Source organism: Bos javanicus, chromosome 2 (genome assembly GCF_032452875.1).
Source record: "Bos javanicus breed banteng chromosome 2, ARS-OSU_banteng_1.0, whole genome shotgun sequence".
NCBI lineage: Eukaryota > Metazoa > Chordata > Mammalia > Artiodactyla > Bovidae > Bos > Bos javanicus.
The window spans coordinates 70,678,792-70,750,510 of NC_083869.1; the positions used below are offsets into that span (position 1 = coordinate 70,678,792).

The 71,719-nt window shown below is 47.1% G+C and overlaps 1 protein-coding gene and 1 long non-coding RNA gene across 2 annotated transcripts; one reads left to right on the top strand and one right to left on the bottom strand.

Annotated features, from left to right (window-relative positions):
* Positions 1-15,157: 15,157 nt before the first annotated feature.
* On the bottom strand, positions 15,158-21,082 carry EN1 (engrailed homeobox 1). The gene is made up of 2 exons (XM_061439701.1): positions 19,350-21,082; positions 15,158-16,255 (listed from the first exon to the last, which is right to left on the bottom strand). The coding sequence occupies exons 1-2, from the start codon at positions 20,233-20,235 to the stop codon at positions 15,939-15,941; spliced, it is 1,203 nt and encodes a 400-aa protein (XP_061295685.1). The 5' UTR covers positions 20,236-21,082; the 3' UTR covers positions 15,158-15,938.
* On the top strand, positions 17,388-51,619 carry LOC133261185 (uncharacterized). Its single transcript, XR_009741042.1, has 3 exons — positions 17,388-18,449; positions 32,881-32,953; positions 49,359-51,619. It is a non-coding gene; the product is annotated as an uncharacterized LOC133261185 (long non-coding RNA).
* Positions 51,620-71,719: the final 20,100 nt, after the last annotated feature.

The window sequence follows — 71,719 nt, forward strand, 5'->3', positions numbered from 1 at the left end:
AGCCCCTCTGCATGCCTCCACATTTTTAAGCACTGGCCTAGATTAAGGCAGCTCCAAGCCATTAGAATGGGCCTTTCCTGAATGGAAAAGACGTTACTGAAGTTTTGCCTGTGTTTCTGGTAGAAAATGGCCCTACCCCAGGAGCACCGTGCTGGTGGCTCCTCAGCAAAGTAGAGAATGTCACTTACGCATGAGCCGTGACAACAGCATGTACAGGCCCGCACGTACGCTTTCCTCTGCCGAGCAGCTGCTACAGCTGCAAACTGCAGGGCAAGATCAAGAGGACTAAAGAGGCCAACGACCCCACATCCACAGCGCTCTGGCCATGGAGCACTGCAAGAGAAAGTTCAGGTTATGTCAGGATGTTTCCCCTGGAAATGAAGGGGAGGTTTCATTTAAGCTCCATAATTAGCTTGTTTGAAAGCTCTCTGATTCACCTCTCCACCCTAATTCTTAAGATCATGAATTTTGCATTATTCTATGCACAATAATGCACATAAAATTAAATAAACAATTTAATTAATTTAATTAAAATTAAATATTAAACATATTGTGTATAAGGAACCTGCGCCTTTGATTTAATTGGGCGGGAGAATCCCAAGCACTTTGGGTAACAGCAGAAAATAATTAAAAACAACAAGTACGTTAGCCTCTGGGTACAAGAAATAGTTGGGAGCCTTCTCTTGAGAAAGGTTTATTTAATTAAAATTAAACTAATCTTTGGAAAACATTTGATAAGCATTTCATAATACAAATCATAATCCAAAAAATGAGGCTCAGCCTGCTTCTTCACAATACACGAAAATTGTGTTAAATAATTTATCTCTGGCAGTAGCTACTTTCTCCTTTATACACACACATACACACACACACACACAGAGTAATTCAATAGACAACATGTTTACTAGGTTTGAATTCTAGGTAATATTTGATTCATTTAAAATCTAAGATAAACATTAGCAAAGCGTATTAAGCGTAATACATCCATAGTGAGAATTTAGGAGACAGTGCTTGATTTCGAACTGGGTATTGATTTTCAGAGTCAACAAGCCTCCTTCCAAAAGCATCCTCATGAATTCATTTAAAAGGAAAATGTAACTGTTTTGGCAAATCACTATCGTGTTAATATTAGTGATTTTGGCAAATCAGTAATATAGCCCCAAACACTGAAAGATCGCGGTCCCACAGTCATCCTCAGATACATTTAACTCACAAGGCATCGTGGTTAGTGCTTCAGACCAGGAGAGGAAAACCATTTATATTCCTGCTTCCCTCCCACTCCCAGTTAATGTGACTAGATCTGTTATTCAGTTGCAGAGAATTAGATAATATTAGACACAGACCACAAAAGAAAGTCATCAGATACACACACACTACCCTGCTAACTCTTCCCAGGGCCTGACCTGCCAGAACCCCAGACGTCCATCGTCTTTACTAAACCAGGGCCCAGTTTGACACCTATAGCCTGAGCAGGAATATCACCAAAATAAGTTTGTGGTCCAATTCCAAAATTACTGAATGCCTGCATCTCAGCTAGCAAGTACCTACAGGCATAACTCTAAGCCTAAATTATATAAATGCCAATTGTCCACCTTTTAAAACATCACATACCCCTAAAGAAGACCAAAGTTAGACCATCCACTGACTCAGGTAATTCCCTTCACTTCTATTTCTGAATAACTTAAGTTTACCAGAGGATATAAAATATTTTCTTATATTCTAATGATTCATAAAGGATAAAGAAACTATATTCACCTCAGAGATCTGTTGGGAGCGTACAACAATGCATTTTTGTTTTGTCCTTACAGCAAAAGATTTTCAATATATGTCTTGACAACAAATCATATTCTCCACTGGTCATATGTAACCTAAAAATCATTGTGTGGGCTGTACATACCCACAGGTGTCACGCACATAGAAAAATATGAGTCAAATGTCGTTCTACCTACACCAGGTCATTTTATAGTGTCTTTGCTTTGTAAAGAAAGCCATGACGATATGTAACATGCTATTTTATAAGCAGTAATTCATAATGGCAACTAATAATTATTCCTACAACATCACGCATTCCTCAAAAAATTCAGCTAAGCTTTTAACCATTTTCCCTGTTTGGTTCAACTTTTCTTTGATCAGAAGAACAAAGTACCATTGGAGACTTACAGTTGGACTGAGAGACACGGCGATCCAAAGGGTGGCCTGCCTATTACCAGACTTAAAATTAAAAGAAAAAATCTGGAGATGGGGCAGAGCTAAGAAGGATTGTAAGCAAAATATCCCAAAGCCACCTCCAGTTCAATTAACTCTTTCACATCATTATTGGAAAAGAATGCTTAACCCTCTAGAAAACACCCTGTGAAGAGCCTGGTGCAGCCCTGGCTCCCTCCAGCCAGGACCACGGCTGCAGAGGGTTTCTCTTCTGCCATCCAGGGCTTGTCAATGGTGCCCTTCATTTGCATGTCAATCCTTTTACATGATTAATATGTATTTATTGACCAGAAGGCCTTCCCAACCTAGGACAAAGGGAGACAGGCAGTCAGTCCCCTTTTATAGGGCAGCTATAACTTTCCTGGCAGGACTGACAATTGTGCACAGAAATAATTCTCTTCCAGATAAAAAGTTCCCACCATTCAGACTCATGAAGTGATGGAAAGAAAACAATCTAAACTGGGCACCATAAGCTCATGTGCACCCTCCACCCCTTCCCCCTAAAGTCATTTGTCTCCATTTCCTGCCACAACTGGAGAGTGTGGACAGTTACTTTGAAGACCAGAAAAAAAAAATGACCCAGAGTCTGAAGTTTTTACATCTCGTTGGGCCCACAATGGCCTCTGAGGCTGAGGTCTGCCCACAGGCAAGGCCTGACCAGAACCCTGAGTTACCTGGGGGAGGAGACTTGCCTTCTTTCCGACGAACGTGAATCTAGAAACAGGATGAAGCTGCACCCACCACAGCCCACAATTCAACTCCTCATCAATCTTTTATTCACTCAAATAAGCGTCACATTTCCCAGACTGACATGTAGAGTTTTATTTATTAAACAGCAAATTCCATTTTTATAAAAAGATCAGCCTTGTATCAACCATGAAAGATTCCCAGAAATTCTCTCCTCTTATATCTATCTCCTCACTCGTCCCACATATGAAACTAAATAAATAACAGCCTGGATGGTCAAGCAGTGGCATAAACTTCCACTTTCACTCTGGCATCTGCCTGTCTGAATGTCAGAGATGAGACTCCAGATAAGTTTAGAAAAATTGTGCACAGTATTACGATGACTTGTTTGTCCTGACGCCAAGGATATTGAGTCAGAACATCCAAGAGGGTTTTTTTTTTTTTTTGTCTTTATCCTGGGTGGTTCTGGGACTTACTCAGTTTGATTGTTGGCTTCCCACTTCTGAGGGTATTAAGTTCTCCACCCCACAGGGAGGCTGACAGCTCACTGTCTAGGGTTTCCAAGGAAAAGTGCATGAAACCATTTCTTCTATAAAGTCCTTCACTGCAGAAATTAATAAGAAAAAAGGGACTTTCCCTTTAGGTTGAGGTAGTTCATAGGCAGCCTCCACGTAAGCACTGTAACCTCTTGAAGGAAATGCACACACGTTTATGAACACCAACAAGAAATCAGTCACCTTTTCACTTCAAGGCCAGCTCCGAATTCCTCCCCAGGATTCATCATCCTGGGACTTTATGAAAGGTACTCATTAGAGGTAAACTCACTTGATTTTAAAGCAGAATTCTGGGGTGTTGCTCCTCCCAGTCTGTCCCTTACCTACATCCTATCGAACTCTAGGCAGTTGGGAACAAATGGTACGCTTTGCAGGAGGACTTGTCACAGGCTTGCTCTCCACCCATAGTCTGGTCTGGACAAGGTGAGGGAGGGAAGCAGTTTAAACAACCACATGGCTGTCTGTCTGACTTCAGCCAACCCCTGTTTCATTCACGGTGTCATTTTTACTTAAACTGGTTTACATGTATAGACTGTGCATAAAAGAATCCCAGAAAGAGTCCTAGAATTCCAAGAATGTAAACTTCAAGGGCTAGGCCTGCAATGGTGAACTTACCACAAGCAATTTAACATAGAATGGCCCCATGGATGTTCATAGGCAGGATGTTTCAAATTTCTGCCCAAGTTTTGCCCATACAGAAATGTGATGCTTATGTTGAAGAAGGTATTTCCCTTAATAATAACCTCAAAGAATATTGCCCTGAAATAGACCCGGAGTCATTTCAGAGATGCTCCTCTAGCTTCACACTTTTTATGTGATGCCCAGAATGTCAGGACTCCCCCTGCATCCATCCCTGTTCCCAATTCAAGGTTACACTTTCAAAAGCTTCTTGAGACTACTCCATACAACCACATTTCCCAGGAAAAATATCCACCAAAAATTCAGACATGAGTGTGGATAGCCCCTGAAAACAAATACAAAGACAAGGAGGGAAAGTATCATGAGAAATAGAATATAATCTCTAAATTCTGTACATCTGTGCTTTATTCCACTAACCTGAACAGATCTATGTGTTAAAAGTAGGGAAATAATTTTTTTCCTGAAGCTACTGACATAAAAAACTAAGGTAGGTGCACCTAAACCTGCCTTTGTTTTCTCTTTGACAGATCATAAATTCAGCTAAGTTAACCAACCAGAATCAGTCCCAGAGGTATTGCCTCTGATATTATTAAAGTTAAGGGATGGGTTCCGATGTTTACAGTATTCCAAATAATCAGACTTCAGGAATTCACATGGCTAATCTGGAAATCTGGGCTATACCATACCAACATGGCACCTGGGACGCTAAGAGTGCAGCCCACCAATGCCCACCTCAGGGCATCACAGGCACTTGACTTAGGTCAAGTTCAGTTGATTGAATAATTTATCAGGATACAACAGAGGTTTCCCTCTAATGTTTGTTATCCTTAGAAGCCAATCTCTGTTGGCCAAAGAATACCTTTTAATTTCAATTCACTGACTCCCACTTCATACATTTGGTGGAGTAAAGGAGTGGAAACCACAGCATCCCCCCCCACAAAAAAAGCCTTCTAAATTTGAAAGAAGATTGAAAACTCCTGAACACCTCTATTCTCTCTTTGACCCCCTCCTTATCTAAGATTGCAGGCCATTAATCCAAAATGGGCACTAGAGCATTCTGGTATTTGCCTTCACGTTAAAATAACTGAACAATTAATGAAAGTTGACCACTGTTTGTGCGAGCAGCAAGCCCTCTCCCTTTCTTCCCCGACTTAGTGACGCATGATCCGTGATCGTATCTACTCACCGTCGCATCCCCTCCCCATCCAGCTGGCTCTGTCATCCCTTACTGCATCAGTGGAAACTCCCCAGGCTCTGTGAGGTGACTTTGCCCTCAAAGAACCATTAAGACTGCTGCTCTTGACCACTGAGGACCTTTGTGGTAAAAAAGTCATCATCTATTAAAGGCAGAAAGGACAACTACAGGGGCTTGACTCCATTGCAAGCTATAGACAAGTCACCAGCCACCTAATAAGGGAAATGCATCATTTCCAGGATGGTCCCTATTGATACCCCAAGGCAAGTCTCACACACTTCCATAAGGTGGCTTCTTAAGAAAAACAAGCTCCTCTAAAACAGAAGCAGAATTAACTTCCACTTTCCCTGCAACCTGTGAGCTGGATAAGGTGAGAGAAAGAAGGACTGACAGTCCCTCCTGGTTATCCATCACCCCCCTTGCAAACAACAGCCTTTGTGTTGGAGGGGCTCCCAGCATGGGATAACTGGAATGTGGGCCTGCCACTGTGTTGGAGTTAATAATACAGTGTCACAAAGGAATTTAAGCCTGAACTTGGGAAATTCTCCTTCTAGGAGTTTATACTTCTTCCTCTTCAAACTTCACTGCTCTGTCTCAAAAGAATAAGAAATCTTTATCGTTTTTCCCCCCAGAGGTCATTACACTTCTTTTCAACCTCCTCGTTGTGAGATGACCAAAGAATCACTGATTATGGAGAAGGCAAATCGCCTGCAATGTGTGAGACCTGGGTTTGATCCCTGGGTTGGGAAGATCCCTGGAGGAGGGCATGACAACCCACTCCAGTATTCTTGCCTGGAGAATTCCATAGACAGAGGAACCTGGAGGGTTACAGTCCATGGGGTAGCAAAGAGCTGGACAAGACTAAGCAACTAAACAACAACAACCACCAAGTCACTAGGTGAGTTTTGTACATCAAAGATAGAAAGGCTCTGGATCTACTTCCAAAAGGACCCATCGAGACTGCATATATGCATCAAAATTAAACTGTGGACAGAGAGTTGTCACTATGGACACAAGCCCTTGACCGCCTGAGCATGGAGAAGATCAGGGAGGGCTAGAGGGTTGGAATGAGAAAGTGAATGAGGTCAGGACAGCGTACATGGGTCTCTTGGCTCTCCTGGAACACACTGCAAATTCCAAGGAACTCCACTGTAAATAGAAAAGGGAGGTGCAGCATTAAGGTTAGCAGTGATTTGCACTGCTTTGGGGACCCATAGACTACAGCCCATGAGGCTCCTCTGTCCATGGGATTTCTCCAGTCACATACACTCAACATCACAGGGATCCTCAAGAGTAACCCTCTGGACACCCCTTTTCTCCAATCTCAAATCCCTCAATTCTCAAGTCAGGGGTATGTAACTAGGTCTTTACTCCAACCAGCGGGAGCTTGCTGGCTGCAGCCCCAGCGAACAGAGCTCTTCCCTTCCCCAGGTAAGCCCATTGTAGGGGCTTTTCCCGACGATGCTGTCTCACAGCCAAGTGAGCTTGTGAGCCCAGAGACGGCTGAGGATCCGAGACAAGGAACTCGCTCGCTTGGTCTTTGCCGGGCAGTGTTTGCCATTTGCGGGAATAAATGAAGCATTGGTAATCTCCATAATAGAGCTTTCACGCTTCATTCTCTGAAACTAAGTTGGAGCTTAGACAGAAAGAAAAAAAGGAGGACTTTTAATTTAAAGTAATGATCATCAACACTCTGGCTCTAGAGAATCTCTAGGGGAGGGGTCCCCACCCTACCCCCAGGAAGCTGGAGGGAGGGCCGCGGCTCCCGCGCCTCACCAGGCGGGTCTTTTTGCTTAGATTGGTGGGCCAAATCCAAACGTGAGCAGCTCTCCTGGAGTAACAGGAAGGAGAGAAGCCCAGAGAGGGAGAAATATCCGATCAGGTTGTCCAAGAGAAAGGAGAGCAAGCCCTCTCCACCGAGGCCCGGCCAGGACTGGGGGCAGAGGCGTCTTCTACCCAAGTCAGCAGTCCTCACTTGAGTTGCGCGGGGCGCTGTGGGGACGCTTCCTCAAAACCCCGGGTATCTCTGGTTACTTTCACTCGCGGCAGCTTCGGTTTGGGGTCAAAGTGTTTGCACGTGGGGTGCATGGAACACAGAATCTCGCCCACCTGGAATCCCCTGATCCTGCCTAGTCCGAGAGCCCCAATAGTTCTATCCCAAAAGGGAATTTTGTTCACTTCAGCTGAATGAAAGTGGCGTCGGGAGGCTTTGTCCTTCCAATTCTCTCCTCCCCTAACACCCCGGGTCCCCTCACTCCCTTGCCACTACGCAAACCCACAACCCTAGACTTCTCACTCTGCAACTCCAAACAGCTCGACCCTGTTAGGGCATTTTGGAGAAGAGATAAGAAACTGAGGCCCTAGGAACATGAAACTGGGGTTTGGCCGTCTTCCCCCGAGTAGGTAACTAGCGATTCCGACGGAGCTCTGTTTCTGCCCGCAGAGGGACAGCGCACTTGAACCGACCCTGAAGTCGTGAGGCTAGCGTTGAAGGCCAGAGCTCAGTCCGCAAGGGGAGGAGGCGGGGGAGTTGCAGCCAAGGACCGAAGGTCCTCGCCCGGCCTCCGTCCTTCTCACGCCCGCCTAGCCGGCCGCACCTTCCTGGAAGCTCTATAGGGCCTGGGTGGGCGCCGCTCAGAAAAGATGCTGACCAAGGGCAAGAGGACTGCGCTAGTTTTAAAGAAATTCCATGCAAACAGTTAACCTGAGGGGGAAACCACAGCTGTGCCTAGGAAAGCGAATTGGCCAAATATCTCCAGAAAAGGAAAGGGAAGATGGAAAAAAGTCTGCCACCTGAAAGTGGGCGCTTTATTGTGGGAAGAGGCGGCAGGGGGCAGGGCTGCTGCAGCAACTTTTTCTCTCGCCCCCCAAAAAAGATCCCGCATCGGGGATTTCGGAAGGCGCTCACCTAGTCCAGGAAAATGCAGGTGGCGGCCCTTCGCGGGCCAGGTTCGCCCCAGCCAGGCACCAAGCAGGCAGGCGCCCAAGCTCTCGGACGCCAGGGCCTCCGGGCCAGCCAGGGCCGCGCAGGGCGCCGAGCGGGCGGGCCGAGCCGGGCAGCCGAGCCAGCGAGGGTTTCGGCTCCCGGTGGCAAATGTGCGCGAGCGCGCGCCTCGTCTAACCCTTCAGGACAAGTTGAAACAAATAAAGTCGGGTCTCCACAGCCTGAGGTCCACCCCTCCTCCTTCCTGGTTTGACCCCAGGCCCGGCCGCTCCAAAACATGGTTTGCGCAGCTCAGATTGCCAGCCGCTGCGCGATACCGCCAGGGCAAGGGCGCACCGCCAAAGGAAGGGCGCTTCCCCAGGGGCCACGACTTGGTAGCCCGGGAGTCAAGGGGGCCGGGGGTGACTGGGGAACGTGGTGGGAGGGGGGAGCGTGGCCGCCTCCAAGGTCAGCCCCGGTCCTGCGCGCCGGCCCAGGGAGGGAAGCGAGAGGTCGGAAGTCCCCGGCCTCCCTCATAGCCTCCAATCCCGGGAGCAAACTTGGGAGCCGGGCCACGGACCAGAGGAGACGGAGGGCAGGAAGCCAAAGAGACGCCCAGGCACACCCTCCGCAAAGGCCGAGTCCGAGTGGTCGGAGAGGTTGACCGCAGGAGGGCAGTCTTCTGAACGAAAACGGAAACCTTGGAGCAGAGGACCAAGGAGGAACCCAGAGGCCGGGAAGCCCATAGAAAATTACTGAAAGGAGAGCGAACCCGGCCTAGACACAAATCGAAACTGTACAGAGATAGTCGCTTGGGGGAACCCGGGTAGGAGATGCGGGAATATTGGCGCCTGCGGGTGGAGGGAGGCGGGTCCCTGTCCATCACCCGGAGCCCGGCGCCCGGGCAGCCCTCCCTTTGGCGTCTCCATCGAGCCGGTGGGCAGGATCCCGCGCTGGGCTAGCAGAATTGGGGTTTCGAGGTTCCCCGAGAGAGGACGAGCCCCAGATGCTCTCCGATCTCCAGCCTGACTCGACAGGTCAGCGCAGTCCAAGCCTACGGCCTTCGCTGCGCTGACCGGAAGTGCATCTGCGAGGCGCCCTCCGCAGACCGCGCTGGGCGCGCAGGCAGCTCCAGCCAGGCGGGAGAAGCCAAGGTCCGAGAGGCCAGGGACGGGCTGTGTCAGCCGAGCCAGATTGGGCTCAGGATGGAGAGGAGATTGTGAGGGTAGACACTGCTGATTGTGGTGGGAAGGGGTCATCTTGAAGACCTCCGGGGAACCTAATCTGAGACCAACCTGGGTGAAGTGGGATTTGAGAGCAAGAATTCGAACGTGAGGTACTAACTTGAGAGAAGAGTGGGAGGTTGGAGATGGCGGCTGAGGACTACTCCTACTTAAGTGTTCAGAAGAGAAAGAATAGCCTTTAACCCAAATCCACCCCATCCCGACTTATGCAGAAGTTCTCTTACTGTGGAAACATAGCACACCGGGAGAATCGTCCTGGTATTTTATGACATATAATTACTGTGTAAGCTTTAACGTGGTTTGGTGTGACTTTGGCAAGAATGTCCCTGGACCTCACTTTTCTTACCTGTAAAATGGGGATGATAATATCCAACTCAAAGAAGTGTGTGAGGTTGAAAAAAGTAAACTGTGTCAAATGGCTAGCAACGTGGGACACTGGCTGTCAGTAAATAGAGAATCTGTTATTATTTTTAAATTTCTGGATGTGTCTTCTTGTAATGATGAATTTTCATCTTGGATGAAAGACTTTTAACGGCCGCCTCACTGCAGCTGGAGGGGGGTGTGGGGCAGCAGCAGGGCTTTATCAGTGGTTTCCCACTGCATTCACTTCATCAGTGGGTACCACTGTGTGCCTTCCGGCCTGAATCTGCTGGCCTCTCAGTCAGGGTCCTAGCCCACTCTTGCAGTCGTCTGTCCTTGAGGAATGTTCAATTTTAGTAGGTCTGTCTCTTCCTTGGATTCCTTCCATCTCACCTACAGGGGTCTCCCTCCCCTCTGCGATGTAATTGCTGTTCCTGGGGTGCCAGGAGTGAGTGGGAGAGGGCGGGGGGAAACGGAGTGGGGGTACTGAGTGCACCCAGGATGGCGCTTCTCACCACCCCTGCACTTGCACTTGCATGGCAGCTGGGTCTGGGAGGAATCTTCTGGTAGCTGCTAGTCCCTGAGAGATTGCTTGCGTGTATGCTCTGTCCCCTGGCAGAATTGAGTGGGGAGGCTTGTGCTCACAGCTTCCCCCAGCACAGGGCTCCTCCTGCATCCTCCCACAGCCGCCCCTCACCCCATTCCCACATCTGAAAGGCAAATCTGGAGCATGGATCCAATCCTCTTCTCGGGATAAGCTGGGTGTGTTTGAGCATGCACAGTGCTCCGATCTCTGCTTTTCTGCAATCCATTATTGCAACCTGAAATCTTTCCAAATGTGCTCACAGCAACCTACCCCATATCTTTGGGAAGAATTCCAGAGTGGAGGGGCCTGCTCCATCTCCAGAATGGCATCTCTGGGAAAGGCTGCATTTAGAAGCAAACTCAAAGTGCAAATTATAATGGCCCAAGACTTACCCAACTCTCTAAGAAATCAGTTTCAGAAGTCTGCCCTCTCCTTCCCTGGATCTGCTTCACCCCCAGGAGGTACACCTGGGAAGGCGCAGGGTAGGTGGGAGGGAGGGATGGAGACAGGTGTAGCAGCAGCACATTTGTGTCTGAGCCCAGAGTCTCTGGGGAGAGAGAAGGGGCTGCCTTGACTCCAGACTTTCCACCCCACACAATCAATCCACTCACCTTAGTCCCAGTTCTCTGGTGGCCTTCATGAAAAGAAGTGGGCAGTCTAGTGTGTTCCCAGCCCTGGAAACAATGCCCTGTCTCTACACTGGATAGGAGCAAAGCCCATTAGCTGGGGCATGCAGATATGTATTGGACACCAGCAGGTGTACTCCTGGGTCATGTAAAAAAAGGGCCAGAAATTTCTACATTGACCATGGCCATCTGCTTGCTAGGAATCCATCTCTGTATGTCAGTTCTAGATATCTAGATACTTGTTTGTATATTTGCTCATATTTTACATAGGTGTACAAGTATTATATATGTGAGTACATTTTTTGTGCATTTGGATATGCAGAAGTATGTGCACATGTGCTGTATGTCTATATATGCATTGGTACCACCCACTCAGTGACACTCTTGAGGCCCTTACTGGACTTAGAGGAAATCTGAAGATTTTGCCTCTCACTTCCAGTATGCTTTCACACCCTGCCAGGCATTTCCCCTCCCACCCCCGACCCCCAGTTAAATGAAACTTTTTATTCCAGACTCCCTGTGGATCCCCTCCAACAATTAAATGCCTGGCCTAAATCATTTGGGGAGGAGTGGGGGCTGGTGGAGTCCCCAGTCTTGCCCCTTTCCACAAGTTACCACAATTCTTTCACCTGGGTTCAGAGTAAAAGAGAGAAGAGGTCTCTGGTGGGGTGATGAGGGATGGAGCGGTACTTGGCCACCTCCCTCCAGATGGAGTGAACATGATTTCCAATTTAAGCCATGGTGACATAGAGATTAAATGGGCCCCAGGCTGTGAGGCAAAGCGAGGAGAGGGGTCTTCAGGCTCGCCATCCCCTTCCCAGCCTGTGCCTGTTGGAAGATGAGGAATGAAGGTTGCCTGTATTGCCAGAGGAAGGGCTTTCATGAAGAAGAAAAGCAAGGCTGACCTTTGGAGAAATAGATGGCCATCCCCAGAAAAGCCACAGCAGACACTTTCACAGGGCAAGGAGTTTGGGGAGGCCAGTCTCCCTGACCCTGGCCTTGGCCTCGGCTTCTTGGTGTCAGCCAGGGTCACCCCTACCCCTGCAGTTAGGCTTTTTTACTGAGGACATTGGGGCATCTGGAAGCCCTGTCACAGGTGACAGGGCTGTGGGGGCCAGATGGGGGGCAGGTTAGTACAGACTCTTTCTCTGTGCCCTTGGCAGCCTGGACACACATACACACACCCACAAACACTAATCGCTATTGGTGCCTATACACTCAAAACACACTTACACCTCCCAAGCCTAAATAAATATATTTATTTATCAGTCAATAGCACCTCTATACAAATGCCCACGTGCAATACAACCCACAAACATACAAGCTAACACAGACCTACAATGTACCACCATACACCCGAATACCCCTTCTGTAGTCCACCCCCTTCCACACCTACTCCTCCTGACCCTACTGAAGGAACAGGAGTTTCTGGCAAGAGAACAGAAGAGACCTTTGCCCTCAGAAAGAGCCAAGGATCAATACTGTTTAGACTTGGCTAGTGTGTATTTCCTCCTGGGCTGAGGAAGATTTAAGTTTATGGTTCAATCCAATCTTTAAAAAAATAGGTAGAATATAAGGAAGTTGGGATAGCACACTCTAGTATTTATTTCGATGCAGCCCCAGACTTTAATACACAGGCAGCTGGCTAAGCCAGACCCATAAATCAGAGAAATCAATGCCTGTTTATGATTATTATTACTTTCTTTTTTTAGAGGGGGTGCATGAAAGAAGTCTGACTGGAGTCCTCCTTCCCTAGTCTCTGCCCCAATCAGGAGGAATAAAAATGGGGATGGGGAAGAAAGAGAGAAGATAGGAAAGTCATACTGGACCATTTCTTGAGGACCTCAGCCAGATTTCAGAGATAAAGGCAGTTGTAATGAGTAGGTGTGACAAAGAGGAAGACACAGGGGGACCAGAGGAGCCATGGACCAAATGTTTAAGTTCTCCAAGCTTTAGTTTCCTCCTCTGAGTAAAGAAAAAAATTCTATTTACCCATAGTGATAGGAAGACAAAAGGAGATAATGGGCCAGAAGTCAAATTACATAATAATGACACATCCATGCAATTTACCAATATAATCCTGGGGAGAGGTGACCACCTCTCTCTCCCCCAGAGGGAAAACTCTTGGCTTTGATCTCCTGGTACAGATAAAGAGGGGCCTTAAGGAACAGGATGCTTCTTGGAGTTACTACTCAAGTTGGCCCCTGACTCTGCATCTGTGATCTTGAGGGACACAGGTATCCTAAGGAGCCACACTGAGGAAGGGAGAAGGAAGAGTAGCTCAGTTTCCATGCATTTGGATAGAAAGATTCTCTGTAGAACTGGGCACCCTAACATCCTATCTGCCTGTGGCCAGATTCTGGAAGGGGTACCCTCAGCCTCAGATCTCAGCCCCAAAACCAAAAGCTGTGGAAAACTTGAAGATTCCGGGCTCCTCCCCTGCATCGCCACCCCAAGAAAAGCAAAGGATATACTTCCAGTCACCAGAAAACAACTGGCCCCAGGGAAGGGCCCACCTCACTGCTTTCAACTCTTCACTCAAGGATTGGGTGAGCATCTATTATGTGTAGAGGTTACTCTACACACCCAAAAAAGATGTGAATGGAATGCAATAAAGTTGGGATGGCAATGTGAAATGTGCTCTGCAACTCCAGGCCCCTGAACCCCAACCCCTCAAGCCCTTCAACAGGGACTTCAACACCCCCTTGGCTTCCAAGGCCTAACACCTGGCACTGTCATTTCACACCCAGCACAGGCCCAAACCAAGGTGAATTTTTCAAGAAAGGCAGACTGATCGGTCATTCCCACTCTCACAATAATCAATCCTGCAAAAACAACAGGAAAGAAACCCAAGGAAAGAGCACAGAAGCAGGGTTCCCCTACATGCACAAACACACCTGCAAACACAAATAAGCACATGTGCACACACTGTGAACTCACAAACATCCAAGTATGCATCTAATTACAGAGACATGAACATCCAATCGCATAATGTTCACATAATGCAGAAATACACAAAACCCTGTGGGCACCCAGATGTACCAGTATTCATCTACACATGATCACATATGCACCCGAGTTTTTGGGGACACCTACATATCTGGTCATATGAGTATAGCTGCGTACGTACATACTACAGAAGAGAAAGAAAAACGGGGAGAACAGAATTTACCATTTAAAAAAATCCTGGACCAAAGGGAGATTAGAAGGGACCTCCCCTTTCTCTTCCTAGTCCCTGAATGGTGGGACCCAGTGGCTACCCAGGAAGGATAGGCCCTAGGGTCTGGGACAAGTGTTCAGACATTTCCCTCTTGGAAATCTGGGGGTTCTGGGGCCCCAGGGGGCTGGTGTTTGTGCCCCCCTCTATCAGAAAGCAAGCCAGGCTTTGTTGGGATTGTGAAAGGAACTTCGCTTATTAGATTTGGGGCAAAGGCAGGCCTGTGTGCATGTTGAGATCTTCGCCCCAGAGCAATCCCTGTAGCTGACTGAGGGGTTGCAGCTCCACATGGCTTCTCTGCATCGGGGCCTCCTCTCCGGACTTCGCCCACCATGAGTCCTGCCAGGTTCCTGTGCCGTCCTCGACCAGCCGTCTAGACAACCGAATCACTTCTCCATTGGAAGAGCAGTGAAGTCCAGACAGGCCAAGGTGGCCCTCGCTTAGTATTCCAGGCAGCCCCTCACCTCTGCCATGCCCCGGGAAGTCCTTTTGCTTCTAAAGGAGAAAACCTCTAGCAAGACTGCATCAGAAAAAGAGACAGAAAAAGAAAAGAAGCAAGCTGGAGAGAGGAGCAGGTTGAACCAGAGTATGCTGCAGCCCGGCTGGTCCTGGCTCCGCGGGAAGCAGACCAACAGCTCCGCAGTGTTTCCGAAGTCAGGACTGGGGTTTCCGGCCTTTGGTCTCCTTTGAATGCTATCAGAGACCAGGCGTGTCCCGCTAGACCCTCCAAACCCGGGCCATCCCCGGGTCCGAGCCATCCCTATCACCGCGCCCTCCTTGTACCCTGTATTCGTTGTGCGGTGATGGATCTTAAGGCCTGGCGGAGCCTCGGGGCTCCGCGCTCGGTGTGTACCCGCTTTGCGCAGGGCCGCCCTGCGTCTTCGCCCTTCCCCAGCCCGCAAAGAGGAGGGCCGTCAGGCGCTCGTGAGCACAGTGTACACTTTATTTCAGACTACAGGTTTCTGAACATAATAAAATCTTTGGCTTGTAGCGGCGGTTCAGTCTCGCAGTCTGTGGGGTCGTATTTCTCAACAAGTCTCCGGAAAACGAAAGGGTCGGGGACAGGACAGACAGACGGACAGAAGGGGCTGGGGAGATGGGGGAGGGGGAGAGGCGAAGGGCAGACACGCAAGGAAACACACTCTCACGCACACAAAGAAAAGTCCCAGAGAAACGGAGGGCCAGCGATGCGGGACGGGAGGCACCGGAGAAGCAATAACATTCAAAAGAAAACGAAACTGGGCCAGGGGCAGCGAGGCGGAGGCGGGGGATAAAATAATTATAATAATTATAATAATTATAACAATAATAATAAAGGAGATTAATAAAAAGTCCAGCAAATAGAGATCGCTACACATAATTCTTTTCCTTACCTGAAATTAAATATATACAAGGTTGTAAGCGGTTTGGCTAGATAGAGCTTTAAGAGTTCGTAGTTTTCGTCCCTTATACTGTGAAGAGAGAACTGATCTTATTTTTCGATAGCACCTGTCTGAGTCTTTCTCCCTTTTGAAAAAAAATGTCTGGTTCCAATGTGACTCTCCATTCTGGGAACCTCTTTTTCTCTCTTTTCCCTGTTGCTCCCTTCCTCCTTTACGCTGATTCTTTCTCCCCGGGGCGTGGGGCCCACACTGGGGCGGCCGCGGTGCCAGGAGGGGGCGCGGGTGCGGCGGCCGGACCGCGCGGCCTCTGCCGGCGGCGGCTACTCGCTCTCGTCTTTGTCCTGGACCGTGGTGGTTGAATGGTTGTATAGTCCCTGCGCCATGAGGTGCAGCGCCAGGCCGTTCTTGATGCCCGTGGCTTTCTTGATCTTGGCGCGCTTGTTCTGGAACCAGATCTTGATCTGGGACTCGTTGAGGCTGAGCTCCTGGGCCAGCGTCTGCCGCCGCTGCTCAGTGATGTAGCGGTTCGCCTGGAATTCCGCCTTGAGTCTCTGCAGCTGCTCGGCCGTGAACGCCGTTCTCGGCCGCTTGTCCTCCTTCTCGTTCTTCTTCTTCTTCAGCTTCCTGGTGCGGGGACCTGCAGCATCGGAGGTGGGGACAAGGGACAGAGGGCAGGGGGGAGAGGGCAGAGGAAGAATTGCGTGAGAATTGCGGAGCGGAGCTGGAGCATCTCGCCCCGGGCTTCTGGGGCGATAGCAGAGGCCGTGCAGCTCCTCCCGCCCACGAGCCCCTAGATCAATCTGCTGGCTACTGGGGTCGCTGGGTTCCCCTCTGGGAATCCTCTGGGATGCCAGAAGGGTCACAGGGGAAAACTGGCCTGCCGAAGTTGTGTATGCACCTCACACCTCAATTCAGAACAGACCCAGCCGTGATAGGTTTAAATCATAGAGTCTAAGATGGAAAGATATTTGGAGCCCTATCAGGCCCAACCCAGAGTTGGAGGTCAGGAGCCTGCTGTCTTCACAGACTTGGCATAAAAAGAGGCTCAACAGTGGAGTCATGAAGACTGGGATAGGACTGCCCTGCGGGAATTGCCAGCCTGCGAACTATTTTTCTCCCCCTCCTTAAGAAGCGCATCTACACCCACACACCTACAATAAGACCACATCTGCTTGTAGCTACGGACTCCAGAAAACAAGGGGATAAGGAGGGCGATGTGAGAGGCTTGCCTAGCTCCAAAACATTCAGCATCTGTTCTCTCTACCTGCTCTTCTTTCCCTCTGGCCTAAAACGAAGCCCCTTATGGAGTCCCAGGAAGACACTGTCCACCTGCTTCCTGTAAAGGGGAGAAGAGGCCTTCCCCCAGTTGTATGCCTTATCCACATGCCCAGGCCCCTGGGGTCTCTGCTTTGTCCCTTGGATGGTACCAGTAAGAAAGAGAGGACCCTCCCCATCCTACACCCAGTGGCACAGGCAGGTCTCTCTCCCTAGTCCTTCGGATACAGAAGCTGCAATCTCAGGGTTGAAAACTGAACAACAAAAGCAAGTCAGAGCTGTCTTTTCTGCCCACCTATGGTGATCTGCAAGAAAACTGCATCCCGCTCCCCACATCCAGAAGCAAAACAGGGGCAGAGGGACAGAAAGGGTGGGACAATCCGGACAAAAATCTGTGCTATGCCCTAAGATGGTTATAGGAAGAGGCCACAGGAAACCTTCCTAGGAAAGTGAAGGGTCCCTCAAAAATAGTCTGGGAAGAGGGCTGGCTATGAAGCCCAGCCCTGAAGAGAGGAGGAAAAAGAGGCCTCCACACGCAAGTCGTCTCTAGCATTTATTTGCTGGGCCCTGTCATGGTTATGGGAGCTTCCTGAGCTGAGTGAAGTCCCTGTCTGGCCTGTTAACCTCTAAAACTGTCTGGAAAGTAGGGTCTGCACCGGCATCTCGAAACCTAGTGACAGAGGGGTAAACCAGGCAGCTGGCCTCTGGGGCAGACCAGCTCCAGGGGTCACCAGCTGTCCTGTGACAAAAGAGTACAGGCCTGGCCGACCACCGCAACTCAAGACTGGGTTGAGGTTCCTCTCCCTGAACTGCCCCTGCAGGATTAGAAACCAGCACCCTGCCTCCCCAGGCTTGTGAGTAGGAAAGCAGCCAAGAACAAAGACAAGCCCCACTCCTGAGCCCGATGAAGAAAGCACTGGGAGGCGGGGTGAGGGGCCAGGAAGGCCTTGGTTTAGGTTAGTAATTAGCTGGTTGAGCAGAAGTGGCCCAGGAAATGTGTGCAACCTCAGAAAGGCCCCATTGTGAGATGGGCATCTCTTAGGTTGTTAGAGCGTTGTGGCAGTTGTTTTGTTGCTGTTGTTGTTGTTACTGTGTGTATGGGTGCCGTTGCAGAGGCATGAACACTTGTAATAAAATCGTAGCCTCCTGGCCAGCCTGAGCCGCACAGCCTGACAGCTCAATCACTCTATCCATCAGGCGAGTCAATCAAAGCAGCTTTTCGGAGGTTCAGGGAGCCCGATGTGTCAATAACGGGGCTCGAGATGGCGGGGGCTGATAGCGCTCATCGATCCGCGCCCGGCCAGCAGCGGAGCAGCGGTGGGAAGTCAGAGACCAGTCGGAGTGGAGCGCCGCACCGCGACGCCAGCCCGGCCTCCTGCCAGACCGGGGCGCGGAACCCCAATCGTAGGCCAGAACCCCTGCCGCCCTCCTCGAGGCGCCCATCAGCCTCCTGGGAGCTGCGGTCCCCGGAGGCGGGCAGACCACAGACTCCTCACCAGGGGCCTCGTGGCTGTCCCTGAGTACCTCTCGGCCTGGGGTTCTCCAAGCTCAAAGAGGTATGTGGGGAAAGGGCCAAAGGAAAATTGAGAAAAACGGGCCTATGGCTAGCAGAAATTTGCTAACGGGCAGATGTACGGAAGGAAGGAGTGAAAAAAGGAAGGGGCAGGGCCCGGGAGGATGTGCCAGGCGGGCCACGGAGAAGCTGAGGTGGGGGCTGGCTCTTATGCCCTCGGCCCAGGTCTCTGGCCTGAGCCTAAGGTATCTTCTGTCCTCTCCCCCGTTTATCTGTCAGTTCCAGAGAATCGGGAGCCAGGGGCTCTCGGCACCCACTGTTTCCGAAACCGCCTTTCCCTGGATTCTACCCAGGCGGGTCAGGCCCTTTTGGCTACCCGGCTTGCAGAAGAAGGACAGCGATCAGACACGTTTCTCTTTCTTCCTGTGTCTCCTTACATCTATCTCTATGCAAATGATCTCTCTGCAAAAAATATCGATACGGTGTTTATGTCTGCAAGGACACAAAGCGAAGATAATTTCTCTAATCAAAGCCTTGCTCAGTTTCGGCCTCCGCAGGATTTCAGACCCAGATCGCTAGGCCCACCTTCCCGCTGATTCTAAAAACCCCTTTCCCTGGAAGAAAAAGCGAAGACTGATTGAGTCTTTACTAAGAATAATAAAGGTAAAACACAAAGAAGGCGAGAAGGGCTCGGAGTTCAAAATTGAAGGATCCCACTCCCTGTACCCTGAGCCATAACCTCCCGGGCGGTAGTCGCAGAGCCCAGGAGCACAAAACTGGGTATAACACTCGGTAGTGACTGGAATCGAAGGTGAAAAGGAGAGAGCAGGCATGAGAAAAGAGAACCCTCGGGATCCGGCACGCACGCTCTCCCCAGCCCGGCGGCTGAGAGTTCTACCGGCGTCTGCCGGGCTTACCGCTAAGCCTAGGGCTGGGTACTCACCGGAGGACGGGCGATCGGAGTAGCGCGTGCAGTAGACCCAGGCGGGCCACACGAGGGGTTGCTGCGAGTCAGTTTTGACAACGGGCCCGCCGTTGGCTGAGCCCATTAGCAGTATGGCCGGGTTGCTGTGCTCCGGGTACTTAGCACCCTGCGCACCTGGACTCCCCACGCCGCCTCCACTGCCACCGCCGCTGTCCGAAGGCTTGGCCGCTGCTGCTGCCGCCGCCGCCGCCGCCGCCACGGCCGCTGCTGCTGCCGCAGCCGCCGCCGCCGCTGGGTTCCCAGCTTTGGACGCGCCCGCCCCGCCGGCGGTGGCTGGCGGGGAGCCGTCGGGTGGGCCACAGTTCCCGTCCGCGGTGCACAGGAGTGAGGCGGCGCCCGGCGCCCTCGTTCCCAGCGGGTGGACGGGGTCTCTACCTGAGCCGGTCTGGCCTCTGTCACGCTCGACCCGGCCTCCGCCTGTGCCTCCTCCGGCCGCCGCAGCCGCCGCCACCAGGAGCTGCGGCGGCGGCTGCTCCTTTTTGCAGCCGAAGTCCGGCCTCAGGATGTTGTCGATGAAAAAGTTGGTGGTGCGGTGCAGCTGGGCCGCGGGCTGCGGCTGGTGAGCAGGCGCCGCGAGATGCTGCGGCGGCGGCGGCGGCGGCGGGGGCGGGGGGTGCGGGGGGAGATGCGGGTGGTGGGCCAGGGGCGGCAGGCAGGGCGCCGCGGGCGGCGAGGGGGGCGCGGGCTGCGGGGACACCGGCACGCTGTCTCCATCGCTGCCGCTGCTGCCGCTTGCGCCGGGACTGAGACTCAGGGTGAGGCTGCCGGGGGCCGCCGCCACCGCCGCCGCCGCGCCGAGGCCCGAGTCGCGCTGACTTTTAGGTTCCGGCTGCTGTTCTTCCATGCTCGGCCGCCCCGCCGCCTCGGCCGCCGCGCCGGCCCCCGCCCCCCCCGCCTCGCTCCCCACCCCACTTTGCCAGCGGCCCGTGGGGGTGCGCGGAGGAAGGAGGCCGGCAAAGCCCCAGCGAAGGCACGGGGCGGGTGCAGAAAAAAAAAGCCCAGGCGCCTGGCCTGGATCTCTCGCTCTTATCGAGCAGATCTCGCTGTCTCTCTCTAATTTGTAGATATCCAGATATGGAGACACTTGGCTATTTCTTTTTTCTTTCTGCAACCAGAATCAATTTGTTTTAAATGGGGAGTAAGCCACGGTAAAAAGAGAAAAAAAAAAAAAACAGGAAAGGAAAAAGAAAGAAAAAAATCTCCAAGAATTTTTTTTTTCTTAAAGATAAAAAAACAAAAATAGTCTTTAAAGTCTAGCCATTTTCCTAGGCAGTAGTGAGGGGTTTGACTTCCCCGAGTGTCACGCTCAGCTGTGCCCAGAGCGCGAGGCTGGCAGCGCCTTTAATCGCCTTTGCTTTTTTTGCAGGGAGAGCGCGTCTCCGCCAGCGCCGGGGCTGCTTTTTTTTTTTTTTTTTTCAAATCTCTGACAGCTCGGATCTTTGCTCAAACTCTCTCGCTTAAAAAAAAAATCACCCAGGCACACTTTTTGCCTTCAAACCGGAAGCACGTGAGTCAGGGCCGCACGTGTGCGGGGCCAATGGCGAGCCAGGACTCGCGCTGACACCCGGGCCTCGGCCCAATAGGCGCGCGCGGGACTTTGCGGATAAATAATCCGGGGGCGGCGGCCGCAGGCGGAGAGGGGGAGCCGCGGCGCGGGCCCCGTGTGTCCGGCCCTCCCTCCCCTACCCGCACCCGAGCCCCTCCCCCTCTTTCAGGCCAGGACGGAGGAAGGGGCAAAGGAGACCGAGAAGGGGTGGATTGAGGGGTGTACGCAAATAGACAACTCCATAAACAACTTGTTGGAGAAATGCAGGATTATGGGTGCGTCCGTGCAGGCGCAGGATCAGGAGGCAGGGGCATCGGCTCTTTTGGCAACCCCCATGCCTAAGAAACAGCCTTTTATTTTCTCGCTCTAGCTTTTTCTTGCTTGTCATTAAGGGTGAAAGAGTGCTATCACTGTCGGAGTCTGTGTGTCTATGGTGTGTATTTGGGGAGTGGGGGGAGTGGGGTGGGGAGAGGTGAACCGAGGATGGTCGGAGATGTGAAACAGACCTAGATTTGGCTACTTTCAGTGGAGCGGTTTATTTTTCACAAGTAGCAAACGCCAGAGGCCAGCTGCGCCTAGCTAGGTCTGTAGGTTTGTAGTGCATGTTGGCCGGCTGCACTGCGTGCCCTTCCCGGGGTTTCCGTACCCATGCCCGTCCCTGGCGGGACCTTTGACAACCCGTAGGAGCTGTCCTGCCGCCATTAAGCCAGGTCCAGAGGGCGCGAGAGAGTCCTTTCCTGGCCGCCAGAGTCGAGCGGTCCGGGCATCTTATAGTTGTCCTGAGCCAAGTAAGTCAGGGTGCGGATACCCGCGAGGCCCTGGCTTTTGAGCTCAGGGAAACCTCCGTTTTCGATTTCCACGCGAAGTGAAATCTAGCGGATAAAAGTACTGCACTCTCGGTATTTGCCCTAGCCAGCTGGACAGCGAATTTCCCCCAGTAGCCCAGATTTTCCTGGGATTGTACCCCAGTCCTTGAAGGCCTCTCACTGTAGCCCTGAATTTTCTTATCAGGTTTTGGGGGGGAGGGAGGAACTGCAGGGGCTCCAGCCGCTCCCACGCTCATGGAGATCTGTCTCCAGTCGCTGGGCTCTTTTTCGCTGTTTCCTTGTCGAGGCACCCCGAAGTTTTTCCACTGCCAGGGACAGGGTAGGGGAAGGTGAAGCGCTGAACATCGGCGGGGTTTGGTTTGCCTACCAAGCCTTTTTGGAGGGCCGGGATCCGACTATATGGTGACGCGTAGAAAAACTCAGGCAACTGAGGCCTCCCAGAGGGTGTTATCACGGAGCTCCAGCGAGCATCTAGCCGGGACCGCCATCCTTAACTGGGGCGACGGAGAAAGGATCTTTTTGAGGATGTTGTCTAACGGAAGCATTCAAAATAATCTCCCTGTGCTCAGAAAAGTCACAGAGGGTTAGTAAGAGAATAAAACGAAAATCACAATAACCGTAACCCCCGCACTAACCGAAGTTTCTCACAAGGGGCTAGTGGAGAGCGGGAGTTGGTATTGCTAGCTGCATCTCTAGGTCAGCCGAGGGTCTTCCGATGCTCGGGGGTTTTCGGAATTCCTAGGTGGACTTTCCCGGCGGTTCCGGGGCGGCGAGAACCACTTTCCCGAAGCGCTGCGCTAAACCAGGCCCGACGTGATCTCCTCAAACCTCCCAAGTCGTCCCCCAAATCCACCTGAGGGTCTCCCGGGTCCTCCTCAGTTCTGTACCCAAGGGCTCCCCGAAATCTCCCGGTGCCCCACCCATTCTCCCCGAAATGGGGGTGGGATTTTATTTATATTTAAGTTCGCAAAATTGAAATCTTTATCCCGCAAGCGAGCGTGGGTACTTAATTAAATTCTAATTAGGACACTATCAATATCCTATTTAGCCGCGTAGCTTTTGTGCGCCGCGGTCCCTTTCAGCGCCGTAAATAGGGTCTCGACGCCTTATCTCGCCTGCAGGAGACGCCTCGAGAAGGGCTGCGGAAGATAATTTATAGGTTTTAATTACTCTTCATTCCGCCTGATCAGCTTGGCGTTCATCACAGGCTTGTGAATAAAACCCTGGTCAAAAGCTCTGTCACATCGCGCTGGCAAGACGCTTAATCAAAGTGAGCGGCCCCGCGCGCCGCGCGGCCCGGCTCCTCCACGTAATTTCCAGCCAGCTGATAAAGCCAGCTGAATAATGCGGCGGCCCTTTGGAGACACCATTTACAGAAATGACTTTATTGACGGCTTAACGTCGGTAATTCATTTTACCTTTCATGTAGTGGAGCCCGGATTTGTTACAGTAATGGGATGATAAATGCACCCGCGGCCCACGAGCTCCGGCTGGATTAGGCGGTGCTCCTCGCGCTGGTTTGCGCCCCCCCCCACAACAGCATCCTCCCCCAGGCCAGGCCTCCGCCGACGCTCCGCATCCAGAGCCACTTGCTCTCCGAGACCCCTACTAGGGCCCGCGCCCTCCTCTCTTATTCCTGAAAATGAACACATTATTGGGAACTTTGTGTTAGCGGGTTGGTGTCCTGGCAAGCCTAATAGTAGGGTGTCACAGTGAGCAAATGTTGAACCAGGTGGGTGTGTGAGGGTCCAGAGGACTCGGAGGGTGCCCAAGAATGGACATGTGGGTGAGGAAATACGGGCAGGGTGAGTTGTATGTAAAAGCCTGTAGGTAGAGGGGTTAAGTGTTTGTGGAGCAATGTGTGTGCAGGTGTGAGTGCACTTTTGTGGCAGTCTTTTAAGGGGTACTGGTTTGTGCCTTTGAGAATTTCTACCAACTTGATAGATGTCCAGGAAGAGGTGGTCTGTCAGGAAGCAGGTTGGGAGAATTTTCGCAAATCCAATTGAATCCTTTTCTTCAAATGCCCTCTGCTCCAGGGCCAAAGATGTGGAAGTTTAGTTCTGAGCTGTGCCGCTCCGATGGGGCTAGAGGGCTCACAGAAGGCCACTGACATAGCTATATCTCTGCAATAAATTGACTGTCCCCGAGTTCTGCCAGCCCACATAGAAGTGGAGAATGATGAGAAAGAAAAGGATTTTTAATGCCAAAAGGAGCATTTCTTTCCTCACTTCATTGAAGGGTGAAGGGAGCCGAAAGAAGCTTTCAATGGTGGAGGGTGGGGTAAGCAAGACAGGGACCCCTCTCAACCCTCCTGCCTCTCTCCCGCTCCCAGACTTCCTCCACTGAAGCTAACTAACCAGGGCCTGCCACTAAGCAAAAGGCACCTGGCCAGAGGGGAAGTGTTTGTGTGTTTGGGGGAAGCTAGAAAAGTTTGGGGACCATAAGTAGGAACTGATGAGTAGTAGAGGCTGGGATACTGTGCCCTTGTTTTCCAGTCTTGCAAAAACCACTTATGGATTTGGAGAGTGGCCCATGGCTATGGGGGAATGAGCCTATATTTGTGTCTATTGCGCTTGTGCATCTGAGAACCAGAGACAGAAATGAGTCCATAAAAGCTTTGTTTGTATGTCTCTGTATTTGTGTGCATGGCTGGAGGCTAGCGAATGTACACATCAGTGTGTACACCTGAGTCTGCCCCACCAGCTGGGTACAGTGAAATGTATTTGGTGAAGGTTTTGGTGTACACTGTTTAGAAAGGAGAAGTCTTCCACCATCCCGCATTTCCACAGAACTTTAGATTTCGTTTAGGCAGAGACAAATGTCATGGTCCTGCCTGCTTCCACCTGTCTTTCGTGGATGGGTGTGAGGGGGAGAATTGTGAAAGCAAACCTTGCAGCCTGGCCAGGCGTGCATGCGTTGGGCCGAGAGTATGAGCGTGTTGCATGCACACGGTGGTAATCGCATTTCGAGTGTAGATCAGATGGTGGTGGGGCCTTGTGGCGCGGGACATGAATGAGTTGTCGCAACACAATAGCGCACAGCCTTCCTACGGGGACTGGGTGACCAGCGGTTTTGTTGGGAGTGAATGCGAGGAGATTTCTGCTACAAGTGCCTCGGTATTATTATGAGCCGGAAGGTCAGACTATACATCGCAGGTCCCCAAAGCCTATAGACCTTGGGAAATGTGGGGCCTCGAGCCACGTCATTGTACCTGACAGTCCTTTCAATAGACTAATTCAATTAGCGCTTGGGAGTTTTGGTCTTCATTTGGAAGCGATAATAATGTAGGGGGTGAGTGGGTGCAGGGGGATTCAATGGGTATTGGTTAGGGATCCTAAGCGATTGTACCCAAAGTTTGAAGCAGGACTTGGGGAAGCAGGGGAAGGGATAAAGCTGAGATGGGGATATGTGGGAAGCAAACCATAGAAATAAAATGCTCTGTTGACTCTAGAAATTGGGGCAGCTGCTTTGTTTATAGAGACCCTAGAAGACTGGAGGTGGGCAGGGGATATTTCTTTATTTCTGTGTGCAAGAAGTATACCCACAAATGTCCAGGTTCCTAAAAAGCCCCCCAAAAGCCCGCTGTTGGAGGTGGTCACCTTTGAGGATTTCAATATTTGAATTTATGCACCCATCATCCTGCCTTCCCTCAGGGTTTTCTCCCTTTTATGAGAGGGAGAGGCCGTTCACAGCACGGACTTTTTGTTCTAGAAACAGTTTTGGTTTCGGGGTGCTTTTATCCCCTTTAAAGCTGGGCAAGCAGAGAAAATGAAGCCCTTTCTCTGCTTGACTATGGGAAATAAGGGAAACATCTCTGGCGATTCCCGAAAATTGCGGACGCTGTCGGCGCCTGATTCCCGGACACCGGAGTGCAGACACCAGACCGTCGCTTCGGGCGGGCTGACTTGTCGACTTAGGGCTGGATCAAGGACTTGGGGAGAGAGATGCAAGGCCCCTTGGCACAGATTACGGAAAGGAGCCTTTACCTTCTCCTCTGTATCCCCAAACCGCCCTTAAGCTGTACCACACGCCCCAACCCCCCGCCACCCGGGAGCTGGGGATTTTAGAGCTCAGGGCTTCCGAAAGCAAGGCGATTATATATCCTTCTCTATATATTTTTCTTCACTTTAATCAGGCATCCCGCCTTTCTCCTTACAAAGAATTCCACCCAAACCCCAGAACCGAAACCCTAATGTTCATCCTCACAGCCCCCTACACCACCACCCCCGCCTAAAAAGAAAGCCCAGAGTAAATTCAGCGGCTACGCTCGAATTTTCTTCACTCCTTTATTTTGCTTTTCGCCCTCTCTCACTCCCTCCTCCTGCCCAGAAGGTTCTCAGAGCTTGGCGACCCCAGGCCGAGGGGGCCTGCTGCCCACTCAGGTCCCCACCTGTCCGAGTGGCGGCTCCCGCCTCCATGCGGCTCGGCGCGGGTCGGGGTCCACACTGACTGGCCTCGAGCGTGTGCACACCGGTGGGTACGGATGTGAGAGTGCGCACAAGGTGGGGCCAGGGCGGCTTCCGGGTTCTGCTGCCCCCCCTCGGCTCAGTCCATGCTCCCCGGGAGGTCAGACCCAACTCCAAAGTTGGGAACAAAAAAAGAATAACTCAAGAAAAAAAAAATACACATACGACATCCGAGTCCTTTGCATGCCCATACGGCTCCAAAACCGCGGTCTCCGGCTCGCCCCAGCAGTCATCCTTCTTCCCTTTACTCCTACAGGGCTAAACACTGGTCCCACGGCTCTTCTGCCGCTGGCCCGGGGAAAGCAAGCAGAAGTCGGCGCACTAGGCTCTCGGCGCTCGGGCTCCCGGCCAGCGCCTTCTCGCCGCTCTCCCCACCGGCCCCCGGGCACGAGCCAGGCCGCGCCCCCGTTTCATCCACTGGGGTGCAACCTCCCCGACCCCCTTCCCGGGGAGGGTGCGGGGAAACTCCGGCTTCCAACATGAGATCCGCGCTGCTGGCAGCTGGCGGGGAGGTGAGAGAGGGAAAAGTTTGGTCCGCAAGGGGGGCAGGTGGGGAAAGGAAGTCCACCGAGCCGGGGAGAAGAGAGGGAAAGAGGGGAGAGAAGCCGGGTGCCCTCCCCCACCTCCCGACCCCCCCCCCCCCACCTCCTCGCTCAGACTGGATCTTGTGCCGGTGAGGTGCGGAGGAGGGGTCACTGCCAGGTCTCGGCCTTCGGGGCCACCTTCCCTCTCCCCCTGCTCCTGCAGAAACCAGAGCTGGGGGGCGACGGTGCAGCCGGGCGCCTGAGTGTTTTTACGTGACTATGTGTGTGAGAGACTCCAGGTGAGTGCGTGTGTACGTGTGTGCCAACTGCACGAAAGGATTGTGTGCATTTCTGCGCTCCTGTAACCCTCGCGTGGTTGCGCTGTGTCCGGGTATGTAAGTGTAAGTGTTTGCATGGGCTCTGTGCCCTGGCTGTGCTTGTGCCTGTCCGTGTGTAGGTCTCCGGGGGTGCCTTTGTGTGCCAGCTGCGAACCTGAGAGCAACTCCCTCCCACTGAGGCTCGAAGTGAGGTGTGTGATAGAGCAAGGGCCAGAGGGCTCTAACCCCAAACCCACTGCTCACCTCCCATGCCATCACCACTCCCTCACCCCCGTCATTGAACTAGGCAAAGGCAAAGGAAGCAGTTGATAAATCCTGATTAACCTACCTACGAAATCCCCAAACCCTAAGTCCTCACTGGGGGAAAGAGTGGCAACATGTGGCCAGGTTAACATCACAGGGCCTCAGGGAGAGAATAGTCTATAAGCCCACTCCACAGATGAGGCAACTGAGACTCAGAGCGGGAAGGAACTAGATCAGGCTGCCGCTGGTATTGGGAACCTTGGACATCTGAGTTTTGTCCCGAGGCCTAAGTGCCAAATGAGAGCACAAGGGACAGTGGTCTCCTTCCCTGGGTCTGCCAACTCCATTCAATTCACCTTCAAATAAGGTATATTCTCTCCCCAGACCGTCTGTGCGGTGGAAGAGGAAGCATCTCTTGGGGTTGGGAAAGCAATGGGAGGCGAGCGGGAGACACAGTCCCTCCTCTCTTCTGTCCCACTGGAGGCCTTAAGGTTCCTGCTGCCTTTCGGGGAGGGACGAGGAGTGGGGGTTCCCTGCTTCCTCTCCACCCCCACTCGCCTTCAGAACTTTCCAGGCATGAATGATGCTGTTAGGGATGGGAAGTCAGTGAGAGGCAGGCTGGCCTCAATGTCAGGAATGAAGTACGGGGGAGGGATGGAATACCGACCCCAAAGCCATTCCAGGCACGTCCCTCCCCTCCCGCACCGAGTATGCCCGCCCCAAAATTGTTATGCAAAGGAGTCAAGTCTGTGATCTTCTGGCGATCAAAGCGGCAAAACCAAATATTAGAAAAGAAGTCAATAATGGATGAGCAGACTAAGAAAACCATCTCGGGGACAATTATCGTCGCAATTGAAAAAAGCTCCCGGCTTCCCTTACTCCCCCCCCCCCCCCACTCCATTCCCAATATTTGGAAAAAAAAAAAAGTAGGCGGAAGAATGGGGCCTGGGGATGGTGGTAGAGAAAGGCAGCAGCCCCGCTTGCGTGAAGGAGCGGGTTCGTGGACGCGTTTGTTGAGGGGAGATAACGCCCCCTAGGGGTGACCCTGGTAAGTCCTGGTGTTGTCTCTGGGCCAGTGAGCAGAGCCGTGCCCTCGGCGCTCCAAGCTCTTTAGCTTCTTAAAAGAGTGTGGTCACTCTGAGCCGAAGAGCTAGAATCAAGGTTTCTAGTGTCTTTTCAAACCTCCAGCACGAACCTGAGCCCCTCTCTTGCACCCCTTTCTACCCGCTTTCTTTCGAGAGGGACCCTAGGCGGGTTCTTAGGGCAGAGAGCAGGGTCCTAGGAGCGCGGGAGGATTCCCGGCTGGTTTTCCTGTGAGGAACGCGCCACCTATCGGTGCTCTCGGAGAACTGCACCTGTGTTGCTCTCCGGAAGAGGAGGCTATAGGGGGGAGATTTGATCTGAACTCCCTGGGCCGGGAGATCCAGACCATTTCCGGACAGTCCACACCAGACAGGGGAGAGACAAGATTGCAGGAAGCGGATCCTTCACGGAATCCCCTCGCCTCATGAGAGCTTAAGCTGTTTACTCTGTGATTCCTAAAGCAGCAAGCACCTGAGTCGGAGTAGGATGGGCAGTGAGTTGGGAGTCAGAATTGGATTCTTTCGACTCCTCTGCTATGCGACCTTGAGAGGGTCCCTGGCATTCTCTGGGCCTGTTTCCTTATTCATAAACTGAGGAAATTGGATTAGATTGATCCCTTCTCGACTCTGACCTTGAATCTAACATTGAATCTAACAAGTATATGTAGACGTGTATGTCCTGTGATTCTATTTCCAGCTCTTAATAGATTCTGGACTTTTACATGCCATTTATATCCTAATATCTTATATGTAGCTGCTTCAATTAATATTACTGTTTTCTCAGTTGTCTGGGGATTTCATTTGCGTGGAGTCAGGATGCTTCTTGGTGGCCCGAATAATTGTTTGAAATGAAGCCAGTCATGTCTGACTCTTTGCGACCCATGGACATAGCCTGCCAGGCTCCTCCTTCTGTGGAATTTTCCAGGCAAGAATACTGGAATGGGTTGCCATTTCCTTCTCCAGGGAATCTTCCCGACTCAGGGATCGAACTCGGGTCTCCTGCATTGCAGGCAGACACTTTACCATGTGAGCCACCAAGGAATCCCAAATGCCCGTTTACTTAAACCTTTTTTAAAAAGAAACAAACAGGAAAACTTCAGTCAGTTTACAGTGTGGGACATGGCTGGGGAGGACGGGTGTCACGGAGCCAGGGAGAACATAATGGATGTTCATGTGGGAGCCTTAGGAGAGAAGACCCAGGACCCTGGATTGCAGTCATTGTCAGAGAGGTCAAGGAAGAACGGAAGCTAGACCCGGCTAGAAAAACGGGCGAAGCCATGGACACTCTGAAACTCCTGGGGTCGGGCCGGAGTAGCTCCTGACTGGAGGCTCCTAGATAGATGAAGCAAAAAAGGTAGGCGTTGAGACCAAAGGAGGATCGCTCAGATCTTAAGCCACTTCCCCTAAAACTCACCATGAAATTAATAAAGAACGGAAAGAAGGGGGGTGGGAGACAGTATTTTCCTCTGGCTATCCCGAGAAAGCGTGACTTTTGCTTGGAATTTCGGGTTAGTGAAGCTGGAGGGAAGCGAGAGTTGCCCGCTGTGGGTGCTTTTTGAAAGGGCCGGCGCGCAAGCTTGGGGCAGCCTGCCTGCGCCCAGATTAGACGTGCCGACTGGGGCGCCCCGGAAAGATCTGCACCTGACGGAGCAGCAGGCAGGGCCCTCTAACCTCCTCTTCAGCTTCCCAACGACCAGGGGCAGCGCGAGGCTGGATCCGCTGCTTTTTACGATGGTTGGGCGGAGGCCGCGCTTCCCCTCCCCTGGGAATAGAAACTCCCCGTGGGACACCCAGAAAGGCTGCCACTTTGAATCTGGGACCCTTTTCATTCTGGATGGAGGGGACGTTTCTCGTCTTCCAGTCTGCGTGTCCAAGAATCGTTCTGGGCCACCGGCTCCTCGGAAGTGGAAGTGGTGAATTTCAGCGTCTTAACAACCGGCGCACATTGAGATTCAGGGCCAGTGGTTAAAGTTCTTAGCTGCAGATGGAAAAATCAAGGGTCTGGTCACTTGTCCTTGTGAACGCTAACCGATCCTTTGGTGTACTTGGTGACCTGGCCCTGACGTCCTGGCGGTCTGTACGGCTCGGAATTTTTCTCCCGAGTCCGGGAGATCGAGCTGCACTCAGAGGCCGGCGAAAAGTTCGCAGTCCCGGTTCTCGGCAGCGCGGAACTCATATTGCTTGTGACACGGGCGCTTTCCCAGCCTCTCAGATCTGACCCATGGAACTTTGTGCCCTCTGGCCTGGGTGCTGAGGCCCCGGAGTTGGTGGCCACCCCGTTAAGCTATGTCGGCCCAGGAAATGCGAGCTCCAAGCCTGGGCCTACCACGGCGGCACCGCGGCTGCAGCTGTGGGTTGAGCACGGTGGCAGCGTGATCGCTGTCTCCTAGCCGGACCGAGTAGCAGCAGGGACTCAGTGTCCAACCCACCACCTCCTTGGCTCTCCCAGGTGGGCCAAGAAACCCAGATTTCAGGAATCACAAGATGCCAGACAAGAGTGCGCTGCGGCAAGCTGACCGAGACGCGGGAACTTCGGCGGCGCTGGTGCGGAAAACGCTGGCTCCAAAGTACACAGCTCAGATTCGCCTCTGTGGCGGGACCGACAGAAGAAAAAGAATGGATTCATTTTGCATATTTCATTCAGATTTTGCGGGTCTACAAAGCCCTCCGGAGAGACAGAGAGATAAGGAGAGAGACAAGGAAAGGGGAGAATGCGGATGAGGGATCGAGATGGCGGAGAGAGGGAAGGAGAGGGGTAAGGGGAGAGAGACAAACAGATGGAAGGAAGGTCCCCTTAAGAGGAGGTAAGGATGCTGAGGAAGAGTATCCAGCATACAGCGGTGTGCTTTGGGAGCAGCTCTAAGCTTTTAATTGGGGTTAGTTCATGTAATGCTTACAGTAACCTATTGAGAAGTGTGGCACTGCCTCTCCAACTTTCAAAGGAGGAAACTGAGTCACGGAGAGTCATAACGTAGCCCGAGGGGATGCTTATAGCAAGCGGAAAACGAAGAGCAGAATTGATCCCCAGCTCTTGGAGGAGCGGAGGAAAGTCTGTTCGGAGCACCCAGGGAGGACGGGGGTGTTATCATTTTCTCCGCACCGAGGCGGCCTCGATGATCCCAGACGCTCCAGCCAGGCGGGACTCGTGTAGGCTGCGGAGCTCCTTCGGGTGAACGTTGGCCCGGCCTTCCGAGTTCTCTCCGGGGGTAGGCAGATCTCTGGTTCTTGGTAGGAACTGGAATCCTCTGCAGGGAGATGACCTTCTGTTTCCGTCACTCTGACAGCCTCTCCGGGTGTAGCGCGGTCGGGCAACCACTCATTGCGGGTTTTGGTGCTCTTCGCGCTTCTGAGCTCAGTGACCTTGGAAGGGGCCCCGCGTGAACTCATTCTTGGTTGGCTGCAGCGGGCTGCGGGGGCAAAAACGCTGGTCCTGGCAGGTCGAAGTTGCTGGGAACCCTCACCCCCACCCCACCAGCCCAACCCGCACCTCCATTTTCAGTGTCTGGTCTCGGCAGCTACGGCTGCCAGAGTGATCGCCAAAGCCCAGTCTTTCCCAGACTTGCTTTCCGGCAGCAGGAGGGGGGGCCCTGGCTGGGGCGTGCAGAGAGCTCGAGTCCCGCTGAGAGGAGGAGTCCCTAGGCTTCCTAGACCTGAGCCTCAATTGTCCCACCACCACTTTTGGAGGCCGGTGGAGGACAGTGGCAAAATCCGGGTTACCCAGCCTTTCCTAGCCATCATCCCTCATCCCTCGGGATTGCTCCTCTCCAAGGCTCCAGCAGCCCTTCTTACTGACCAGGATGAGGGTGAGGATGGAGAGGGAAGGAGGGGACCTAGGATCAGAATTGATAGGAGATAGGGGTCCACTCCCCTCTACCTTGGCTCCAGGTCCTCTGCAGGCCAGTGAGAAACTTTGCCATCCTTGAGAACCTTCAGCTGGTGCTATGTGGAAGGGGTTGTGCTGATGGTTGGCTCCAACTCACCCAGACCCTGGTGAAAGAACTTTCCAGGCAGAGAAAAAGGAGGTGGCCTCTCAGCTTGCTTCAGAAAAGTGCAGGTGGGCTGAGAAGAGGGGGCTGGACCCCAGAGTGCTATCTCCCTCAGCTAATCACCAGGAGTTTTAGTCTTTCAGCCTTGGCTCCCTCCCATTTCCTTTTCCCACAGCTTTGTCCTTGAACCCAAGGAGCAGAACTAGAGGCTTTGCTGCAAGGTCTCTGTCACTGAGGGGGCACCTCAGACCCCAGTTTCCCCAGACCCCACAGGGCTCTTAGATGAGGAGTGAGCAAACCTAATTAGGACTTGTCAAATGCTAAAAAGTCTTCCTATTGGAGGCTGTCTTAGGTCTGGAAATCACAACTCTGTAAATTTGCAGTGTAGTTGAGATTTGGCAAGAAACTGAAGGTGTCAATAATTCTGAATGAATGTGAACTTGAACTTGACATGGGTCTTTTTTTTCTTTTTGGAAGGTATCTGAACCTTGAGCCAAAATACACCAAAGAAGAGCTTCTCCTCACATCCTCTACCTCCTGGAAGTTACAGGTACCTTGACTGTGGGGACCTAGGGGTTGGGAGTACAGAATTTGCAGGGAGCATGGGAGGTTATTTATCTTCCCTAGGTCATCAGAGAAGGAAAGCCAAGAGACAGTGCTGCCATCCCTCTTTCTCCATCAACCTTTAGCATTTATCCCCTCACCTCTCCTGCCTGCCCCTGTCAGTCTCCCAGCTATCAAGTGCAGACTTGACAGGAATGTTGCAAGGAAAAACTAATTAAATGGCTGTACAATGCTTTGGAAATATTAAGTGTCATGTAAACGCCTAATGCTAATAATAATCTTGATGGTGGTAATTATGTGCCAGGAAGCACATCCCAGACAGCTCAGCACTGAGCCCCAATGTGCGTGTCTATGAGAATCCCAGGGAACACCCATTCTTTCTGCCACAGAGCCCCAGCTTTGAGTGGCCAGGTGGAAGGTGGGAACTCCTTCCCGCTCCAGGTCCTGCTCCCATCACCTGGGAAGCAGACTGGGCTTAATCCTGGCTGGGAGTCCTTAAGTTACTTCACTCTCTGACCCTGAAGTCCATCACCTGTAAAATGGGAAGTTGGTGATTCCTAAGGTATGAATACCCCCACGTTGGGTTCTGCTTCTTCCAGGCTCTGACCGGCTCCACGGTACACTCACATCAAGGTCTGACCTTTGTGAGCTAGACGTCTTCCATCCTCCAGAGCTTGCTTAAGATAGAATCATTAGGGGGATTACCCTGATTACCCTTCGTGTTTAAATAGAAGGATGTCCTTAAACACATCTCCCTCTTTCTCTGGACTCTCAATGGGAGGGGCAGGAGGTCTCAGGTCTTAACATTTTTTCTAGTTTGATGAAACACCAGGCCTTCCCCAGGACTTAAAGTTGCCTTATAAGGTCATTTCACTACCACCCGTCCCTCAGCCCCATCCTCTCCCAATCAGAGCTTCCCCACCAGTGCTGGGCTGGAGATATGGGGTGCTGATGTCTGCCAAAACCAGTGGAGGCTCAGGGGGCAGCAGACTACAGTGACTCATGATTGAGGGTTTTGGGAATTTCCACCAGAAATCACTGGGCCTCTCAGGGGTTTTGAAGAGTCAAAACCTAGATACTTTACTGATACTTCTCATCCTTGAACTTGCCCTAATTTTATTTCTCCACGACTTGGAGAATAGGTTACAATTTCAGGCTTTACCAGCTGCCATTTTTTTGTCAGTCCTAATTTGGTTGGATTTTCAGTTTTTATTGCTATGTGATGACATACCCCCCTCCTTGTTGGAGAAGAAAATAGCTCTTTTTTTTTTTTTTTGTCATTCAAAGGAAACAAATTCTTGTCTAGTTAAGCTTTAAAAACACAGTACTTTGTACTGTTTAAACTAGGCTTCAGTAACTCAAAAACACCTTACCTTTAAAACTAAAACTTTTTGCAGATTAAACAGAAATAGGTGGTTTCCTAGGTATTTTTTAAAGGCATCCAAATAGGAATGCTATTAACAGGGACAGTGTTAGGCTTTGGCATTTAGGCTATGTGGTATTTCGTGGTCAAATTTGAGGAGAATTACAACATCAGACACTGACAACACACACACACACACATACAACACAAATGCACCGTTGAAAGAAATTCTGGACTTTGCCATTTCACACTTTCTTAGCTAAATATAGGCTTTGCTTTTTATTTCTTCCTTATAATGAGAAGCTGGGTGTGCGACCCCATGGGCTATACATTCATGGAATTCTCCAGGCCAGAATACTGGAGTGGGTAGCCTTTCCCTTCTCCAGGGGATTTTCCCAACCCAGGGATTGAACCCAGGTCTTCCGCATTGCAGGGGGAATCTTTACCAGCTGAACCACAGGGAAGCCCAGAGAAGTAGGTGACAAATGTTAGCTCACACCACCCATTGATGGCAGGCAGAGACTACCTTCCAGGCCAGTCAGTGCCCTTTCTGCCACACCATCCTACCTGCTGCTTCTTTGGATAAGAAGGCAAATCCACATGCAAAATCCTGCACACTCCCCAGACGTGACCCTGTGTGTGTGTGTGCTTAGTCGTGTCCATCATTTTGCAATACCATGGACTGTAGCTCACTAGGCTCCTCTGTCCATGGGATTTTCCAGGCAAGAATACTGGAGTGGGTTGCCATTTCCTCCTCCAGGGGCTCTTCCTGACCCAGGATCAAATCCAAATCTCCTGCATCTCCTGCATCGGCCCTTTACCCTGTGCCACCTGGGAAGCCCCAAATGTGACCCTAGGCATCACCAAATCCTACAGTTCAAACATACAGTTCTCACACTGACCTGCCAACCCCACAGCCAACTTTGAAGGGGTGCAGGCAGTTTCCAGGTTAAATTGTACAGTTACACACCCAGGACAGTGGGACAGTGAACCGTAAGGCCCATTTCTTCACCCCTGGCTTATTTTTTGAGTTCAGGCTGTACCCCAGTAATCACCTCCAGTGAATGAGAGTTGTGCTCTGGGAACCTTTAGGGGCAAATGTGAATGAATACACCTATGTGTAGCTTTTCCGCAAGTTTGTCTTGTTGTTGTTGTTGTTTTACTCGGTCCCACCCAAGAGAGCTGCATCATGAAGAATCTGTTTCCAAATTAGATAAGTTACCAAGTAGTTACCGATAAGTAAGACACACTTGATATTTCAGATAAGTTCCTAGCAACTGCTGCTGAGTTAGCTTTTTTTGTCTTCCTGAAGATGTTATTCACCAGAAAGCGTTCCCTTCTCCAGGAATTTCATGGCAAAAAAAAAAAAAATTTTTTTAAATTTCTGACTTTTTGGTTCCCTTTGGTTGGTAGGAGGGGAGTGTGGGGCACAGTCGAGGTGATGTGGTGGGGCCAGGTTCTAGACCACAGGGAGAGAAATAGGATGGGGGCTGGGGGCTGGGCAGAGCAGCAATGTCTATGGGACATGGGCCTCAGCTCTGTGCGGCTGCCCCAAGCTACCATGCTAGCACACCAGCTTTGTTTGATCCTTTTGACTCACTGCCACCATCCTTTTCATCACTCAGAACTCCCAATCTTTTTTTAGCATCTGTATTCCTATACTGGCTGCTGTGTTTGCTGTGGGCTGTGGGTACCCAAGCATTTTGTTGAATAACTTTGGTTAATTCTTTTGAAAGCACTTTGATCTGAGTAGTCTGTTCAAGGAATGGGGCTTCTATTCCAATGTGGCTGTTGCTGCTAAGTCGCTTCAGTCGTGTCTGACTCTGTGCAACCCCATAGACGGCAGCCCACCAGCCTCCCCCGTCCCTGGGATTCTCCAGGCAAGAACACTGGAGTGGGTTGCCGTTTCCTTGTGGCAGGCATGCCCTTCTCCTCCTCCATGTGCTGTAAACACAATGCCAGGCAATGAAAAACAATCTCTCCAGAAATTCAGATATTTCCACACTGTCGGCTGTTTGGCCCTGGGAGCCAGAATGTTCAGCATTTCCTCCAGATAATAGTATGTTACCAGGGCCCACAATAGCCTGGGAAATCGAGTCCCCCTTTCCCCTCTCCACAGGAGTCCTTACAGTAGACTGGGCCAAAAGCCTAAGGAACCACTGGACTGAAATTCTTGCCCAAGGCGGGAGTGGGGATGAGGAGGAAGTGTGAGGACATCATTCCCTTTCTGTCTGGTGGAAACTGCCTAGTGCGTGTGGATGAGACAACCCAACTCAACGTGGATGGGCTGTGTTGGTCCAGGGTGGTAGAAGGGATGCAGGAACTGGGCTCAGAGAGCCAAGCGGGCTGGCTTTTCTCTAGCACTTCTGGTTAGGAAGCTAGTTTGATGGGAGGGCTGTCAAATTTGACCATCTTGAGCATTTCCTGTGTGGGTTCAGGAAAGCTAACTGGGGATGGTGGAGTGGCAGGGGGTTACAGGGCCTTGAACTCTCTTTGCTATGACAAGTCTCTGGTGGGCCAGAGAAGCTGCTCATCTGTTACCCTTTCCTGTGGAGAGAAGACCTCCTGGCCCATATCCTTCCATAAACTCAGATCCTGGGTCTCTGGCTTGTGAGTAAAAAAAGAGAAGAGTGTGTCACATTTAGGATTTGAAGGATGTGAAGCCCCAAAGGAGCAGATAGTAGAATTTCAGGCATTATCCAGCAAGTGGCAAGGAATTTAGGGGAATGCAAGCTGACTTGGTACTATTTGCTAAATTAGCCTTGCACTCAGGATGCTTCTGGGCCCCCATATCTCTCCAGTGCATGCAAGCTGCTTCTCAGAGCTGATGCGCGTGAACTTGTTTCATTTCTGTCCAGCACGACAGCCCCTGGCCCCACTGAGCACTTGAAGTATGGTTGGTCTGAATGGAGATGTGCTGTCAGTGTAAATTAAAGTGCAGCATAACCAACAAGACTTACTGGATAGCACAGGGAACTCTACTCAATATCTTGTAATAACCTATAATGGAAAAAAATCTTGGATATATATGTATATGTATATGTATAACTGAATCACTTTGCTGTACACCTTAAATTAACGCAGCATTGTAAATCAATTATATTTTAATAAAAATTAAACACACACTCACACAGCAGATTTCAAAGGCAGCATGCAAAAATAAAGTATCTCATTAATATTATTGTATTGATTATATATTGACATGACAAGTTTTTAATCTGTTGGGTTAAATAAATTGTTAAAGTTATTTTCCTCTGTTTCTTTTTACTTTCTTTTGATGTGGCTAGTAGAGCATTTAATTTACATATTCTGCTTGTATTCAGGGGTCACATTATATTTCTATTGGACAGTGCTGGTCTAAGTGAATCCTTCCCATTTGAAGTTACTTTTGAGGACTTGCTTATTAATTTCCTTCTTTCATTAGCCACATGCATGGAGGCCACTCAGAGCTCCAGGGAAATTTCCTTTCTGCTAGATCATTTCAGTTCAATCACTCAGTCGTGTCTGACTCTTTGCGACCCCATGAATCTGCTAGACAGGCACTGAAAGATCAGAAGTAGGCTGGGAGCCCAGCTTGACTTGTTTCCAAATAATGGCTTCTGGTGACATCGTGTGGTTATTTCTTAGTACTACACCAACCACAGGCTGTGCGCAGTCCCCATTTCCCAGTCCTGGTGTTACCCATTGCTCGCTGTAGTTACCGCACTGGATGGGCTAATCGATCAGAAGTCCTACACTTGCAGAAGAATGTTTTTCCCCCGAATGTGTCCTGTTATCCTCTCAGCCTCCTTTCAGCTCTGTTACATCTGCAGTATTGGGTCGACCGCACTAACCTACTGCGAGGTTTTCTTTACTCAAGAGAACAAATCTAGAAACCTCTCTCTAGAAAACAGATATTCTAGCCTGGAAACCTTGCAAAAAGTTGAGTGTATGGTTGGTCTGAATGGAGATGCGCTGTCAGTGTAAATTAAAGTACAGCATAACCAACAAGACTTACTGTATAGCACAGGGAACTCTACTCAATATCTACTTCTCTGTGCCCCTTTTTCCTCATGTGCAAAAAAGGTCATATAGCGGATGACCTCTAACCTCAGCTCTGGCTCCCCAAATCCTCTTTGGTGGAGTGGACTTGACCCCTCACAGGTAGTCACCTATAAGAAAGGGCTTAATGTGAAGTTCATGGAGGTGACTTAACACAGAGCAGAAGTAACTGACCATGATTTCTGAGGGGGCGATAATAGGAACACAATTGTCAACAGTGAAGACTAAGTACTTTACATATGCTATCTCATTTAATGCTCACAACCATCCCACAAATTAGGTATGAATATAAAAAGGTAAAGAATCTGCCCACAATGAAGGAGACCTGAGTTCAATCCCTGGGTTGGGAAGATCCTCTGGAGAAGGGCATGGCAACCCAGTCCAGTATTTTTGCTTGGAGAATCCCATGGACAGAGAAGCCTGGTGGGCTACAGTCCATAGGGTCACAAAGAGTTGGACGTGACTGAGTTGGGCACACAAATAGCAAACAGAATTTTAATATACACAAAGTTAAAAATCCATCTAGGAGATCAGGGGACCCTATAGAAGAATGAGAATGTCCCAAGAGAATCTAACTGTATTGCAAATGAATGATACATTTGCATTTGAAAGGGGTGGAGAAAGATGCTGATCTAAGCAACTTTAGAAATAAGTAAGAATAGAGGCATGGAAAAGTGCACATAAGCATTGTGCTCTGGTTAATAAAATTGTTTCCCATGGGGGCATGCAATACTTATTCTGATATTATTAAGCATGTACACAGGAATTGGACAATCAAGTAAATGGTTGACAGATGATGGGAAACCAATTTCTTATAGTTGGAGTGGGAATATACAAATAGTCAAAGAGAGGAAGCTGGAATGATCCATGTGGTAATGGATTAGAGTGGGAGACATTAGTATAAACCCATGTGTAGCTTATACAGATGATTACATGTAGAAGTATTTGTATATGCATACACACACACACACACAGAGGTTAATATATACGTACATAGTTCCTGTCCTATAGTCTAAGAGGGCCTAGAAGCAATGACACCCTAATAACAATAAGTATCTTAGCACCCGGATCTTGGTTTCTAATACCATTCTCCAATAAGGAACCAAGAGTCCTTGGAGAAATGGCCAATTCTAGAACCAGAAAAGGAAATACACATGGTGAACCTGGAGCATTTTGTGTTGCTAGCATGTAAGAAAGTGCTCAAAACTTTAAAAACCTCCATTGATAGAGGCATACAGGAGGCAACTGAAAGGATCCCTAGTGATAAGACTGGAACACCAAGCTACAAAATAAAGTAGTATTGTAACATTTGACCCAAAGTTTAAAGTAAATATGTATTCATGGGCCCATACTGATATCAGTGATTGAATATATAAATGAATGGGAGAAAAGAGGCAGATTTCCCTTGAAGAAAATAATACATTTCACCCCCAAGGAATAATCCCCGTCCCATAAGTGTAGCCTGTGCACAGTGCTGCCGTTGTTGTTTAGTTGCTAAGTCATGTCCAACTCTTTGCGACCTCATGGACTGCAGCCCTCCAGGCTCCTCTGTCCCTGGTATTTTCCAGGCAAGAACACTGCAATGGGTTGCCATTTCCTTCTCCATGGGATCTTCCCAACCCAGGAATCAAACCCGCGTCTCCTGCATCTACTGCCTTGGCAGGCAGATTCTGAGCCATCTGGGAAGCCCATCGTGACTGCCTTCCAGAGAGTCCAGTATGCAAAGGCAGAAGGTGAGGGGAAGAATCCTTGACAGACAAAACCTGACAAACACTTCCTTAGGCAGGTGATCAAGGTCATTATAAGCCGAAATAATTCTTGTTAGTTGGTACCCTTGGTAAAACGATACTTTTCCTCTCTGATCTTCCTCCCCAAAGCCCATAATCCCTATCGAGTCATAAGAAATACATCAAATAAATTCCCAGGAACATCTTCAAAAATATTTGAGCAGCATTCCTCAGAACTGTCACAGTGATCAAAACCAAGGAGAGTCTGAGAGACTCACAGACTTAGGGAATGAATTTATGGTTGCAGGAGTGGGGGAGAAGATGGGGAGAAGGGATAGTTAGGGAGTTTGGAATGGACAGGTACACACTGCTATATTTGAAATCAGTAACCAACAAGGACCTACTGTATAGCCCAGGGAACTCTGCTCAATGTTATGTGGCAGCCTGGATGGGAGGGGAGTTTGGGGAAAAATGGATACATATGTATGTATGACTGAGTCCCTTTGGTGTCCACCTGAAAGTGTCACAACACTGTTAATTGGCTACACTCCAATATAAAATAAAAAGCTTAAAAAAAAAAAAAAAGGAAAGTCTGAGAAACTATCACAGCCAAGAGGAGCCTAAGGAGACATGACAATTAATGTAATGAGGCATCCTGAGAGGGACCCTGGAAGAGAAAAAGACAATGAATAAAAGCTAAGGAACTGTGAATATAGTAAACACCTTAGCTCGTTTTGGGGCTTCCCTTGTGGCTCAACTGGTAAAGAATCCTCCTGCAATGCGGGAGACCTGGGTTTGATCCCTGGGTTGGGAAGATCCCCTGGAGAAGGGAAAGGCTACCCACTCCAGTATTCTGGCCTGGAGAATTCCATGGACTGTATAGTCCACAGGGTTGAAAGAGTTGGACACAACTGAGCAACTTTCACTTTCAGTTCATATCAATGTATGAACATGTAGGTGCATACTAATATAAGATGCTAATAATAGGGGAAATGAGGTGCAGGAGCATGTGAGAGCTCTCTGTACTATTTTCTCAACTTCCCTGTAAATTTTAAACTGTTTTGAAAAATAAAGTCCATAAAAAATGTTGGGGCTTCCCTGGTGGCCCAGCAGTTTAGCATCTGCCTTGCATCCAAGAGATACCGGTTTGATCCCTGGTCCGGGAAGATCCCACATGCCTCGGAGCAACTAAGCCCATGTGTCACAACTACTGAGCCTGTGCGCTAGAGCCCAGGCTCCCCAACAAGAGAAGCCGTTGCAATGAGAAGCTCGTGCAGCACAACTAGAGAAAGCTCATGTGCAGCAACAAAGACCCAGTGCAGGAAAAAAATGTGATAAGTGAAAGCAAGATGAGGCTGTAAAAATGTCTCTAGGTAAGGGTTGGCAAACTTTGTAAAAGGCTAGTTAGTAAATATTTTAGGTTTCGGGCTTTATGGTCCCTATTACAGCCACTCAGCTCGGCTCTCTTAGAGTAAAAGCAGGCACAGGCCATACAGATGAGATGGCTGATTTCCAATAAAATTTTATTTAGCAAAAACAAAACAAAAAAGCAAAAAGTGGCCTGTGAGCCGTGGTTTGCTGACCCTGCTCTAGCATGTGCACTTAGAAGTGGAACTGCTGGGCCACAAATATCCAAACCCTCAATTGTGGAAACCACCAAATGGTTTTCCCAAGAGACTGCATCAAGTTTAAAAAAAAAAAAAAAAGAAAGGAATGTATTACCATAGAAGTTCCTTTTGATTCAAGTCTTGCCCAAAACTTAGCATTTTTTTCTAAAATGGTTTGTTGCTGGGTTCTTGTGCTGCGTTTCCCTGATTATAATGGGCTTATAATTTCTCCCTCTTCTGAGAAATGCCTATTCTTGGTTTTTGCTCAGTCTCTGCTGTGTTGTCTTTCTTTTATGCATTAGCAGGGGCTCTTTATATATTCTGGGCTTTGCTGGTGGCTTAGATGGTAAAGAATCTGCCTGCAATGCGGGAGACCCAGGTTTGATCCCTGGGTTGGGAAGATCCACTGGAGAAGGGAATGGCTTCCCATTCCCATATTCTTGCCTGGAAAATCCCCTGGACAGAGGAGCCTGGTGGGCTACAGTCCATGGGGTCCCAAAGAGTCAGACTCGAATGAGCGACTAACATACACTTCAGATACTAGTCTTTTATTTGTTATTAATGTTCCAAATATCTCCTCCCAAGATATGGCTTGTCTTTTCACTTTTCATCAACATCTTTTGATGAACAGAGTTCTTAATTTTAATGCAGTCAGGTTTATTAATCTTTCCTTTTTATAGTTAGAACTTTCTCTTCTCTCTTGTTGAAGAAATCCTCTTGCCTTTCACCTGTAAGTCCTCAGTACCTTTGGAATTTACACGAAGTCCATAACATATGGAGGAGGAGAGAATTCAGTTTTATTTTTTTCTGTTTGGATAGCCACTGGCCCCAGTCCAGCACTTCCTCCCCTGCTGTCTGCAATGTCACCATGTCACGTCATGTCCACAGAGTACATCTGGTGCTGGTGTCTAGTTTGTTTCATTTGTCATATAATTTCATGATAATTCCCAATATCAAATTACCCCCAACCTAGTCTTTTTCAGGAATGTCTTTACTATTTTTAGCCCTTTGGACAGTCATATATTCTTTAAAATTATCTTGTCAAGTTTTCTCTGTGTGTGTGTGTGTGTGCGCGTGCGCTCAGTCGTGTCTGACTCTTTGCAACCCATTTTATGAAAAAACAAAAACAAACTAACAATATTAGTTCTGGGAACTTACTGAGATTGCATTGAATCCATAGACTGGTGTGGGGAGAACTGACATGTTCAAAATGTTGCATCTTCCTATCTCTGAACATAGACTATGTCTCCTAACATCTTTGGGGTGAGGTTTAAAGATGTTAAGTGACCAGCCCCTGGGGCTGTACAGTGAGGCTGAGCTTAGCCTGTGAGCTCTGTGTTTCCCCTCTGCCCAGGTGAAAGGGAGCTCACACACCTTCAATAAAAATTTTCTTCAATAGAAAAACAGCAAAGAGGACTATAGTAAGCTCGCTCACCCATCTGGGAACCCAGAGTTACCTGACAAAAGCAGAAAGGGGCCCTGACCCTCTGAAAGTTGTAAAATGAACAGCCGCCACTCCTCCTGCAGCTCAAGCTGTTTGCTCAAAGCACTTTTTAATAGGTCCTCAGACAGGGAGATGGCAATTAGGTCTTCTCAAGGCTCCAGGTGCCCCAGAGAGAGTGGTTGAGAAATCTGACCTGATGAACAGATAAGAAAGTTATAATTAACATAGTCTATGTGAACACATGGGATTGCCTATATAGTAGTTTTCCAACCATCAAGACAGTTCTCAGACAGATCTTCACTCACAGGGCGGCTCAGAATGCCCATGCTTCATACTAACAAGTTCCTTGTTTTCATAAAGAACAGATAAAAACCCAACCTAGCTGGTCTGTACGTCTGCCAAGTCTGAAATCAAGAAACAGAAATGAACAGGCACTGAGTATTTTTGTCATTGTTATTGTTCAGTCGTTAAGTCAAGTCTGACTCTTTGCAACCCCATGGACTGCAGCACACCAGCCTTCCCTGTTTTTCTCTATCTTCTGGAGTTTGCTCAAACTCATGTCCATTGAGTTGGTGATGTCATCCAGCCATCTTATCCTTTGTCACCCCCTTCTCCCCTACCCTCAGTCTTTCTCAGCATCAGAGTCTTTTCCAGTAAGTCGGCTCTTTGCCTCAGGTAGCCAAAGTATTGGAGCTTCAGCTTCAGCACAGTCCTTGAAATGAATATTCAGGGTTGATTTCTTTTAGGATTAACTGATTTGATCTTCTGGTATGTCTTTAAAATAATTGTCTCTCCACTGAGGCATAACTTAAATTCATTAAGTTTACAAATCTGGAGTGTCCAGCTTACTAAATTTTTACTCCATTATACACTGTGCAGCCACTACCCAGATCCATCTATTCAACATTTCCTGACCCCAGAGGTCTGCCTCAGTCATGTCTTCCCCCAGGAGGCTGCTACTCTGACTTCAATCACCACAGATTCGTTTTCTGAAATCCCTATGGATGGAATTCTATCCTTCACATGTATTTTTTGCATATGACTTCTTAAGCTCAACATTACCTCTATGAAATCCATCAGGATATCATGTCACCATCGTTTGCTTTTTTCAACTGCTGTCTAAAAACCTATTGTCTGATTTGTTGCAAGTCATTTTACTATTGGTGGACATTTTGGTTGTTTTCAGTTTGGAGCTATTGCAAATAAAACTGCTGTGAACATCACTGAACTTGCCTTTTAGTACACATGTGTGCACCTTTAAGTGGGTATAAACCCAAGAGTTCAATAGTCCAGTTTCTGAATTATGATAGGTCTTGAATTTTCTTTCTTTCTTCCTTCCTTCTTTTACATGTTTAGCTGCAGACTTCTGTCTGGCAAAAGAATATAGCTCCAATGGTTACACTTTTATTGCCATATTTATTGTCATATTGGTATGACATTAACCAGCTTTTATCTGGCCTGACAGTATTTTTTTTTTCTCTTCTCGCCTTTCTACCTCCTTTGCTTCCTTCCTACTTTCTTTCCAAAATCATCTTTACAATAAAACTTACAGTGTGTAATTTACATATAATCAAATCCACCAATTTTAATTGTACAGTATAAGGACAAATGTGTATGGTTGTGTAACTACCACAGTCATCAAGACAGGAGACAGTCCTGTTACCCAACAGTCTTCTGTATCTCTGCAATCACTTTTCCCCATCCCCAGCCCCTGGCAACCACTCCCTTGATTTCTATCATTATAGTTTTACCTTTTCTAGAATTTCATATAAATTAAGCTGTAGTTTCTATAGTCCTTTGTACTTCATCTCCTTCACTCAGCATAATTATTTTGAGTTCCATCTGTGTTACTGCATTTGTCACAGTTCAATCCTTTTTATTTCAGAGTGATATATATATATTTCATTGTGATATACTGCATTTTATTTTCCCATTTATTTATTACTGAACTTTTGGGATTTTTTAAATTTGGAGGATCTTATTAATAAAGCTGCTATCATTGTTTGCTACTGTTCTTTGCATAGAAGTGTGTTTTCATTTCTTTTGGATAAATACCAAGAAGCAAGATTATTCAGTTACACAGTAAGTATATATTTAACTTTTTAAAATAGGTAGTTAGTGGGAAGTTGCTATATAACACAGGCAGCTCAATCTGATGCTCTGCGGCAACCTAGAGGGGTGGGATGGGGTGGAAAGTGGGAGGGAGGTTCAAGAGGGAGGAGACATATATACTGATGACTGATTGACATTGTTGTATGGCAGAAATCAACATTGTAAAGCAATTATCCTCCAATAAAAATTTTAAAAAACATTGAAATAGATAATTCCTTAAAAGAATTGCCAAACTGCTTTCCAAAGTGGTTGTACCATTTTGTTTTCCCACCAGCAGTGTATGAGAGTTTAAGTTCCTCCATATCTTCACCTATACTTGGTATTAGTAGTCCTTCTTTAAAGTTTTTATTTTATACTGGAGTATAGTTTATTAACAATGTGGTGTTAGTTTCGGGTACACCACAAAATGATTCAGTTATACATATACATATATCTATTCTTTTTCAAATTCCTTTCTCAGTTAGGTTGCTGCAGAATATTGAGCAGAGTTCCCTGTGCTATACAGTAGATCCATGTTGGTTATCCATTTTAAATACAGCAGCGCGCACATGTCTGTCCCAAACTCGCTAACTCTTCCCCTCCACCCTTCCTGGTAACCTTAAGTTCTATGAGTCTGTTTCATAAATAAGTTCATTTGTATCATTTTTTTTAGATTCCACATATAAGTGATATCATATAATATTTCTGAGTATTGCCAGTATTTTAATTTTAGTCAATTGTAAAAATGTGTAATTGTATCTCATTTGGTTTTATTTATTTTGCTTTGTACCTATTGGGCACTTGAATATATTCTTTGATTAAGGACTGTTCAAATCTTTTACTCTTAAAAATTGAGTTGTCGTCTCATTAAGTTGTAAGAATTCTTTATATATTCAAGATATGTAAGTCTTTTATCAGATTTTGGAAATGTTTTTTTCTCAGACTGTTACTTGTCTTTTCATTTTCTTAACAATGTCTTTTGAAGAGTGTAGATTTTTTATTTTGGTCAAGTCCAAAATAAAATTTTACTTATCTTTTTCTTTTTAGTTTATGTATTTTGGGGTTTTACCTAAGAAATTCTTACATAATCCAAGATCAAGTTTATCCCTGTATTTTCTTCTACAATTTTTATAGTTTTAGCTATTACATTTAGGTCTATGATTGATTATGAGTTATATCTGGTGTATAGTACCAGATAAGGGTCAAGGAATATTCTTTGCATACGAAATTCCAGGTGGTCCAGCAGCTTTGTTGAAAAGTCTGTCTTTTCTCCATTGAAGTACATTAGCACCTTTGTCAAAACTTCACATCCATACAATAGGGCTGTTGTGAGAATTAATTAGGACTTTGAAAGCACTAAGCATTAATAACTAGCACATAATAATTGAACAATAATTATTGTCGTTTATAATCATTTATAATTTATCATTATTTCAGCTAGATTTTCTGTAAAATAGATGTATTGCTACATATTTTGTAAGGTTTTTTGTGAGGATTTGGTGACAAATAATGTAAACAGAACTTTTAGCAGTTTCTGTATGCAATAAGTTCTCACAATCTTCTGTATACGACATTGCCTACAAGTAGACACTCTCTAAATAACAGCTATTATTATTATCCTGTGTGTATCTGTAAACCTTCATATGATGAATAATACATGAAAATATTTTATGCAATTGTTAATGCTAATATCCCTTATGAAGCAACAAGGAATTATTATTTTCTACCTTTCAAATTGGATATATATTTTTTTTAATGAAACCCAGTGTTGCTAAGAATGAGGGAAAATGAGCGCTCTTTTATACTGTTTGTAATAGTGCAAATTAGCCCAGACTTCCTGCAGGGCAACCTGGCAATATAAATCAAAACCTGTTAAAACATGCATACATTTTGGCCTTGCAATTCAAATTTTAGGAATTTTAGCCCAAGAAAATAATTAAAATTGCGTGTTGAGAACTGTGTGCAAAGGTGCTCACTATAATAATATGTATAGTCAGAGGAACCTTATAACCACCTAAATGCTTGACAAATAGTTAAATAAATTGCTGTACACTCATGCAATACTATACAGGATGCCCTCCTTTAAAATTATGTAGTAGAAAAATGTTTTATGATGTATTGAAGGAAAAGACTAGGTTACATACCAGAATTGATTTTTTCATTCAGCAAGTATCTGTTGCAGACACTGGGCTATGATGCAGAACTATTCAGACAGTACAGGGCAGTAAGTGCTGGGACAGGTGATGGCAGGAGGCTAAAGGACCACGCACAAGGATGCTTAGGCCAGTTTGACCTGAATTTGCTGTCTAGGTCAGGTCAGAGCTCCCATAGTGAGTGACATCGTAGTAGAGACGTGAAGAATGAGTAGGGCTGGGCAGAGATGGATGTGGGGTTGGTGAGCAAATAGAAGAGGATTCCAAGCCAAGGAAGCCATGTTACTACAAGTTCCAGGAGATCACCGAAAGCTTTTATGCTAAAGAGTGAAGTGATCAGCCTTCGCATCCTAGAAGGACTTCTCTCCATTGTGTGTGGAGTGGATTGAAAGGCATCACATTGGAAAGTAAGTAGACCAGTTAGAGACTGTTGAAGTAGTTCAGAGATAATAATGGTCTGTTGGAAAGAAGTAGATGAATCCAGGAGATATTTAGAGGGGCTATTGGACAGGACTTGGTGACTGATTGGGTATGGGAAGTGAGGAAGGGAAGAAGAGGACACCAACCAAGTGTCTGGCGTGGCCACCTGGATCAAGAGTGATCCCCTCAGAGGATGGGGAACTCTAGGGAGGGAAACTGGGAGGAAAGAGGGGAGAGGTGTTGTGTTCTGCTTGGGTTACATTCACTTTGAGTTCCTCTTAGCAGAGAAGCTCCATAGACTGTTGGGGATTAGAGTCTGTAGCTCAAGAGAGAGATTAAAACCGAAAACTCAGCTCACATATAAGTGATGACTGGATACAAGAGAGTTAGTAAGAACTCATAGGCCAGTATTTTGAAACTGCAGATCTTAATCCCCATTAGTGAACTATAAAATCAATATAGTGGGACATCTCCAGCATTAAAAACAAAGAAAAGATAAATACAAAATTTAAAAATTAAAAGTTGTTTCATGAATCTTTTGTTTTAGGTCATATATGAATAAAAGACTGTCATAGTGTGTGACATAAGTTTGAGTAAACTCTGGGAGTTGGTGATGGACGGGAAGGCCTGGTGTGCTGCAGTTCATGGGGTCGAAAAGAGTTGGACACGACTGAGCGACTGAACTGAACGAACTGATAGTGTGTGAATGTACCCTGTCCTCCACTATAGCTTGCCTCCATTTGATGAGTGAGAAGCTATCTCAATGCATGTATTTAAATCAATATTTGTGCTCCTTGACAGTTTGGAGCAGGGAGGTTCAACTGAAAAAAATGGTTAACAATTGAGTCCTCAAATGAACTCATCAGCTAGTAAGCAGATAAAAACATATGGAAAAGCATCTGAATTCTGAATTTCTCATAACCTAATTTTTCCCTATTAAGATGCTTTTTAAATTTTAAGATAATGGAGGTGAGGTTGATTCAATGAAGGCACAATTCCTCAGCAAGTGTTTCCTTGTCCCTGGAGTCAGGAAACATTACTGTTGTGCTAGATGGTCCCTTTCAAGTCAATTTCCTGACATTAACTCTTAGAGTGCAATTAATTATGACTATAAACCTTTAGGTTCTAGGAACCCAAAATAGTAAAGCCAGCCTAAACTGGGTCAGGAAGATTGAAAATAAAGTTTAGAGTAGAATGAGAGGAGTTAATGGGGTAGCACACCTATCATAAAAGAAGCTGGTGTTCAAGTCCTTGCCATCTGCCTGCTGGCTGTGGAAGGCACACTTCTCAGTGAGCCTCCATCCCCAAATTCATAAAATAGAGACATAAAGTCCTCCTCTACAAGCATTACCTTTTCATTGACAGTATCAAGATGAGATGCGATGTGGTGAAGGGTTTTGTTCATTGAAAGCCATCTACAAATGCTTGGCAGTGTTTCTTGGGTTAACAGTCCTTGGATTGATTTTTAAAAATAGGAGATATGAGCTAAAGGAGGATCAGGTTCCTAAGGTTCTTGTATCATTAACTCTGTTCTGTCTGTTGCAGAGCAAACACTGTGGAGACTCTGTGCAAGCACTGTGGAGTGCTCCTGTGGTTACTCTATTATAGATGGCCACAGGGACAGCCAGCCTGCAAACTCAGACACCAGCTCCACCCCTGGATCATGCCACCCTGAGTGCTAATATGTAATGGAAGCAATAGCATCTTATTCAAAGAGTTGTTTGAATGACATAATATAGTAATCGTGTGAGCAAAGTATATATGTTCATGAAGTCTCAGTTCTCACTAAGGAAGCCCCAGTCTTCTGGCTCCATGCTGAGCAGAGGAGGCTAAACCTGCCATTCTCAGCTCCCCGTGTCTCAGAGATGCCCCTTCTCTTTTGTCACGAGTTCCCAAACTTTAATGTGCAAATGCTCTCAGGTAACACAATGAGAAATTCATTCTCTGGGACTCGTCCCTGGGCAATGAAAACACACCTGTAACACTCTCACCTGCCCTGATGTCTCCCTTGGCAGGTGGCCAGTGCTGAGGCCTCCAGGGCACTGTCTGCTGGCTGGAGCTTGGACTCTGCCTCTCCCCTGGATTCCCTCATTCAGGATCAGGAATAAAGGAAAGGACTTAATGTGGACAGAGAAACATGCAGTTTGCCCATTCATTCGGCTGCTCTGTGGATCCTACCCCTGGAGCCAAGAGGCCCTCACCAGGCTCCCCATCAAGGCTGAGGCCATGTCCCCACCCATCTCATGCACACACACCTGGTAACACCTTAAGCCAAGGAGCTTAAGCTCTTACAGCTCTCAGGGAGGAAAGGAGAGACATCTTCTTTCTCTATTTTAAGCAGAAATGCTAGGCTGGCCCTCAGCTTCTGCAGCACCTCCACTGGACTGGGGAAGGTCCTTGCCCACCTCAGGGGCAGGAACTCTAAGAAGTCCTTCCAGAGACTTCCCTGGTGGCACAGTGGATAAGAATCTGCCCGCCAGTGCAGAGGACACAGATTCAATCCCTGGTCCGGGAAGATTGTACATGTTGCAGAGCAACTAAACCAATGAACCACGACTACTGAGCTAGCGCTCTAGAGCCCATGAGCTTCAACTACTGAGCCCGAGCTTCCTAGAGCCCACGCTCCAAAACAAGAGAAGCTATCGAAACAAGAAGTTCGAGCATCGCACCTAGAGTAGCCCCAGCTCGCAGCAACTAGAGAAAGCCTGCACACGGTAATGAAGACCCAGGACAGCCAATAAAAATTAAAAAAAAAAAAAGTCCTTCCAGATGCCTCCTCACACAGGCCTTCTCCTGGGCAGTCACTCCTGCAGGGCCCGCTCCAGAATGTCTATACTTGCAGGGAATGGAATGGGCGGGGGCTGGGCCTTGACCGAGCACCTCAACTGTTTTTCACCTAAACTGCCTGTTATATAAATGCAGTTTTCTGGAGGTGTTTTCTTCCACTTGAGTAAGATCGAGAAAGCAATTGTGGATACAAGAGGATATTATATTTTTTCTTTTGTTTAGAAAAAACTATTTTTAATTGAAGGATAATTGCTTTACAGTGTTGTGTTGGTTTCTGCCATACATCAACATGAATCAGCCATAGGCCTACATGTGTCCTCTCCCTCATGAACCTCCCTCCCACCTCCCACCCCGTCCACCCGTCTAGGTTATTACAGAGCCCTCGTTTGAGTTCCCTGAGTCATACAGCAAATATGAGAGGATATTATTACTGTTTTACTATTATTGTAACTAACACATTTTGACGAGCCCTTCTTTGTGATCATAAATCCAAAAGGTTCAGTAAACCATAATTTTGCACAACTTGTTTGGTGGTCAACTCCTTCCTAAATGAATGTGGAGCAATTTATAGTCTTTCTGTTCCTGGCTAGGTTTGAATGCTCCTCTATTTTGTGTGCTTGATTATGGGGTGCTGCCCCAGACCCCGCAGGGTTGTCAGATACCATACAGTCTTTAAACCATATTATTTCCCTAAAATCCCTCAAATTCTGAATTTCTGAATGCACCTGGATAATGGTTTGTGAATCGTAGTTGAGGGACTTATTATAAGAATCATAGTTGGGGGACTTCCCTGGTGGCTCAGTGGCTAAGGCTCCATGCTCCCAGTGCTGAGGGGCCTAGGTTCAATCCCTGTCAGGGAACTAGATCCCACACGCCACAACTAAAGATCCTATGAGCTGCAACTAAATTAATAAATAAGTATTAAATGCTGCTGCTGCTAAGTCGCTTCAGTCGTGTCTGACTCTGTGCGAACACATAGACAGCAGCCCACCAGGCTCCCCCATCCCTGGGATTCTCCAGGCAAGAACACTGGAGTGGATTGCCATTTCCTTCTCCAATGAAAGTGAAAAGTGAAAGTGAAGTCACTCAGTCATGTCCAACTCTTATCGACCCCATAGACTGCAGCCCACTGGGCTCCTCCTCCATGGGATTTTCCAGGCAAGAGCACTGGAGTGGGGTGCCATTGCCTTCCCCGAAGTATTAAATAAATATATAAATATTAAAAAAAAAAGAATCATAGTTGATATTGTTGCAGAGATTCAGAAGGAGTGGAGGTGTGTTTGGACTAGAGGCCTGTACCTACCCCTATTCACCTGCCAGCCCCCTCCCCACACTGTTCTCCTGAAATGGCTGGTCTTCAGACACCATTTCCAGCAGCTTCTGATGGCCTGTGACTGGCTGCATCAGCTCCATCTCAAGGCAGATCCTTGCCAGCAGATGAGCTCCCTATGCAGAAGCCCCTAGCACAATGCCTGCTTTCTCAGCCCACAGGTTTACAGGGTGTACTGTGGCTCTGAGCCCCAGGCAGAGCCCCGGAGGATGCCAGGGCAGCTGTGAACACCCCACTGTCAGAATCACCATAATTATCTCTAGCACCTTCATCAGAGGTGCCCTTAGCCAGAACGCGCAGGTACCTGCAGACACTCATGAGCCACCCTGCTCCATAGCACATCAAGTAGGCTGAGAAGGGAAGGGGGAGGGTCATGGTCTCCCCTAAGGGTCCCGGCAAAGAAGCAGAGTCTGCTTTCCCCAACAGACTGCAGGGGCTCCAGAGGTGCCTGTGGGCCCCAGAAGGACAGAACCATGTGCCTTTGATCCCCACTGTTTCCAAGCATAGCACCTGGCCTTCAAGGGCAGCGCAGGCTTACTAGCTGAATGAATTAAACCAAGTGGCACTCACTGAACTCATCAGATGACAGTATAGATCAAGGTCAGAAGCTCCCCACAGGTCAGCTGTAGCTGTGGGAGCTTTAATGCAGTACTTACTGTGTGCAGAGCCCTGTTAAGTATCAGACCCTGTCTAGTCCAGACTTTAGGACACCACGTGAAGGAGCAACTTGTATCCCTATTTATAGATGATAACTTCAGGCACATGGAGGTCAAGAGCCTTTCTGAAGGCCTCCCAAGTCAGCTTGGCTCCAAAGTCTGAGTCATTTCTGTCCTGTGCTGCTGCCCAAGGGCAATCCACCTGCCCTCCCCTCACAGTGGGGCTGGACCACACTCCACTGTCATTGTCTCTTTTCTGTGTATAAACCACTGCCAGGGCCTGGAGGAGAGACTCCAACAGCTTTCTCTGAGGGCAAGGAGCCAGGAGGAAAGGACTGGGGAGAGGCTGAGAGAGGGGAAGGTTGTGGGCAGGGGGAGGAGGAAGGAGAGATTCACCCCTTTCTGGGATGGGGTTCCTGCTGCATGGTCCATCCAGCTTTCAAACCCTCTTCCCTCTTCATGATCTGAATCACAGCTTCTCTATTAGCTTGAGGATTTCCCTTACCACCTCCTTGTGTTTCTCCTTTCTTGATAGCTCAGCTGTATCTGGCAGAGAAGGCAATGGCAACTCACTCCAGTACTCTTGCCTGGAAAATCCCACGGATGGAGGAGCCTGGTAGGCTGTAGTCCATGGGGTCGCGAAGAGTCGGACACGACTGAGCGACTTGACTTTCACTTTTCACTTTCATGCACTGGAGAAGGAAATGGCAACCCACTCCAGTGTTGCCTGGAGAATCCCGGGGACGGGGGAGCCTGGTGGGCTGCCGTCTATGGGGTCGCACAGAGTCGGACATGACTGAAGCGACTTAGCAGCAGCAGCAGCAGCAGCTGTATCTTGAGACTTTTGTTTTTGAACTACATATTATTTTTCAGATTCTTTTCCATTATAGGTTATTACAAGATATTAAACATAGTTCCCTGTGCTATACAATAAATACTTATTGATTATCTATTTTATATGTAGTGGTTTGTATCTGCTAATTCCAAAACTCTTAATTTAACTCCCCTTACACTTGCCTCTTCGGTAACCATAAGTTTGTTTTCTGGGTTTGTGAATCTGTTCTTGTTTTGTAAATAAATTCACTGGTATTAGTTGTGTGTGTGTTTTTTTTTTTTTAGATTCTACATATAAATGATATCATATGGTATTTGTCTTTCTCTGACTTACTTCACTTAGTATGATCATCTCTAGGTCCATCCATGTTGTTACAAATGGGCATTATTTCAATCTTTTTTATGGTTGAATAATTATTCCATTGTATTGCTATGCTAAGTCTGGTATAAAAGTAATTGTAGTTTTGCGTTGTTGAAATTTGCCATTTGTTACTGGTTAAAAAAATAAAATAAATGTGGTTGTGTTATACATCATTTTAATGTACATTTCTCACTTTATTTTTTTTTAATTTATTTATTTTAATTGGAGGCTAATTACTTTACAATATTGTATTGGTTTTGCCATACATCAACATGAATCCACCACGGGTGTACATGTGTCCCCAATCCTGAACCCCCCTCCCACCTTCCTCCCCATACCATCCCTCTGGGTCATCCCAGTGCATCAACCCCAAGCATCCTGTATCCTGCATTGAACCTGGACTGGCGATTCGTTTTTTATATGATATTATACATGTTTCAATGCCATTCTCCCAAATCATCCCAGCCTCTCCCTCTCCCACAGAGTCCAAAAGACTGTTCTAAACATCTGTGTCTTTTTTGCTGTCTCGCATACGGGGTTATCTTTACCATCTTTCTAAATTCCATATATACGCGTTGCTGCTGTTGCTAAGTCGCTTCAGTCGTGTCCGACTCTGTGCGACCCCATAGACGGCAGCCCACCAGGCTCCCGTCCCTGGGATTCTCCAGGCAAGAACACTGGAGTGGGTTGCCATTTCCTCCTCCAATGCATGAAAGTGAAAAGTGAAAGTGAAGTCGCTCAGTCGTGCCTGACTCTTCGAGACCCCATGGACTGCAGCCTACCAGGCTCCTCCATCCATGGGATTTTCCAGGCAAGAGTACTGGAGTGGGGTGCCAGTGCCTTCTCCGGGATATATGCGTTAGTATACTGTATGGGTGTTTTTCTTTCTGGCTTACTTCACTCTGTATAATAGGCTCCAGTTTCATCCATCTCATTAGAACTGATTCAAATGTATTCTCTTTAATGGTTGAGTAATACTCCATTGTGTTTATGTACCACAGATTTCTTATCCATTCATCTGCTGATGGACATCTAGGTTGCTTCCATGTCCTGGCTATTATAAACAGTGCTGCGATGAACATTGAGGTACACGTGTCTCTTTCAATTCTAGTTTCCTCGGTGTGTATGCCAGCAGTGGGATTGCTTATTTATTTTTTTTTGCTAATGACATTATTTGCTGTTTATTTTATATTTATTTTAGACTAGGGAAATATTTTAGACAAAAAACAAATTCGAGCGATCTTGAGTTCAAAATGGGTTGTAAAGCAGTGGAGACAATTCACAATATCAATAATGCATCTGGCCCAGGAACTGCTGAAGAATGTACAGTGCAGTGGTAGTTCAAGAAATTTTCAAAGGAGACAAGAGCCTTGAAGATGAGGAGTGTAATGTCTGACCATCAGAAGTTGACAACAACTGAGAGTCATCATCAAAGCTGATCCTCTTAAAACTACATGAGAAGTTGCCAAGGAACTCAACATCAACTATTCTATGACCATTCTGCATTTGAAGCAAATTGGAAAGATGAAAAACCTCAGTAAGTGGATGCTGCATGAGCTGATTGAAAAATTGTCATTCTGAAGTGTCATCTTCTCTTATTCTACACAAGAGCAACAAACCATTTCTTGACGAGATTGTGATATGTAATGAAAAGTGGTTTTATGTGACAACTGGCAATGACCAGCTCAGTGGTTGGACCAAGAATAAGCTCCAAAGCACTTCCCAAAGCCAAACTTACACCAAAAAAAGCTCATGGTCACTGTTTGGTGGTCTGCTGCCAGTCTGATCCATTACAGCTTTCTGAATACCAGCAAAACCATTACATCTGAGAAGTATGCTCAGCAAACTGATAAGATGTACCCAAAACTGCCTGCAGCCCACATTGGTCGACAGAAAGAGCCCAATTCTTCTCCACAACAACACCCGACTGCAAGTTGCACAACCAGCACTTCAAAAGTTGAGCAAATTGGGATACAAAGGTTTGCTCATCTGCCATATTCACCTGACCACTCGTCAATTGGCTATCACTTTTTCAAGTATCTCGACAACTTTTTAACAGGGAAAACACTTCCACAACCAACAGGATGCAGAAAATACTTTCCAAGAGCTCACTGAATCACAAAGCACAGATTTTTATGCCACAGGAATACACAAACTTATTTCTCCTGGCAAAAATGTGTTGATTGTAATGGTTCCTATCTTGATTAATAAAGGTGTGTTTGAGCCTAGTTATAAGGATTTAAAGTTCACCATCTGAAACTGCAATTATGTTTGCATCCACGTAATGTATATGTACCACATCTTCTACAGCCGTTCATCAGCTGATGGACATTTAGGTTGCTTCTGTGTCTTGACTATTGTAAATACTGCTGCTATAACACTGGGGTGCATGTTTCTTTTCAAATTAGAGTTTTCATCTTTTCTGGATATATGCCCAGGAATGGGATTACTAGACCATGTGGTAGCTCTAGTTTTAGCTTTTAAAGGAGTCTCCATACTGTGGTGGCTGCACCAATTTACATTCCCAGCAACAGTGCAGAGGGTTCCCTCTCCTGTATCTGGAGCCTTCTGAAGCTCCTTACCATGATTCTCTGTTATTGGAAGAAGTGATTATCTCAACACCAAGCTCCTCCTGTCCTCATCTTGAAAGAGAACTCTGTTTTACGTAACCTCATTGTCTATAGAGAAGTGGGTACTAGTGTGGTAGAACAAAATAATTAGACAGAGAAGGTATGAGTGGAGAGGGCCTCGATCACCTGACAAAGGAGAGGTCTTTCCTCCAGGTCCTCATGACTTCTGCCTCCTGTTTTGGAGTGGATCCAGAGGCTTGCCTCCAGAGATTTTGGATTCATTCTGTTTTCTGTGTGGGAAGAACCAGGGGTAGCATATCCAGTGCACTGTGGGCCTGGACACTGAAACCAGCAGGACTACAATACCGCTATCCCATCAGTGCCTTTGGGCAAATCAGAAGGTATCCTTCCTTTGGTTGGAGTAAAATCCACCTGCAATGCAGGAGACTGCCTGCAGTACAGTAGACCCAGGTTCAATCTCTGTGTTGGGAAGATCCCCCAGAGAAGGAAATGGCAACCTACTCCAGTATTCTTACCTGGAGAGTCCCATGGACAGAGGAGACTGGTGGGCTACAGTCCAGGGGTCACAAGAGTCAGACATGACTGAGTGACTAAACCACCACCAGAGTGTAAGATGGGTCTTGGGGCAACTCATCCCCTGCAGGGGTTCCTCCCAGGGAAGGGCACAACTTTCCCACTGGAAGTGGTGGCCCTGGGCGGTACTTGGCCTGACTGACATGTGCACTTTTGGTAGTACTTGCAAGACAGAGTCACAAGGATTGTCCACTGACTGGGTGATCTGTGTAGACAACCCCACCAAAGACATAGACTGGGTCGGGGATGTGTTTCTCTGACAGTGGTGCATGATCTACACTATTGTGGCCAGTATGGGCTCAGTTATTGCAGCTCTTGAGCTCTAGAGTTATGGTGCACAGGTTTAGTTGCTTCAAGGCATGTGGGATCTTCCTGGACCAGGGATTAATCCATGTCCTCTACATTGACAGGAAGATTCTTATCCATTTTACCACCAGGGAAGTCCCATAAATTTACATTTGCCAAAACCCTTTGTGAACCCTGAGTTCCTGGAAATTCTGATAACTGTAGTGGCTCTGGCCTTGTGACTTCATAGAACTGTGGCCCAGATTTGGAAAGAGTGCGTTTCCCAGAAACAGTACCTTCTCCAGTCAGGTGAGCCTCTTGCTGCTCACATGAATGAATGAATGAATGACTCAACGAGTCAGTCACTCTCCAAACCCAGCACGGGGCCAACATGGAATCTCCCAGTGCCTTGTTCTACTTGCTAACACAATGCATGCAGGAAGAGTTCATGCATATGCATGTGTGTGTGCTCAGTCATGTCCAACTCTTTGCAACCATATGTACTGTAGCCTGTACATATGGTTTCTCTGTCCATAAGATCCGCCAAGCAAGAACACTGCAGTGGGTTGCCATTTCCTCCACCAGGGAATCTTCCCAACCCAGGGGTTGAACCTGTGTCTCCTGCATCTCTGGCATTGGCAGACAAATTTTTTACCACTGAGCCACCTAGGAGGCTCATAGGAAGAGTCCAGAATCCTGTTTGTTTGTTCTACAATCAAAAACAGAATAAGAATGTTTTTAATTCAAATATCAGACATATGGGAAATTATTTCAAAACACCAGTGTAATATAATGAGCACAGACTCGAGATGGACTGGGTTGGTTAAATCCTGGCCCCACCGTTTCATAATGGTGTGACTGGCAGGTTCTGTAACTTCTCTGAACCTTGATTCCCTCATCTTTAAATAAGGATGATATCTACTTCTGACAGTTGAAGTAGAGATTAAATAAGATATTGCATGTGAAGCACCCAGCCTGTCATAAGCACTTGACAGATTATTACAAGTCATCGCAATGACCATTTCCTCCATTGACCTGGACAGAACAATTTTCAAAAGTTATAAACGAAGAGAAAGCAACTGAACAAGTGGTGAAGGGAAGAAGACTATTGAAAGACAGAGGATGGGCCAGAGTGCCCCTTTCCTTGCAAAGTCTTCAGGCCAACAGCCACTGAACGGTGCTGAGCTGTTTGTACCTTCAGTAGTGTGACACTTGGATAATGATGTTGGCCAGCACGGCCCCTCATTGAGTTTTAATTACAGCAGTTCTGGGAAGAATGAAGTTAAACCTCTGTTCTCCTTGCATAATTAAATTTAGGTTAGCATATCTGGAGAATTCTTATCCCACACAGGTACTGTGCCTCCTTGTCTGAAGAGGGATTTCAAAATTGGACATTGTTGTTTAATGGATGAAGTTTAAGAATGACACACGGGCTTTGTTCCACTTTAATTACTAATAGTTAATTGTAGAAAGAACCTAATTAGATTGCCGCCGGAGGGAGATGTAGGTGGAGATGAAATGGATCTCTTCATTAGGTACGGTTCTAAGGAAAGAGGGGCCAGCAAGGTCTGTGGGATATTGGAGGCTTCCAGGCAGGGCAAACATAATTTTGAGAGACTCTAATGAAAGGGGGCTGCCTTGGTTAGGTGCTTTTTCAGACCTCTGTGCCAATCTCTGTACTGGCTCTGAAGGCAGCACAAGAAAAGCAGGAGGCATGATGTTTTTCCTTGAGGTGACCCAGCTTGTTCAAGGAGAACAAAATTAGCGTACCTAGGGCAGAAGGAAAGGAGAACTTCATCAGCACCTACACGAATGACAAATTCTAAAGGCTATCTGAGAAGTCTGCTCACTGGGGACAGTGGGGACTGGCAGAAGATTGTGTGAAACCCAAGTTCAAAATTCAGTTCTACCAAGTACCAGCTCCAAGGCCTCGGACAAGTTACTTGACCACTGCAACTCCATTTCTCGTCTGTAAAATGACACCCACCTTGCAGAGTTGAGTGAAGAGGAACAAAGGCAGAAAAACAGTAGCATGGGGCTTGGTTCTTATTTCTTGATGGAAAAAAAAAAAGAAAGAAAGAAAAACAACCATAGCTGTTCTTATAATTACAGGCCTTTCTGATTCTGAGGATTCTCAGATGAAATCATCCAGGCCTGTCTGAAACAGGCTTTGTTTTCCACGAAATGTGAAAGAGATCAGTCTCAAAAATCCCTACACATATATGGGTAATGAGAGATCCCATGGGTGAAGCTTGTGGAGTACTAGAGCCCAGGGCTGGTTTAATCCCTGCTTACTGGACCCCACACACTGTGGGTCCCAGGACCTGCTGCTGGGACCTGGAGGTCCTGCCCTCCTCGCCACTTTGCTAAGAACTGAAATGTTTAACTGAAAAGTTCATTTGTTAAACCAGGTTTTCAACCAGTAGTTTTCAACCAGGGGCAACTCCTCCCCAGCAACCCCCAGAGGACATTTGGCAAGCTTCTTAGGATGTTCATGGTTGTTACAACTGGGAACTGGGAGGAGTTCCTACTGGCATCTAGTGTGTAGAGGCCAAGGATCCTGCTAAACTGCCTACAATGTGCAGGACAAGTCTCTCATGACAAAATTATTTGGCTCCAAACATCAAGAATGCTGAGGCTGAAAAACTCTGGAGTAACTGGTTCTGGACCCAGGGCAGCAAGCCTGGCAGAGCAGTCTCTGAATACATGTCTAAGCGTGGCCTGAGGAATGCACGCCCAGACAAACGCCCCCAGGCAGCCTCTGTCAGCAACATCACTAGGTGTCCTGCATGAGGGGTCCCAGCCTGGGGTTTTTGTCTTATAAACGGCCTCAGGGTAACTGCTCACCTGTTTGGTCATCAAATTGTCCAAGGAGTGTGTTCTACAGTGTGGCCACTAGATGGAGATCTTGGGATGATCTTTCCCAAGGAGATAATGGTGACCTCCTTCAAAAAGTGCCATGCACGCACTGCTCTACACAGTGCCCCCAACCCTGCAGCAGGCTACTGCTGACCCAAGCCTCTGCCAGGGACTCCAGGACAACCATGGGAAAGTCGGGACCAGTCTCGTGTGCAGTCACTGCTCCTTTCTCCTGAGTCCTGGTGTGCATAACGTTTTGTTTGTGCCCTCCAAGAGTCTGTTTCCCCAGTCCTGTGTAAGTTCTGATGGCTCTATGGTGGGGCTAATGGTGACCTCCTGTAAGAGGGCTTATGCCATACCCAGGTCTACTGCACCCAGAACCTCTGTCCCTGTAGTAGTCCACTGATCACCCATACCTTTGCAGGAGACACTCAAACACAGTTCTGTCTCAGTCTCTGTGGGGTCTCTGGGTCCTGGTGCTCACAAAGTTTGTTTGAGCCTTCTGAGCATCTCTGGCGGGTATGGGGTTTGATTCTAAATGCGATTTCACTCCTCCTACCATCTTGCTGGGGCTTTTGCTTTGCCCTTGGATGTGGCGTATCTCCTTAAAGATGCTCCAGCACTGTGCAGCCATGGAACCATGAGTTGGGTCTCCAAAGACCAGCAGAACGCTGGCTTTTGTTTGTTTGTTTCTTTTAAAAAAATTATTTGTTTATTGGACTTTGCAGGGTCTTAGTTGTGACACATAGGATACTGTGGCACACATTATCTTCATTATCTTCATTACCTCCACCATAGTTTGGTCTCAGGTCAGACAACAGGGAGGGAACACAGCCCTGCCCATCAACAGAAAATTGGATTAAAGATTTACTGAGCACCTGACCTGCCTCTTGAGAAATTTGTATGCAGGTCAGGAAGCAACAGTTAGAACTGGACATGGAACAACAGACTGGTTCCAAAGAGGAAAAGGAGTAAGTTAAGGCTGTATATTGTCACCCTGCTTATTTAACTTCTATGCAGAGTACATCATGAGAAATGCTGGGCTGGAAGAAGCACAAGCTGGAATCAAGACTGCCAGGAGAAATATCAATAACCTCAGATATGCAGATGACACCACCCTTATGGCAGAAAGTGAAGAGGAACTAAAAGGCCTCTTGATGAAGGTGAAAGAGGAGAGTTAAAAAGTTGGCTTAAAACTCAACTTTCAGAAAACTAAGATCATGGCCTCTGGTCCCATCACTTGATGGGAAATAGATGGGAAACAGTGTCAAACTTTATTTTTTGGGCTCCAAAATCACTGCAGATGATGATTGCAGCCATGAAATTAAAAGACGCTTACTCCTTGGAAGGAGGGTTATGACCAACCTAGAAAGCATATTGAAAAGCAGAGACATTACTTTGCCAACAAAGGTCCGTCTAGTCAAGGCTATGGTTTTTCCTGTGGTCATGTATGGATGCGAGAGGTGGACTGTGAAGAAAGCTGAGGGCCGAAGAATTGATGCTTTTGAACTGTGGTGTTGGAGAAGACTCTTGAGCGTCCCTTGGACTGCAAGGAGATCCAACCAGTCCATTGTGAAGGAGATCAGCCCTGGGATTTCTTTGGAAGGAATGATGCTAAGGCTGAAACTCCAGTACTTTGGGCACCTCATGCGAAGAGTTGATTCATTGGAAAAGACTCTGATGCTGGGAGGGATTGGGGGCAGGAGGAGAAGGGGACGACAGAGGATGAGATGGCTGGATGGCATCACTGACTCAATGGACGTGAGTCTGAGTGAACTCTGGGAGTTGGTAATGGACAGGGAGACCTGACATGCTGTGATTCACGGGGTCTCAAAGAGTTGGACACGACTGAGCAACTGAACTGAACTGAACCGAGCATAGCCCTGCCCATCAGAACAAGACCCAGTTTCCCCCTCAGTCAGTCTCTCCCATCAGAAAGCTTCCATAAGCCTCTTATCTTTATCCATTAGAGGGCAGACAGAATGAAAACCACAATCACAGAAAACTAACCAAATTGATCACATGGACCACAGCCTTATCTAAAACTCAATGAAACTCTAAGCCATGCCATGTAGGGCCACCCAAGACAGACAGGTCATGGTGGAGAGTTCTGAAAAAACGTGGTCCACTGGAGAAGGGAATGGCAAACCACTTCAGTGTTCTTGCCTTGAGAACCCCATGAACAGTATGAAAAGGCAAAAAGATAAGATACTGAAAGATGAACTTCCCAGATTGGTAGGTGCCCAATATGCTACTGGAGATCAGTGGAGAAATAACTCCAGAAAGAATGAAGAGACAGAGCCAAAGCAAAAACAACACCCAGTTGTGGATGTGACTGGTGATGGAAGTAAAGTCCGATGCTATAAAGAACAATATTGCATAGGAACCTGGAATGTTAGGTCCATGAATCAAGGCAAATTGGAAGTGGTCAAATAGGAGCCGGCAAGAGTGAACATCGATATTTTAGGAATCCACGAACTAAAATGGACTGGAGTGGGTGAATTTAACTCGGATGACCATTATATCTACTACTGTGGGCAAGAATCCCTTAGAAGAAATGGAGTAGCCATCATAGTCAACAAAAGAGTCTGAAATGCAGTACTTGGATGCAATCTCAAAAACGACAGAATGATCTGTTCGTTTCCAAGGCAAACCATTCAATATCACGGTAATCCAAGTCTATGCCCCAACCAGTAAGGCTGAAGAAGCTGAAGTTGAAGGGTTCTATGAAGACCTACAAGACCTTCTAGAACTAACACCCATAAAAGATGTCCTTTTCATTATAGAGGACTGGAATGCAAAAGTAGGGAGTCAAGAGATATCTGGAGTAACAGGAAATTTGGCCTTGGAGTACAGAATGAAGGAGGGCAAAGGCTAATACAGTTTTGCCAAGAGAATGCACTTGTCATAGCAAACACCCTCTTCCAACAACACAAGAGAAGACTCTACACATGGACATCACCAGGTGGTCAATACTGAAATCAGATTGATTATATTCTCTGCAGCCAAAGATGGAGAAGTTCTATAAGTCAGCACAAACAAGACTGGGAGTGGACTGTGGCTCAGATCATGAACTCCTTATTGCCAAATTTAGACTTACATTGAACAAAGTAGGGAAAACCACTAACCATTCAGGTATGACCTAAATCAAATTCCTTACAATTACACAGTGGAAGTGACAAATAGATTCAAGGGATTAGATCTGATAGAGTGCCTGAAGAACTATGGACAGAGGTTCCTGACATTATGCAGGAGGCAGTAATCAAGACCATCCCCAAGAAAAAGAAATGCAAAAAGGCAAAATCGTTGTCTGAGGAGGCCTTACAAATAGCTGTGAAAAGAAGAGAAGTGAAAGGCAAAGGAGAAAAGGAAAGATATGCCCATTTGACTGCAGAGTTCCAAAGAATAGTAAGGAGAGATAAGAAAGCCTTCCTCAGTTCTCAGTGCAAAGAATAGAAGAAAACAATAGAATGGGAAAGACTAGAGATGTCTTCAAGAAAATTACAGATATCAAGGGAATATTTCTTGCAAAGATGGGCACAATAAAGGACAGAAATGGTATGGACCTAACTGAAGCAGAAGATATTAAGAAAAGGTGGCAAGAATACACAGAAGAACTATACAAAAAAGATCTTCATGACCCAGATAACCATGATGGTGTGATCAGTCATCCTGGAATGTGAAGTCAAGTGGGCCTAAGAAAGCATCACTGTGAACAAAGCTAGTGGAGGTGATGGAATTCCAGTTGAGTTACTTCAGATCCTAAAAGATGACTATGTGAAAGTGCTGCACTCAATATGCCAGCAAATTTAGAAAACTCAGTAATCGCCACAGGACTGGAAAATGTCAGTTTTCGTTCCAGTCCCAAAGAAAGGCAATGCCAAAGAATACTCAAACACCACACAATTGCACTCATCTCACATGCTAGCAAAGTCATGCTCAAAATTCTCCAAGCTAGGCTTCAACAGTATGTGAACCAAGAATTTCCAGATGTTTAAATTGGATTTAGAAAAAGAAGAGGAATCAGAGATCAAATTGCCAACATCCGTTGGATCATCGAAAAAGCAAGAGAGTTCCAGAAAAACATCTACTTCTGCTTTATTGACTATAGCAAAGACTTTCACTGTGTGGATCACAACAAACTGTGGAAAATTCTGAAAGAGATGGGAATACCAGACCACCTGACCTGCCTCTTGAGAAATTTGTATGCAGGTCAAGAAGCAACAGTTAGAACTGGACATTGAAAAAAAAAAAAAAGAACTGGACATTGAACAACAGACTGGTTCCAAATCGTTAAAGGAGTACATCAAGGCTGTATATTGTCACTTTACTTATTTAACTTATATACAGAGTACATCATGAGAAATGCTGGGCAGGATGAAGCATAAGCTGGAATCAAGATTGCCAGGAGAAGTATCAATAACCTCAGATATGCAGATGATACCACCCTTATGGCAGAAAGTGAAGAGGAACTAAAAAGCCTCTTGATGAAGGTGAAAGAAGAGAGTGAAAAAGTTGGCTTAAAACTCAACATTCAGAAATCTAAGATCATGGCATCTGGTCCCATCACTTCTTAGCAAATAGATGGGTAAACAATGGAAACAGTAAGAGACTTTATTTTGGGGGCTCTAAAACCACTGCAGATGGTGACTGCAGCCATGAAATTAAAAGATGTTTACTCCTTGGAAGAAAAGTTATGACCAACATAGACAACATATTAAAAAACAGAGACATTACTTTGCCAACAAAAGTTTGTCTAGTCAAAGCGATGGTCTTTCCAGTAGTCATGTATAGATGTGACAGTTGGACTATAAAGAAAGCTGAGCACCAAAGAATTGATGTTTTTGAACTGTGGTGTTGGAGAAGATTCTTGAGAGTCCCTTGGACTACAAGGAGATCCAACCAGTCCATCCTAAAGGAAATCAGTCCTGAATATTCATTGGAAGGACTGATGTTGAAACTGAAACTGCAATACTTTTGCCACCTGTTGCAAAGAGCTGATTCATTTGAAAAGACACTGATGCTGGGAAAGATTGAAGGCAGGAGGAGAAGGGGACGACAGAGGATGAGATGGTTGGATGGCATCACTGACTCAATGGACATGAGTTTGCATAAGCTCCGGGAGCTGGTGATGGACAAGGAAGCCTGGTGTGCTGCAGTCCATGGGGTCGCAAAGAGCCAGACATGACTGAGCGACTGAGCTGAACTGAACTTCCCAAGGAGGACTTGTACCTGGGTGGACCAATCTTCCCAGAGGGTGGCCTTTGTCCACTGCTCTAAGTGCCGATAGCCTTTAGGAAGCAGGAATTTAGTGAAGGGAGGCACCAACTGGAGAAAGGGTTCAATATCTACTGCTTGCTTAGCAAGTATGGGACACTTACAGCCCTGATCCTTCTCAAATAAACTGAGACTCACCTGCTTCATCCTCCCTGTTAGCAGTGATTATCCTGAAGGGTTATTGTGCTCCACCATTAGAAAAATGCGTCCTTAAAGACTGAGAACATGTGATGGGAAATAAGGAGGTGGGCAGATGGAGGAGCTACTTGATGGGGCTGCCAGAACTCATGCCTGATACCCTCCACACATTAGCTCCTTTTATCGTCTCAGCGCCCCACTGAGGGGCGTCTGGGGGCCTTTAGAGAGAGACTCGGTAACCAGACAATGTTACACTGCAGACCTGAGTCCCATCTTCCCCACCACCCAAGAAGGGTCTCTTGTTTACTATCAACATGGGGGAGTTCCTCACCTGTAACCTAGGGAAGCGGATTGACTGCTGGTCACAGAGAATCAGACATGACTGAGTGATTAACAACCTTCACACTACATTTGGGGGACTACATAATTCACTGCCTAAAGCAGGACACTTTGGAGAGTAAACTCGGACAGCAGGTGGACAGTAGCTGGGACCACAGATGCTAACCTGACATGAGATCACTGTAGCTAAATTACTTTCCTCTCTAATGCCCCCAAGTTTCTGAGTCCAAGCAGGACTCTTTTTTAAAGCTTTCATGACATTTGTGCGACCATTCAGTACACAGTGCAGTCCCAGTGGAAAAGCTGAGGGTCAGAGAAAGTGGGTCAGAAAACCCGGGCCTTGGGATTCTGCCTGCGGCCAAGGTGGGGCAGGTTGCCTCAGTGAGTGCCGGCAGGTAGAAAGTGTGTGCATCCAGGACAGACTGAGCTGAAAGAAAGGAGTTCTTGTTTTGATAGTTCTTACATGAACAGTTCTTACTTGTGTTATTTTGATACGTGTGTGTTGTGTGTGTATGTAACAACCACGATCGAGTTGCTGATTGTGAAAGTGCTGCTTATCCGTTCGGCCAGAATATGACACTGGAACTGAATCTTTGCAAATGTCAAAGATTCGCCAGTAGAGGGCGATGGAGGAGCGCTGCTGGACGAAGGGCTTCCTGGCTGCGGGCGCGGTGCTTGCTTCTTGTTCTTGCGGTGCCGGTGTGCAGGATTCCCATGGAGCCTCCTTCACCCCTGTGCATGACCTGGTGAGTTCTGCAGGCAACTCATCCGACTTCAGTGACTTCAAGAGCACTTCGTTGGGGTGGTGGGATGGCTTCCTGGAAGCTTCCTTGCAAGTCTCTCTAGTGCCACAGTCGGTTTTCCAAAAAGTTCAACCGCTTTCCTTTCAGGCCCCTTTTGGAAAGCTTTATTGTCACTCCAGGTGACAGCTTCCTGCTTGACTGTCACCTCGGCAAACTTCACCATCCAGTGGGCCAAGCCCCCACCCTCTCCAGCAAGATCTGAATCTCAGGCTAGTGTGTTAGGGGTTAGTTAGTTTTTCCTGGCGAGCTCTGCTTCAGCCCTAGGGCAGTACCTGCTCCCTGTCTATATCAGCCATTCCCAGATTCTTTATAGTTCTCCTCACCCTTAGTAGTTGATGCCCTGTTAGTACATCCACCTGTTACTAGTCAATAATTCTTTACTTAACATATTCCCTATTTAATATCCTGTGTAGTTTGGGTCTCCTCTCTATGCCAGTGAAGGGTTCTTTGTCTTTCAGCATCTATCTGCTCTTGATGCTTTTTGTGTCTTTGTCCTGATTATCAGTGGACTTGTTTGTAAAAATACAGGAAATCAATTATATCACTCCACCAAGGACAGGAACCGTGAGTGAGTGTGCCGAGTGGTTTCAGATAAGTGACCCTGAGAGTGCACAGAACTGAATAGGGTGTAGCACCTCCAAACAGCAATTCTTCTTATGCTTTCAAGTCCCCTGTATTTAAAACACTATGTTGATTATGCCACTTTTCAGTAAGAGGTGGACAAGTTGCTCTTCCCCTCTCTAGGCTTCAGGATTTCCTTGAGAGTAGAACAAGGTGTTCTCTATACCATGCAGCTGTCAGGGTCTTACATTCCATGACTGAATGCATGCTACAGAATCTTCTATGCTTTCTTATCTTATATAGATGTAGATTCTGGCACTAAGGCTAAATGTTTCTTTGCTTAGTGAAACCAGCATTTCCAATAAAGGTGTGACCACTTTGTTGTACACTGTTGCCCTATTGCATAGTATTGCAACAAATATGCAACCAACAAAACTTTCTTTGTTATCTATTTACCCATTAGTGAGAATGAGTGCAGAAAAGTCATCTGACCCAATCCTCAGCTTTGTGGAGGAGATTATATAGGTCCAGATGATTAATTGACTTTACTAGAGCTACACAATTGGTGTAACAAAGCTAGAACCAGTTCCCAGGTTGCTTAGGTTCCAGTTCAGTTGTTGTTTAGTCGCTAAGTCATGTCCAACTCCTTTGCAACATCATGGGCTGAAGCCCTCCAGGCTCCTCTGTCCATGGGATTTCCCAGGCAAGAATACTGGAGTGGGTTACCATTTCCTTCTCCAAGGGATCTTCCTGATCCAGGGATCAAACCTACATCTCCTGTGTCTCCTTCATTGGCAGGAGGATTCTTTACCACCGAGCCACCTGGGAAGCCCATTCTCTATAAATTAGTCCAACTAATTTCATCTAATATAGCCTGCTCCTGTACCATCTTTTAAATTCCTTACTAGCTCTTCTCTTGAGATTATGTTTGGATGGCAGTAGGAAGACAAGCTACTGTATTCCTGTGATTAGAAGTGAGGGGTGGCAGTCATTTATAGGAGAAAAATACAAGGGGATACTGAAGGGGAGGGTAAGGGAATTCTGAAGTCAAAGTTTGCCTCTAGCTGTTGGTAAACTATAAAACAGTTCCTTAAACCGACATGTTTTAAGGATGCTTTTATTAAGGTCAAATCTCTCATCAACTTCATGGAGTAAGCAGGCTCTTCATTTATTTGTGTGATTGAATCCAGTGGTTTTCATCTAAAGTCACCTTGGCTTCCCAATGGACATGTAACAATGTCTGGAGACATTTTTTATTGTCAAGACTAGGGACAGGGAACAGTACTGGGATTTAGTGGGTAGAGGATAAGGATGCTGCTGCTGCTGCTAGGTCGCTTCAGTCATGTCCAACTCTGTGCGACCCCATAGACAGCAGCCCACCAGGCTCCCCCATCCCTGGGACTCTGCTAAATATCCCCAAATGCACAGGACAGCCCTCATAACAAAGAATTACCAGATCCAAAATGTTAATAGTGCCAAGGCTGAGAAATCTGGATCTACTCAAACATGTTTCTTAACAACATTGATTCACAGTGCTGATAGTAGCCAACCTAATGTCTGTGAGATAGTATCTCATTGTGGTTTTCATTTACATTCTCCTAATGATTAGTGATGGCAAACATTTTTTCAGATGCTTGTTGGCCATTTGTATAGCTTCTCTGGAGAAATGTCTGTTGAAGTCCTTTGCCCATTTTTAAATCAGGCTGTTAGCTTATTTTTGGTTTTGTTCTTTATGTATTCTGGATATTAAGTCCTTATCAGATATATGATTTGCAGATATTTTCTTCCAGCTTATACATTGCCTTTTCACTCAGTTAATTGTGTCCTTTAATGCATAGTTTTATATTGTCGTGTTGTTGTTGTTCAGTCACTCAGTCATGTCCAACTCTTTGCAGTCCCATGGACTGCGGCACACCTGGCTTCCCTGTCCTTCACCATCTCACAGGGTTTGCTCAAACTCATGTCCATTGAGTTGGTGATGCCATTCAACCATCTCATCCTCTGTCATCCCCTTCTCTTCCTGGCTTCAGTCTTTCCCACCATCAGGGTCTTTTCCCATGAGTCAACTCTTTGCATCAGGTGGCCAAAGGATTGGAGCTTCAGCTTCATCATTGGTCCTTCTAATGAATATTCAGGGTTGATTTCCTTTAGGATTGACTGGTTTGATCTCCTTGCTGGGAATCTTAAGAGTCTTCTCCAACACCACAGTTTGAAAGCATCAATTCTTCGGCTCTCAACCTTCTTTATGGTCCAGTTCTTACGTCCGTACATGACTACTGGAAAAATCATAGCTTTGACTCTATGGACCTTTGTTGGCAAAGTGATGTCTCTGCTTTTCAATATACTGTCTATGTTTGTCAAAGCTTTTCTTCCAAGAAGCAAACATCTTTTAATTTCAGAGCTGCAGTTACTGTCCAAAGTGATTTTGGAGCCCAAGAAAATAAAGTCTGTCACTGTTTCCATTTTATCCCCATCTATTTGCCTGTTCTTTTGGTCATTGTTAAATTCAATGTCATGAAGTCTTTCCTCTGCTTTTTTTCTCAGAGTGTTGTAGCTTTAGCTCTTACTTAGGTCTTTGATCCATTTTAAGTTAATTATTGTATTAATATGTGGTATAAGCTAAAAGTTCAGCTTCAGTCTTCTGCACGTGAACACAGTATTCCCAGCTCCAATTATTAAAAAGACTCTCCTTTCCCTATTGAATAGTCATGGCACCTTGTTGAAAATCATTTGACCATATATGTGAGGATTTATTTTAGGACTCTGTCATCTATTCTGATGTCTATATGCCCTTGTTTCTGCCAGTAAAACACTGTTTTGATTATTGTAGCTTTATAAAGAGTTTTGAAATTAGGGAGTATGACGCCGCCAAATTTCTTTTTCTTTTTCAAAGTGGTTTTAGCTACTTGAGGTCCTTTGAGATTCTAGATGAATTTTAGGATGAATTTTTGTATTTCTGCCAAAAATGCCTTTAGGATTTTTTAAAGGATTGCATTGATTCAGTGGATGGCTTTGAGTACTTTGGACATTTTAACAATATTAAGTCTTCAAATCCATGAACACAGAATGTCTTTCTGTTTATTTGTGTCTTCTTCAGTTCCTTTGATGAGTAGTTTTTAGTGTTCAGTGTATATGTCTTTCACCTCCATGATTAAATTTACTCCTGAGTATTTTACTCTTTCTTGATGCTATTGTAAATTAAGTTATTTTATTTCCTTTTCTGATTGTTCATTGTTAATGTACAGAAATGCAACTGATTTCTGCATATTAATTTTGTATTCTATAACTTTGCTGAATTCATTTATTAGTTCTAACAGATTTTTTGTGTGTGGAGTTTTAAGTATTTTCTACATATAAAGTCATATCATCTGCCACCAGGAATAGTTTTTCTTCTATTTGGATGCATTTTATTTCTTTTTTTCCCCCCTTGTCTAATTTCTCTGGCTAGAACTTTCATTTCTATGTTAAATAGAAGTGACAGAAGCAAGCATTCTTCTCTTAATGCTGGTGTTTAGAGGAAAAGTTTTCAGTCTTTTGCCACTGAGTCTGATGTGAGTTGTGGGCTTTTTGTATATGGTCATTATTATGTTGAGATATTTTCTTCCATTCTTAGTTTGTTGAACTTTTTTTTTCTTATCATGGAAGGGTGTTGAATATTGTGAAATGTTTTTTCTGCATCAATTGAGATGAATTTTCTCTCTCTTTTTCTTAGCCAATCTAGCTGAAATTTTCTCAATTTTGTTAATCTTTTCAAAGAACAAACTCAGTTTCACTGATTTTTGTCCATTGCTTTTTTTTTTTTTAATAGGGGACCCATTTCGGAGAAGGCAATGGCACCCCACTCCAGTACTCTTGCCTGGAAAGTCCCATGGGTGGAGGAGCCTGGTGGGCTGCAGTCCATGGGGTCTCGAAGAGTCGGACACGACTGAGTGGCTTCACTCTCACTTTTCACTTTCATGCATTGGAGAAGGAAATGGCAACCCACTCCAGTGTTCTTGCCTGGAGAATCCCGGGGACGGGGAGCCTGGTGGGCTGCTGTCTATGGGTCACACAGAGTCGGACACGACTGAAGTGACTTAGCAGCATTACTATTTTATGTTATTTTTTCTTTTTTCAAATGCAAATTTGTGATTTGTTCTTTTCTTTTTAAAATATGTTTATTTTTAATTGGAGGATAATTGCATTACAATGTTGAGCTGAATAAGCTCATAGGTATACACTTGTCCCTTCCCTCTTGAACCTTCCTCCCACCGCCCACCCCATCTCTCCTCTCTAGGTTGTCAGAGCATCAGCTTGAGCTCCCTGCATCATATATCACATTCCCATTGGCTATCTCTTTTACATATGGTAATGTATGTATTTCAATGCCACTCTCTCATTTCGTTTATCTAGAGTCCATATACATGTGTTAATATATGATATTTGTTTTTCTTTTTCTGACTTACTTCACTCTGTATAACATGCTCTAGGTTCATCCACCTCACTGGAACTGACTCAAATTCATTCCTTTTT

Coding starts and splice junctions, on each gene's coding strand:
- EN1 (XM_061439701.1), bottom strand. CDS start 20,235: ATGGAAGAACAGCAGCCGGAACCTAAAAGTCAGCGCGACTCGGGCCTC. Junction 16,256..19,349: donor CTCCGATCGCCCGTCCTCCG/GTGAGTACCCAG, acceptor CCGATGCTGCAG/GTCCCCGCACCAGGAAGCTG.